Source organism: Cyprinodon tularosa, unplaced genomic scaffold, assembly GCF_016077235.1.
Source record: "Cyprinodon tularosa strain WSP-4 unplaced genomic scaffold, ASM1607723v1 ctg852, whole genome shotgun sequence".
NCBI lineage: Eukaryota > Metazoa > Chordata > Actinopteri > Cyprinodontiformes > Cyprinodontidae > Cyprinodon > Cyprinodon tularosa.
This window is the reverse complement of record NW_024039621.1, coordinates 359,695-431,305: the sequence shown is the minus strand read 5'-3', so window position 1 is coordinate 431,305 and position 71,611 is coordinate 359,695. Positions and strand designations below refer to the sequence as shown.

The 71,611-nt window shown below is 38.9% G+C and overlaps 4 protein-coding genes across 6 annotated transcripts; 3 read left to right on the top strand and 1 right to left on the bottom strand.

Annotated features, from left to right (window-relative positions):
• Positions 1-1,610: 1,610 nt before the first annotated feature.
• Positions 1,611-14,832, bottom strand: sept10 (septin 10). The gene is made up of 10 exons (XM_038273052.1): positions 14,670-14,832; positions 11,383-11,497; positions 10,952-11,147; positions 10,662-10,848; positions 6,287-6,448; positions 5,895-5,991; positions 5,631-5,799; positions 4,908-5,040; positions 2,938-3,116; positions 1,611-2,841 (listed from the first exon to the last, which is right to left on the bottom strand). The coding sequence occupies exons 1-10, from the start codon at positions 14,697-14,699 to the stop codon at positions 2,826-2,828; spliced, it is 1,284 nt and encodes a 427-aa protein (XP_038128980.1). The 5' UTR covers positions 14,700-14,832; the 3' UTR covers positions 1,611-2,825.
• Positions 14,833-15,738: 906 nt separating this feature from the next.
• On the top strand, positions 15,739-22,163 carry sowahca (sosondowah ankyrin repeat domain family Ca). Its single transcript, XM_038273037.1, has 4 exons — positions 15,739-16,253; positions 18,354-18,721; positions 19,447-19,836; positions 20,274-22,163. Exons 1-4 carry the CDS (start codon positions 15,899-15,901, stop codon positions 20,730-20,732), a joined length of 1,572 nt encoding a protein of 523 aa, XP_038128965.1. The 5' UTR covers positions 15,739-15,898; the 3' UTR covers positions 20,733-22,163.
• Positions 22,164-29,011: 6,848 nt separating this feature from the next.
• akap17a (A kinase (PRKA) anchor protein 17A) lies at positions 29,012-39,941 on the top strand. 2 transcript variants are annotated; one of them, XM_038273055.1, is made up of 7 exons: positions 29,012-29,165; positions 29,607-29,945; positions 30,608-30,826; positions 31,059-31,271; positions 34,326-34,474; positions 34,865-35,105; positions 38,367-39,941. In XM_038273055.1, the coding sequence occupies exons 2-7, from the start codon at positions 29,619-29,621 to the stop codon at positions 39,195-39,197; spliced, it is 1,980 nt and encodes a 659-aa protein (XP_038128983.1). In that variant the 5' UTR covers positions 29,012-29,165; positions 29,607-29,618; the 3' UTR covers positions 39,198-39,941. The 2 variants fall into 2 exon arrangements, with proteins under 2 accessions (XP_038128983.1, XP_038128982.1); XM_038273054.1 differs by having other exon boundaries at positions 29,013-29,165; positions 29,617-29,945.
• Positions 39,942-42,754: 2,813 nt separating this feature from the next.
• Positions 42,755-70,270, top strand: asmt (acetylserotonin O-methyltransferase). 2 transcript variants are annotated; one of them, XM_038273045.1, is made up of 8 exons: positions 42,755-43,033; positions 43,572-43,746; positions 44,067-44,196; positions 46,375-46,443; positions 49,808-49,926; positions 60,136-60,276; positions 66,791-66,913; positions 70,020-70,270. In XM_038273045.1, exons 1-8 carry the CDS (start codon positions 42,923-42,925, stop codon positions 70,250-70,252), a joined length of 1,101 nt encoding a protein of 366 aa, XP_038128973.1. In that variant the 5' UTR covers positions 42,755-42,922; the 3' UTR covers positions 70,253-70,270. The 2 variants fall into 2 exon arrangements, with proteins under 2 accessions (XP_038128973.1, XP_038128974.1); XM_038273046.1 differs by having other exon boundaries at positions 42,967-43,033; positions 43,542-43,746.
• Positions 70,271-71,611: the final 1,341 nt, after the last annotated feature.

Below are 71,611 nucleotides of genomic sequence, written 5' to 3'. Positions count from 1 at the left end.
TTTAAGTCACTTGAAGGGCAATGGAGCTGGAGGGGTGAGACACTGCAGGGTACAAACCTACCACACAGAACAAGATAATCTTTCTGTTACTGTGTGTCCTCGAGAAAAGAAAAATAAAAAAAGCAAGAAGATGAGAGCCTCTGCAGCTCTTTGGAGCAAAAGGAAAACCAAGAAACCTTCTAACACATGCTGGAAATACCAGAAAGGAAATACATTGTTTGGAGATAAATACCATGTAACTTAATTTGTTTGCAGTTAGGATTTTATTACATTTAAAAAAAAAATTACTTTGCATCATAGTTTCACTCTAATTTAGATTTTTTTTTAGCCTTTGTTAAAGGTTTTGGGTATAGATTGTACCCTTAAAAAACGCATTCACAGTTGTCGAGTTTTACCATGTTTGGACAGAAGACAGCTGATCTTAGTTTCTAATGTAGGAGTAGATAAGTTTCATTTTCATGGCTGATAAAAATATTTGTTATTTCAAATAAAAATCTCCAAGCAGGTTAATCCAATAACAGTGGTTCTGTTACTTTTTCTACAGAACACCTAAAATATCTTTAGATTTCAATGTTTTGGCTTCCATAACTCAGTCAGGTTTTAATTTCTTAAATGCATACCATAACTGATAAACTAGCTCACTCTGTTACTACTAACGATGTCTTCATCATATGCTTGAATTGAGTCGCACTTTGACTCCTACCAGAGGAAAAGTTTGGAATAAAAGCTTTTTTTTTTTTTTAAGTAATGCATGTCATCCATTTTCCGTCACGCTTGTCCCAGCTGGGGTTGCGATGGGTGCTGGTGACCATCTCCAGCTGTGAATGGCAGAGGCATAGCTAGAACATTTTAATAAGGGTGGCCAAAAGCAGATAGGCGCCAGAACCTCAGGGTCCATTTACACCGTTCCAACAGGAAAACGTACAAGCAAAACATCCATATTTTCTAAATAAAGACTAACTATACTTTCCTACAGCCTTTTCTAACAAATAGATGCATATATTTAAACATCCATGCTGTCTTAATTTAAGTTGTAGTGGAGAAAATTCTTTCAGGTTCGAGTTCTGGGGCGAACAACTTATTCATTGTCATTACCAACATACTTTCATCAATAATTGTTCTGCATAAGATTATTTACATGTACTAATATCTACATTAAATGGATTATTATTAAAATGGTTATTTATATTTCACTGAAGACTCAGAGATCACTTGCAGAGACATAATTTTCTCTTTAACCCATATAAGACAAAATCTAGTTCTGAACAGAGCATGAATTTCATTATTTATCATCTTTAATGATTGTATTTTAATGAGCGTAATTAATTATGGGGTTTTGGTTTTCAAGTAATTGTTAATATATGTAGAATTAAGATATTAAATAAGTTACAATATTCCACTTGAGAGTATTATTCATGCCAATGTCTGTATTAGAGGGAAAAAATGGTAGGGCTGGCCAATGATTGGCTAAAGGCCCCCATCTAGCTCCGCCCCTGGTCAATGGTCAAGTGGCGGGGTGCATCCTACACAGGTTGCCAGTCTATTGCAGGGCGCGTGTCTTTCGTCGTTTTTAATTATGAAATTCAAGCAGCAGACCAACACAATGTGTTGAGACAAAAATACAAGGATTTATTTAAAAAGAACAAAACCAAATAATACTGTTTATTCCTTATAAACAAATGTAGTAAAACTAGAGTATTTGTGGCAGTGTGTGGGTAGTGTATTTATAAGTGTCATACACTTAAGGCACTAAGATGTCAGAATAAAAAGTCTTAAAGTTTAGTTAAACCATACTTTGTTGGAAACCAGCACCAAAGTGTTTTAGCTCTACAGTAAAATGAAAATCAAATTTTGAACGAAAAAGAAAAAAAAAAAATCCTTCTGTTACTTTTGCTCCCTCAACATTGATAATATAATGCATAGTTTTCCCATGATTTGCAGCAAAGATTCATCATTTGTGGCAGTAAAAATAAAAAGGGAGTGAGAGAAACATTTTTATAAATAGGTCCTGTAACATCTTCCATTTCCAAAACAAATAAACTAACACTAGTTTCAGAAATCCTATCTATAAATGCACAGTTCCCTTTGGAAACAATTACAGAAGGAACAACAAAAAAAATAAAGGTTTGCATATAAAACAAACTGCAATAAGAAAACAAAAGAAAGCATATAATGCCCTTAGAATAATTTTCAAACTTGAAAGCGCTATGATGACTTAAAGAAAAGGTAAAGAAGGCAGTTTGAACCCTTTTTAAACACATTTCAAAGACGAGGGGGAAAACAAGCTGGTGAATTTCAAACCACCCTGAGACCGAATTCAGCGTTTAAATGATTCTACAAAACTTACCTTAAAGTCTTGTATAAAAAGGCTAACTTACAAAAATGATATGGTTGTATTGTAGTGGATTGGCAACACATTAGAACAAGCAAAAACAGGTCTGAAAAAGGACAGTAACATGAAGAAGCAGTCGGCTAACATAATCAAAGATGTCACCAAAGGTGGAGTTTTGTACCTGTCTATGTAATGTGATTTGTAAACATTTAAATTTTTAGTATGGCGAAAGTAAAAAAGTCATAAAAGAGGATAAATACAAATAAAATAACAAGAAACACAAAATCCCTCGGAAAATCTTACAAAAGAGATTAAAAAGACATCAGAGGATAGTGTAGACAAGTTTTTGGAAGCAGTATTAAACTTTGGCAACCCAAATGTGCTGGTTTTTCTTTTTTTTTTCAAGGTAGTGTTGTGGACTGGCTGGAAGGAATGGCAAAGGGCCACTGGTTACACTGGTCATAATGAGGTGCACTTCCGATCTTCAAAGTCTTCACATGAAAGCTGAACTAAGAGAGAATGGAAAAGGACGGGTTAACATAAAAACAGCAGAGGTTCCTTTTAATTATCCAACTAAACAGACTACATGCGACATTATCACCTACTTCTTACGGTCCTTGTCTTTCTTGCCGTTGACCGCGAGGCTCTGGCCCTGCAGCAGCTGAGCTGCAGTTTTTCTCTTACTGAAAGAACTCAGGTCTTCGTCCAAAAGGCGCCTCTTCTCCTCCAGAGCTGCTTTCTCATCGGCATGCAGACGCTTCAGCTGCTCAAAACGACTCTGCAGCTAAAATAGAAGAAAAACTAAAGTTTTAGAAAACAAGTAATATGGAAATGGCTTTTCTTTCCTTCATGCAGAGAGCATAAAATGCCAATTCAGCAGTTATACATTGTCAGCCACTTTATTTAGATGGTTTCCTTGTCTATGGAGTAGTATACAGGTGCTGGTCATAAAATTAGAATATCATGAAAAAGTAGATTGATTTCAGTAATTCCATTTAAAAAGTGAAACTTGTATATTATATTCATACATTACATACAAACTCATATATTTCAGATGTTTATTTTGTTTAATTTTGATGATTACAAATGACAACAAATGAAAATCTCAAATTCATCATATCAGAAAATTAGAATATTGTGAAAAGGTTCAAAATTGATGGCCCCTGGTGCCACACTCTAATCAGCTAATTAACTCAAACCACCTGCAAAAGCCTTTAAATGGTCTTTCAGTCTAGTTCTATAGGCTACACAATCATGGGGAAGACTGCTGACTTGACAGTTGTCCAAAAGACGACCATCGACACCTTGCACAAGGAGGGCAAGACACAAAAGGTCATCGCTAAAGAGGCTGGCTGTTCACAGAGCTCAGTGTCCAAGCACATTAATAGAGAGGCGAAGGGAAGGAAAAGATGTGGTCGAAAAAAGTGTACAAGCTAGAGAGATAACCGCACCCTGGAGAGGATTGTGAAACAAAACCCATTCAAAAATGTGGGGGAGATTCACAAAGAGTGGACTGCAGCTGGAGTGAGTGCTTCAAGAACCACCACACACAGACGTATGAAAGACATGGGTTTCTGCTGTCGCATTCCTTGTGTCAAGCCACTCTTGAACCACAGACAGCGTCAGAAGCGTCTAAAGAGAAACAGGACTGGACTGCTGGTGAGTGGTCCAAAGTCATGTTCTCTGATGAAAGTAAATTTTGCATTTCCTTTGGAAATCAAGGTCCCAGAGTCTGGAGGAAAAGAAGAGAGGCACTTCATCCACGTTGCTTGAAGTCCAGTGTAAAGTTTCCACAGTCAGTGAGGGTTTGGGGTGCCATGTCATCTGCTGGTGTTGGTCCATTGTGTTTTCTGAGGTCCAGGGTCAACGCAGCCACATACCAGGAAGTTTTAGAGCACTTCATGCTTCCTGCAGCTGACCAACTTTTTGGAGATGCAGATTTCATTTTCCAACAGGACTTGGCACCTGCACACAGTGCCAAAGCTACCAGTACCTGGTTGAAGGACTGTGGTATCCCTGTTCTTAATTGGCCAGCAAACTCTCCTGACCTTAACCCCATAGAAAATCTATGGGGTATTGTGAAGAAGAAGATGCAATACACCAGACCCAACAATTCAGAAGAGCTAAAAGCCACTATTAGAGCAACCTGGGCTATCATAACACCTGAGCAGTGCCACAGACTGATCGACTCCATGCCACGCCGCATTGCTGCAGTAATACAGGCCAAAGGAGGCCCAACTAAATACTGAGTGCTGTACATGCTCATACTTTTCATGTTCATACTTTTCAGTTGGCCAACATTTCTATAAATCCTTTGTTTTTATTGGTCTTCAGTAATATTCTAATTTTCTGATATGATGAATTTGAGATTTTCATTTGTTGTCATTTGTAATCATCAAAATTAAACAAAATAAACATCTGAAATATATGAGTTTGTATGTAATGTATGAATATAATATACAAGTTTCACTTTTTAAATGGAATTACTGAAATCAATCTACTTTTTCATGATATTCTAATTTTATGACCAGCACCTGTACATACATACTGTCGGTTAGAAAATACAGCAACCCACCTCTCTTTCAGCCTCCTTCAGCTCTGCTTCCTTCTCCTTCACCCTCTGAACAAAAACCTGCCGCATTTCATCCTCTCTCTTCTGCAGCTCAGCCAGGAACTCCTGACGCTTGGCCTCATACGTCTGCTGCAAACTGTGGATACAAAATGCGTCAAGGAAGTTGGCAACGTCCGCCAGGTGCTGGGGTGTTCGTGTGTGTCAGAGCATGTGAAATATGGTGGAGCGCAGAGCAGTTTTCAATTCAAAGGCTGGAGCGAGGATTTTGCTCCGCCCCAGTTCGCTCCGATGCGCTCATAACATCAATTAAAATTGTTGGATTGTAAAATTTGTAAAACAACATTTATTTGATTGAGGTGTGATTTTGTTCAACAATAATTAAATAGGCAACACGGGGCAACATGAAGGGAGCGAGGTGTTAAATAAGGCAATACACATGTATCGTCACATCATTAAATCAAACGCCGTTTGTCCGGGGCCCTGGCATCATTACATGGAGGAATAAAATCAGAAAATGCCTTCTCCTGAAATTTGAGCGAGCTTGGAGCGATTTTGCCGGAGTGGCAGGAAGATTAAGGTGAGCGCGGAGCGGATTTTGAGCGGAGCGTTCTGGGACAACTTTGAGTGGCAGAGCGAATGAGCGAACATCCTCCTGAGCGGGGAGCGGGAATTGTGCGGCGCTCCGCTCCGTTCACATGCTCTGGTTTGTGTGTGTGGATTGTTTACCTGACAGGTTTGCACTCGGGGTCGGTGTCCTTAAAGCCCATCTCCTCCAACTTGCAGCGCCGGTAAAGTTCGTAATGGCGTGTGTGGGTTTGCTCTCTCAGGTCCTCCATGTTTACACAAATGAGCATCTCCCTCAGCTTCACGAAGTCGCAGTGCTGCTCGTTTTCCACTAGGAGATCATTTGTGAACAATCAGGTTGTTTCAGCTGCCTTAATACAGTAGAATCACCACAGCTTAGTGTTACGGTAAATCCAAACAGTCTACCTTGAACAACTCCCCACGGATACTGGCGAGCTTTCACCATCTTATTGCCAACACACACCTCCTCTGTGCTGCCTACGACAGCAAACGGGAGATGGCCCTAAAAATGTAGAGAAATTACTTAGTTATGGCAAATAAAAGTAAATTATTCCAAAGTTTTACAGCATAACAGATGAGGTCATTTAAAAACTATAAAACTTGTTTATTTCTAATCTATTAATTGTTCAAAATATGAAAGCACAGAATGGGTCTTTAATTACATTAAAGCTTCAAAAAGGAACTTTTTTATGCTAAAGCAAAAGTTGCGTGTTATTTATCAGGTATTCTGTATTTATCAGCTTTAAACCTCCTGAGTCTTTAATAGAAACCTATGAATCCTGGTCAATATTCCTTACATTCATGGTGGTGTTGACTTTGGCCACGGTTTCGTCGTCCAGAGGAAACTGGTAGATCTGCACACCGTTGCTGACCAGTTCGCTCATGATTTTGATCTTGAATTTGTGCAGCTCGCTCTTACTGATGGTGTCGGCCTTGGCAATAACTGGAATTATGTTCACCTGAGAGAGGAGGGGGGAGAGTCACTGCTGATTAAAAGACAACATAATAATAAGAAATCGCTCCATGGAGTCAGAAAACGAAATCAAAGCAACACATCAGTGCTAGCAGAGTCCACAATGCTGATTGGTGAGGCGTTAAAATCAAGGAGTCGTTGCTAATCAAAGAGGAACGATCAAACAATTAAACAACCAGTGTTAAAACTACCGCATTTATTGAGCACTATTAAACTGTAATCTGCTAAATTAAATATTTTCTCATATCTAATTTTCTTCTGCTTAAAAACCCTGTTAGATCCAGAAGTGATCACACCTCATAGAAAGTAATCTTTCTGTTACCAACAGCAAATATAAATAAAACATGAAAAAAAAAAACCTGATTTGAATTTGTTTAAAAGGAGTCTGGGCCTGCAACTACAAATTATTTACTAATTAATTATTCTGTGGGCATTTTTATAAAGATCTGTTAATAATCAGTTAGTTTACATATAGTGTTTTAAGTCCCCATGTTTGAATCCCAGTTGAAACGGGAACATTTTTGCTTGTTCTAATGAGTAAATCATAATGACTGTGAGGTGGTGACCCTTGAATAACGAAGCAGCTGAAAGGACACAAACTACAAAACACATTTACAAACTTAGGTTCTTATTTTAAATGTGTGAAATGCTTAGGGCTGCAGCTAAATATTATTTTGCTAATCAGTTAACCTGTTGATTATTTTTTCGATTAATCAATTAACAATGGGACAGAAAAACATTCCTTCAGGAAGATTTTTTACAGAATTAAAGCAGGTGAAGCTAAAATTTTCCACTTGAGTTCTAGATGGAGCATATCGACAAAGATTAAAAAAAATTGTATCTAAATTTTGGTATAATTACTGCTCTAAGTGGGTTCCTCTGTGAGCTAAAGACATGTTTTAGAGGCTATATACTCTAATTAATTAATTAGATGATTAATTCAATAATTGATTAAATAGGATTATTATGATTTTTTCCACTCTAGAAATGTTTATATATATTTTATACCATTCTGGCTTCATTACATCTTTCAGCTAATATCCTTTCTTGGAGTCTATTCACTCCAGTGGACAACAATTCAGCTACTAAATTGGTTGACAATTGATTCAGTTATTGATTCATTTAGTTTATAGTCTCAGCCCCAAAGGAGATCCCCTTAACGATAATATAAGAGGCTTAATTTACCTATAATTTAACTTTAACTATAAGAGGCTTAATTTAACTTCTTTGATTTAAACAACCTGAACCTTCTTTCTGAAACTAAAACTGTTTTCAGATGTTTGTTATATAAACCATCTTTCCTGTGTTGTTTCAGGCCTACCAGTTCAATCTGGTGCCAAAGTCATCCCACATTCCTCCCTGTCATCTCACCGTCCCACAGAGGAGCATTGGAATGAGCTGCTGCCACTGGGTCAGACCACACAAACACACACACACACACACACACACACACACACACCAACACACACACACTGATCGTGGTGGCGAAACTAAACGATGCAGGGAGATCTATTCCAACAGCTGCCTGAGCGACTGACTGTCCGTCACTACGGTGGACCCAACAATTGGCTCTGTGTGTATCCGTACAGTGACACAAAAGGACAACTTGAGTGTGTGTGTGAGGTGGTTACAGCACCCCCACCCCCCTTCTAATCCTTTCATACGCAAATCCAGAGTTATTGCCACTGCAGAGCAACAAAACCACACAGAAACACACTCAAACAGGACAACACACAGAGAGAGCATGGGAAAGTTTCTGACCACTTCAAGACGGGTGAGGTGGGGTGGGGGGGGCTGATAGAGATGCTCTCCAAACATTCACACCATAAAACCACCACAGCATAGTTTTATTATGCTCTCATTGGTTCCCCTTTTCTCCAAGACCCGTTGGTTTGATGCAGTTTTATTTATCTGAAAATTTGTTTATTCACTAGAAATCTTAACATTTCACTTTTGATCAAAAACAAAAATGAGGTTCCTCTTGGATGCATGTTTCCAACTTCTTTAAACATGGAGAATGTTTGATAAACGTCTGAGGATTAATTAAAGCCTATTCAAGCAGCACTGTCCGCTAAAGTCTGATCAATTTTTATACCTTACATGTCTTTATCTTTTTTTCTATAAAACATGTCTGGCTAAGTGGATAGCTTTATTAACATTCCGAAAGAGTCAGCGTAGGACGTTAAAGGGCAGATTATACTTCTGTAACCGCACACATCAAATGTCGCTTGAATCTGGTCGTGAACCAGTTTTGCTGGTATGCTTCTGCACCGTCGGTCTGGAATTTCTAGGGATGCACAGCAGTTTCCTGCTAAACACAAGGGGGAGCCTATTTGGGAAGTCGCGAAAACTTTGGCGGATGGTCATGAGAACATTGGCGGTGCTGGCGGGAGTGTTTATCTTTCAAAAAAACAATAGCGCATCTGCAAGATATCAAGGTCACGGAGATGGATCTAGAGTTGCTAGACATCGAAGAGGAACAGGTTCTGTTGATGGAGATGGTAAAAAGACAAAGGAGGATGCGTAGGTTGTCCATTGTAGTTGTTCCTCGGTTTTTAAAAATGGCGCACCCCAGCACTGAATCGAGAAGGACGACCACACAGACAGCCGGAACGGCATACCAAGTACCAACCACAGCTGCTTTTTGTCTGCATACTTCCGCTTGAGGTCTGTGCGAGTTTGCAACCGTCCGACACATAGTCAGGATTTTTTTGAGGTGCGCAACGCTGGTTGCAGATCCTCTGCACAGGAGGAGTGGTCGAGCACAGAGACAGATTTGACGGCTGCAGAGGCTATGCATCAGAAGCATAAATTGGCCTTAGGAGACAAAAACCATGAAGCTGCATTTACCTGCAGCTTCAATGTGAATTGTCCGGTCTGCTCCAAGTGTTCTGGAGCAGAAACCATGAATCTCTGAGTGACAGCGGAGATGTTGCTCTTCTCTTTTCAAACAGAGTTTAATGTCGATCCAAAGGCTAAATAATCAGTGGGTTATTTCTTTCCATCTCAGCACCACCAAGTTTGTGGAAGTTCTGCATAAACACAAAGGCTGGAAGGATTCCAGGATTTCCACGTTTCTGATTCCAAATGTTATATTTTTAAACCCTAAGATTTGGGATGATTACTTTTCTGATTTTTATGGGAAAATTGTATAAAAAGTCTGAAACATTAGAAGAATAACATTTTTTTACAGTTATTTAAATGACAGATTATCTTCTTTAGAAAGCAGGAGAGAACATTTAATCCTGCAACACAACAACAAACACTTTTCCTCTTCTATCCAAACTACTATATATGACTTCTAAGCGCTTTTGGTGAGTCCCATACTCTAGAGATTCATGTAAAAATAAAGAACCCTGAATAATTGAACTGAAATCATCAGAATGTGTTCATAGTGAAGCCTAACAGCTTGCTTAACTTTCCGATAAATCGTCAACAATTTCTTAATTCTCATCCAAAGGATAATTTGGTCAGGCCAAGTTTTCTTTTTGTTGCATTTGCAAGATAAAATCTGCCCACAAGGGGGGGGGGGGGGGGGGGTTCTGATGAACACACATATGCTGACAAAGAATAAGGCCACTAAACTGAGTAAGGCTATAATAGGAAGACAGGTATCAAACAAAGTCCAAATCCAGCTGACTGCAACATTTAACCAGCTTAAAAAAACTATAAATATCAAAACAACCACAAAGTGATTTCTAAAGTATCTGCAGACTTTTATGGAAGTTTCAAAAAAAGAAAAAAAAAACTGTACATTTTCCAGTGGTTCTATTGTCCGTTCATCATGTCCGCTTCTCTTTTATTCATTCACAAAAAACAAACTAAATAACCTTTCTGTTCCATAGTGTGCACTTTATAATTTCACTCCAGACGTGTGAACCTTAAATCAAGGTATGGATATGTGTATCATTACACCCTTAAACCTGAGTTATTTTATCCCCAGTTTGTTTTTGTTTTTATCGCATTCCCTCATCAAGGGTGTAGATTGGGTTTGTGTTTACTAATGCCAGCTGATCAGCTCAGCTCCTCTGCCTTTTTTGATGTCATCGACCCAAACATGCATACATTACAAGTTTTCTTTTGTCACTGTTTAAACATTTTCTGAATTCTTGCACTAGAAATTCAAACTTTGTCACCTTTTCTGCTTAAAGTGATCAGTAATCTTTCCTAAAAACAAATAATGCAGGTTTATTTCCTACCTTGCTGTCCAGCTTCTTCATTGTTACAAGGTCCAGAGATTTGAGTGAATGGCCCGAGGGGGAGATAAAGTACAGACAGGCGTGCACTCGGGAGTCATGGTAGTTGTGCAGAGAGCGTTTGATTTTTAGCTCCTCCTGAAGGTAAGTCTCAAATTGCTTGTCAATGTAGTCCACCACTGGCTGATAGCTACAGGAAATAAAAAGTTAAATCACGTTGTCACTACGTTGTAAAAAAAAAAAAGTTACTTTTACTGTATGACAAAGACCCCCCCACCCCTTCGCTGACAAACCTTTCTTGTTTGTTCATCTGGTCCCCAAAGCCAACAGTGTTGACCACAGTGAGACGAAGTCTGACGTTGCTTTCCTGCAGGTCGTAGGTTTGGGCCCGCAGCTTCACTTGAGGTTCAAAATGGGATGACTCAAAGTTCTCAAAGTTGGTGTTAAATAGGGTGTCCATCAGTGTAGACTTGCCGATACCGGTCTCACCTGAAGGGAGGAAAAAAAACATCTGAATATTTCAGAGATTTCTCTCATGTGCCAACTGGTTTTTTTTTTCTGTTTTCTTTCCTTTTGGAATGAAAACTGAATGCAGCACTTTTGAAATTCAATAACAAACTTCTTAATTCTGATATACATGTTGAATTTTGTATTTATTGGAACAACATTAGATAAAGATAAAATTAATAGTAATATTATGAAGTAGATGTGTGTGATATAGTACCGATGCAGAGAATATTGAAGCAGAAGCCCTGTGTGATGGACTTGTTGACAAGCTGATCTGGAAGACTGTCAAAGCCTACATGGCCAGCGAGGGACAAAGGCCGGGTTCCTTGATCCTGTCGAGGAAATTACACAGGAAAAAGATTAATTTAATTATTTTGAAAATCAGACAATTTTTCAGTTCATGTTTTTCTAACGTCTGTGACAAAATGCCAAAGATAACAGTTTGACATTTTGAAAAGTTGTTTCTATTTTAATATTTCACAATCCATTCATCGTCAAACTAAGAGAAAAGGGAGGGAAATGACAGGTCAAATATGGGATCTGCAAATACTTGGCAAGTATGTTTGGAGGAAATTAAGATATTTCCTGTAAAGTCAAACTCTGTCCTCTCTGACATTTTAGTGAACTAACAGAAAACATACTTTGGGCTGCCAGTAGCAAAACACCAAAACACACTTAGTAAGTAAACACATTAACCTGTCTTTAGTGCATATAACTGATTCATTTTAAAGCTTTGAAGGGCTTTGATTTAACACAATTATCTGATGTTTTTCTTACAGCAAAAAAAAAAAACAGTACCCCCAAAAAAGGCAACGTTCAACTTTTATTGTCAAAACCTTGTTTCATTGCATAGAACCTAAAGCAATTTTTCAAATTACAACAATATCATGTATTTAAGAAAAAAAAAAAAAAAACAGTTAAAAAAATTCTCAAAACAGTTCTTAAGGTTTTAAAGTACAGGTGCTGGTCATAAAATTAGAATATCATGAAAAAGTAGATTGATTTCAGTAATTCCATTTAAAAAGTGAAACTTGTATATTATATTCATACATTACATACAAACTCATATATTTCAGATGTTTATTTTGCTTAATTTTGATGATTACAAATGACAACAAATGAAAATCTCAAATTCATCATATCAGAAAATTAGAATATTACTGAAGACCAATAAAAACAAAGGATTCATAGAAATGTTGGCCAACTGAAAAGTATGAACATGAAAAGTATGAGCATGTACAGCACTCAGTATTTAGTTGGGCCTCCTTTGGCCTGTATTACTGCAGCAATGCGGCGTGGCATGGAGTCGATCAGTCTGTGGCACTGCTCAGGTGTTATGATAGCCCAGGTTGCTCTAATAGTGGCTTTTAGCTCTTCTGAATTGTTGGGTCTGGTGTATTGCATCTTCTTCTTCACAATACCCCATAGATTTTCTATGGGGTTAAGGTCAGGAGAGTTTGCTGGCCAATTAAGAACAGGGATACCATGGTCCTTCAACCAGGTACTGGTAGCTTTGGCACTGTGTGCAGGTGCCAAGTCCTGTTGGAAAATGAAATCTGCATCTCCAAAAAGTTGGTCAGCTGCAGGAAGCATGAAGTGCTCTAAAACTTCCTGGTATGTGGCTGCGTTGACCCTGGACCTCAGAAAACACAATGGACCAACACCAGCAGATGACATGGCACCCCAAACCATCACTGACTGTGGAAACTTTACACTGGACTTCAAGCAACGTGGATGAAGTGCCTCTCTTCTTTTCCTCCAGACTCTGGGACCTTGATTTCCAAAGGAAATGCAAAATTTACTTTCATCAGAGAACATGACTTTGGACCACTCACCAGCAGTCCAGTCCTGTTTCTCTTTAGCCCAGGCAAGACGCTTCTGACGCTGTCTGTGGTTCAAGAGTGGCTTGACACAAGGAATGCGACAGCAGAAACCCATGTCTTTCATACGTCTGTGTGTGGTGGTTCTTGAAGCACTCACTCCAGCTGCAGTCCACTCTTTGTGAATCTCCCCCACATTTTTGAAGGGGTTTTGTTTCACAATCCTCTCCAGGGTGCGGTTATCTCTCTTGCTTGTACACTTTTTTCGACCACATCTTTTCCTTCCCTTCGCCTCTCTATTAATGTGCTTGGACACTGAGCTCTGTGAACAGCCAGCCTCTTTAGCGATGACCTTTTGTGTCTTGCCCTCCTTGTGCAAGGTGTCGATGGTCGTCTTTTGGACAACTGTCAAGTCAGCAGTCTTCCCCATGATTGTGTAGCCTATAGAACTAGACTGAAAGACCATTTAAAGGCTTTTGCAGGTGGTTTGAGTTAATTAGCTGATTAGAGTGTGGCACCAGGGGCCATCAATTTTGAACCTTTTCACAATATTCTAATTTTCTGATATGATGAATTTGAGATTTTCATTTGTTGTCATTTGTAATCATCAAAATTAAACAAAATAAACATCTGAAATATATGAGTTTGTATGTAATGTATGAATATAATATACAAGTTTCACTTTTTAAATGGAATTACTGAAATCAATCTACTTTTTCATGATATTCTAATTTTATGACCAGCACCTGTATATATTGCCAATCACATTAGTCTAAATCTGATACATAAGTGATTAAAATAAGATAAAATTGCACACTACATGTCAGAGCAATATACAACAGTAAATGCTTGTTAAATTAAAAACAGATCTTTTTCACTCCTGCAGGTTCCAGTTTTATGAATCCCATATACAAAGCGCTATTATCTTTTTTCTCCCATTACTGGATCTTTGGTCAAAGAAAATGTTTTGCTGACAGTAACAGAGTTTTAATGCAATAAAGCCATATTAGATTTTGTGATTGGGGTCGATGAATTTCTGAATTCAATTACTTTTTTGGTTAATAATTAATCTCTGAACATGAAATCAACTTTTTAGACAGTGTACATGTTTAGTATTTTATCAACGCCCTGAAATAGTCTAATAGAAGTTGCCACTCTACATTTTATCTTATTCAAATAATGGTGGTTTAATGCAGTGCAAGACCCTCTGCCCTTATCAACTGTCTTTAGCTAAGATGCCTCTAAATGGCTAATTTTATTCTAACCTGTTTCATTTAGACGGTTCTCTTTACTTACAAGATGTAACTAACTTTTAAACAAGTATGGGAATATTAACGTTTCTTAACAACAGTACTTCTATTAAATAAAGCTCAGCTTAAAATTCTAATATCTAAAAATAAGGATTTCCTGACACTTCAGTGTTATGCTAACAAGCTAGCTCTTTGTTTTGTTAAAGGAATATCAACTGCATCTTTATTGTCAAATAAAGATAAGTAAATTGGTCAAAAATAATATGTATAAGTCCGTGTGTAGTTTAGCTGCGTTGTTATGAGCTACTTTAAACTTTTATTATTTCCTGGGACGATTTAATGCTAACGTTAGCTAACTTAATTAGCCACAGGACACTCCCTGTTCGAATGTCAAGAACATTCCTCTTTAAAACACAAAATAAAATAATCCTCACCGGCTGACGAGCAACATCCGAGGAAGCCATGTTTAAAGGACTTCAATACCCTAAAGAAATAAAAGAATATATTAATATAAAAACTGAAAGAAAGAAACTTTCACCCCTCAGATTCTTTCCAGGACTGCCTATGCATCTACCGTCGACAACTAGACAGACGAGACCAATCCAAACAATGGGGGGGATTAAGGAATATTGTGCTTCTTCTAAAGTTGTCTTGAAAATGCGGTTGCCCTTTAATATTTCTAACCAGATGCCGTATGTTATTTAACATATATTAACATTACATGTACCGGAGTATAAGTCCCGAAAACGCGAAATCCCTGTGTCAAACCAAACACAACTCAAACCTGCGCACACCTTTTTGTAAAGTGGTACAGACCGGTTAGTTTTCCCAGGCGCTCCCCATTCCTGTGACATGTTGCAGGTTCAATGAAAAAAATAAGGAGAGTAAGGAAAAGGATTAGGGCCACTAAAAAAACAAAAAAGTTATCTGATTTTTAAATTTTATTTCAGTTCAATATAAGAAAAAAAAGTCAGAATTCCGACTTAATCTCAGAAATCTGACTTTAATCTCAGAAATCTGACTTTAATCTCAGAATTCTGATATTTTTTCTTAGAATTCTGACTTTTTTCTTTTACTAAAATTAAATATAATTTTAAAATCATTTTTTTTTTTTTTTTCAGTGGCCCTAATCCTCTTCCTTAGGAGAGCAAGCGGTGTCCCTCTTCATTGCTGATATTCGATGTCTGATGAATATTAGTACTTCCTTCATAATAGTACATCGGCATTTTTGCAAGCTATGTACCAAGTATAATTTATCTTAACTTATTTTCTTTATGATTTTTTTTTCTGTTTTCTTCATTTGACACTTTGTTTAATGTCATGCCTTAAAAAAATAAAGATGGTTTGATAGTATTAAATATTATTTTATATGATAAGATGATTAACATTCGTATCTTTTATGTTTGTATACTGTCAGGTTTGTCTGCTAATAAATGAATGTCTGTTTTACGAGGGGGTACAAACGCAACATATTCCTTGCATGCTCGAGCGCGCCCTCTATTGACCAAACCTTGATATACATATTTTAGCAAACGAAAGAAGGCAGGGGAAGGGATGCTGTCATCCACTGATTCCATCGAGGAACCCAGTGAGAACATGTGTTTATTTGGGAAATCCGTAATGCCGATTATCCATCCATAACTGCTGTCACCCGGAGGCGTTCATGAGGATGATGGCGTCCCAACGGTGCACGGAGAAAGCCGTGCACGAGTTCCTGTTAGAGAAAGGAGGGAGGGTCCGACAGATGGAGCTGATCGATCATTTCGCATCTCCTTGTAACGAGCAGCAGAAAGAAGGAGCGGGATGGGAGCTGCTGAGAGGTATTGTTGACAGCGTGGGGTTCGTAAAGGTGGAGGACGGGGAGAAATTTGTGTGTTTAAACGGAGACGGCAGCAGGGAGTCGGTGGTGCGTAAGGACGCAAACGGCCACGTTAACGCAGAGTGCAACGGGAACATCCAAGCAGTGCAGGACAGCAAGCAGGTGAATGGAAACCCTGATGATGACGGAGGACAAACAGGTTAGGGGGGATGCGACCATCCACATGATTTCAATGAGTTTTTATTGTTCTGCTCTATTTGAGATATATATACATATATATTTGGTGATTATTTACTGAACTTTGATCATTCACAATAAGTGGCCCAGAATAATGTACAAGTTTTTATGTAGTATATTTTTCCTAAAGTTTATTTATCCTAAAAAGCACATTTTTAATGGCATGACAATTGAGAATGCAGTATATGAAGAAAAGGGAAACCAAAAACTACATCACCGTGGGATACATTTCACTGAATGGATAATTAGAGAGAATAAAAAGGGAATATTAAAAAAGATTATTAAAAAAAATTATATTTAAAATGATTAAAAATAAAATAAATTAAAGTTGGACTAATTTTAATTGGGTTTTAAGTGTGCTAAAGGACCAGAAGGGTAAGGAAATGTTAAATAGAACAGTTAGGCTCATGCAAAATTTCAATTCAATTCAGTTTATTTCTATAGCGCCGGTTTACAACACGTCATCTCCTGGCACTTTACAGTTCACCAGATCATAGAGTCAAATTAATTCAAAGTTTTCTATCTAAGAAAAACCAGTTGATTGTATCGACTCATTGACTCCAATGTAATCCCTCAAGCATTCTTGTAGCGACAGTGGAAAGGAAAAACTCCCTTTTAACCGGAAGAAACCTCCACCAGAACCAGGCTCAGTGTGAGCGGCCATCTGCTGAGGCCGACTGGGGTTCAAGGAGACAGAAGCAGAGATAAAAGGCGGCCCCGTCCAGGAAACACACAGCCAGGCAGACGAGCTCCGAGCCAGCTCCCATGTCAGAGAACGAAGAGAGCACATCCAGCCAGCCACAGTCAGAGAAACAGGACTACACTGGAAAACAGGCTGATCTCCAACATCTATAATTAAAGTGCAAAAAGAAAATTTATTTTCAAAAAGGATTTGAAAATGCAGGTTGGAAAAAGAAATTGGATAGAAGGGTTTTAAATGTGTGATTATGAAACTTATTTCTAGTCAGATTTATGAATTTTGTATTATAAATCTCTAATTAAAGATATGGTTTAAAAATAAAATTTTAAATTACAGTATTTAATAATGGATTCATAAATACCATTTGCAATTCATCTTTACTGATACAATTCTAAATGTGGAATTAGAAAATAATTTTCAAATTGGATTTCAAATTGCATGGTTTAAAATTTGAATTTAAAATTGATGATATTATTTTTCAGTGACTCTTTAGGTCCTTTATACTGGAGATGTTCTTTAGATGGTAGGAGCAGCCATAACAAACAACAACATCTGAATAAAAAGAGGCCTTTCTTTATAATTATGGAGCAATGACATCAGAGTCCATTTTGTTGATAACTTAGAGAACTGGTTGCTGCACAGTATCACATTTCTGTATATTACCCTATGTGGCATAATGAATTTGCAGGGACGAAATTTTGATTTCAGAAGTGGTGGTGGGGGGGTTGTATTTTTTAATATAAATAACTTCAATGTGTTTGACAGCCAATCACACAAGAAAAGCCAATCAGGAGCTTGTGGGCGGTCTTAACTCAGGGAAGCAGGCTTCAGCTTGGGCTGCGGTTTTCAGCTTGGTCCTAGTGCTCGACAAATATCTGTGTGCTGTAGCATAACATTGTTTTTGGAAAGTAAAATGTGCAGGGGACCAAACACACATTTGAAAAAGTGTAAGGGACATGTCCCAAAAATTACGTCCATGCTCCAGGGTTAGTTTTTAATTCAGATCATTAACCCAATGCTTGAATGAGGATGGAGATTTGTCCTTCTATTTCCTAAAGAATAAGTCGCCATCATGGTAGCAAAAACTAACATAATTTTACCCGCTGCGTTTAAACCTAATCTAGGTGCCGCTATTTGAAAAATTATTGAAATTGCAAATGCTTAATGTGAGTTTTTAATACCTTGAACAAGAACATGAAAACATACTTCCAAAATTCAGCCAATTGTAGACAAAACATACGTGATAAAGTCCGGATGCTGTGACAACGAAGATGTAGAATCTTATTTACTGGTAATTGTTTTGTTGTAGTAACATGTTCATTGGTTTAATAACAATGCTTGAAATGTGTGTTGGTTCTACAGGAGCCCGTCCAGACAATGACAAGCAGTCAAATGGTAACAACCAATCTGTGGCCCAGTCCCAGAGTAACGCTGATTCACGAACCCCTACCACTGCTGGGGGAGGGGAGGTGAGGCTGAGGGACAGGAGGAGGAGAGAGTCGGCTCCGACTATCGGGATGCTGGACCTGGATCCGGCCCATCCTGGTGGCTCCCACAGCCATGCGGTGAGAGGAGCACGCAGAGTGTCCAAAGGATCCCAGCGGGCCGCGCTGATTAGCTGCCTGTCTGAAGACAGCGCGCTGGAGGGGCTGGAGTCTGTGGGGGAAATACAAACACCGAAAGGAAGCCGCAGGAACTTCATAGAGCTGATGATGAGCAGTTCTCCTCAGGTGAGATCTTGTCACAGTCAGAATTGTGTAGTGTCTCTTTGAGACACTCTGGTATTGCTATGTGCCACTGCTACTCTGTAGAGAGAGCAGGAAACGTGATGCAGAGAGATACATGTACTCAGACGGACATGTTTATTTCCTATTTTCCTATTTGCTTTGTAAGGTTGGTAAAGAGTGTGTTTATTAAAAGACAGCACTGTGGAATTCCCAGTACCAGTGTGGTTGTGAGTTTTTGACCGTCCTCTCCTTACTTAAACGCAACCCTAAACATTACAATCTCCACAAATGTCTCCATTAGTTATTGTCATGGAAGTATTTTTGATTTCAGATGAATATAAATAACTTCGGCATGTTTGACCGTCCAATCACAGACCCGATTCAGTGGCGCATCAGATTTTTGTAAAGTGAGTTTATCAGGAGTGACAGTGGTGACAGCCATTCACACAAGAAAAGACAGTGGACCAATCAGGAGCTTTTGGGCGGTCTAAACTCAGGGAAGCAGGCTTCAGCTTGAGCTGCAGTTTTCTGCTTGGTCCTAGTGCTCGACGAATGTCTGCGTACTGTAAAGTAACTGTTTTTGGACAGTCAAACGTGCAGGGGACCAAAACGCAAATTTGAAAAAGTGCAGGGGATCCCCCCTAAAAATGACCTCCATGGTTATTATCCAATGTATTAGCTTGAGTAGAGAACAAAAACGCATCTAAGTTGAATTTCTTTGTACGCAGGTTCGCAGGTCTCTAATCAACCGCGGGTCACGCAAACGAGACTCTGTGAGGAGCGACGGCGACTCCTCATCCGTCCTCTCTTCAGCCACGGACGACGAAAGCTCCTCCGTAACTCTAGACCCTCTGGAGCACGAGTGGATGCTCTGCTCCTCAGAGGGGCTGTGGGAGAGCCTGCAGGCCCTGCTGGCTGTGGAACCGAGCCTGGTAGCTAAACGAGACTTTGTGACCGGCTTCACCTGCCTCCACTGGGCCGCCAAGCAGGGCAAGGCTGAGCTGCTCGCCCAGCTGCTGGCCTTTGCCAGAGAGAACACGATCCCCGTCAATGTGAACGCCAGATCGAGCGCTGGGTACACGCCCCTACACCTGGCCGCCATGCATGGACACACTCAGGTGGGTAGCAGGCAGCGAAGTGTCATGAACTGCACTTGAAGCTTTTGAGTAAAGGATACATAAAAACAGAGAAGCATAAAAAATATCTGATATGAACTTTAGGTTGTAAAGATTCATAAAAAAGAAGAACATTTTATTTCCTTTTTATCATTTTGTTCAAAAATAACTCAGAGATTTTGAGATACCAGCTTAGTTTCCATCTTGTCTTCTCAAATATATTGTCTTTTTCCACCTTGTCACCTTTAAATCTTGGTGATCTGGTGTGAAAAGCAAACACAAAGTTGTCGATAATCTATAAGGGCAAAGAAATATGTATAAAGTTCATCGTTCATTTATTACCAGTCCTGAGCAACATGAGGAAGTGATTCAACCCTTTGAGCTTCATGGTGGGATGATGTCAGGGTTTTTCAGACACTGATGCCATGCATCCTTGGCAGGTGGTCCGTGCGCTGCTCTCAGACTGGGAAGCAGATCCAGAAGCGCGGGATTACAGCGGGAGGCGAGCCCTCCAGTACCTGTCGCCGCTCCTGGCCACCGAGCTGGAAAGGCAGGGGGTGGTCTCCTCTCCCGGAGCCGAGTCGGACGTCGAAAACAGCAACGGCGGCAGCAGCAGGACGCGCGGCTGGAGGTTCCCCAAAGTCCTCCAGGGAAACCTGAAATCCCTGCGGCTGCTGACCTCACCAACAGAGTCGTCAGAGGAATCGCCCGAGAAAACCAAGGGGGGCCTGCAGAGGAAGTCGTCCCTCGGCCGGCTGAACGCTCGGCTGCATCGAGGGCGCCACCGAGCACAGATCATCCACAGCGCCTCGTTCAGGGACAGCGGGGAGGTGGGGAGAGACGAGGAGCTACCTAGGAGTCCTCTGAGAACCAGACCTCTGTCTAACCTGTTTGGATAAAGCAACACAGACAGAGTTGGACATATATTTATAATTTAGACGCATATTTCCCATCCGACAGATCAGATCGCAACATATTACAACTCCGAGCATTTTTGTATATAATGTAGAAGTGAAGAGAAATACCAGCATGGAGTTTGATCCTCATGCAGTGGTTTCTGTTAAGCACAGAGAACATTTACAATTTTTTTTGTTTCTGACTAAAACAGTTTCATGTTCCTTTGTTTTTAAGGACTTTTCAGAACCAAACCTTTTACAAACAGAACATTTTATACTGAAATGATTTTCCAACAATAGTTCCAAATTCTAATAAAAACCTCAGCCATAGTGTCCAAAAATCCACCTCTCTGTTTGGATGATATTTGTAGGCTGGAGTTTCTCCGTTTCACCGGATGGTGCTCATTTTTCCTGTACGTCTCTGTAATGTTTTTAACGTAGCAAATTTTAAAAATTCAAACCAATCAGCCTTTTACAGTCACCTTGTTTGCACTCGTCACTTTGAAGTTTTTTTTAGGACAAGCTGACGTGATGTTTCTGGTTTCATGTTTTCGTTTAAACGATACCTTCGTTCCACCGACAGACTAAAAACTGCACAACTGATTATGTAGCTTTTCCACATTTTCTTCCCTCACTTTAAGTTTACCAGAGTAATAATAGTTTACACCAAATAAAACGGCAAGCAGAGATTAACCTTTTCTTTTTATTTTTCCTGTTGGCACACAGAGCTCCTGTAACTTTTTCTCCTGATGATGATGATGCAAAACATTCACTGATTTTTATTGTTTCACTTTTGTGTGCTAATGGTTATTTTAAGTTTTTTCTTAGGTGCTATAAATGGTCACTCTCCACACACTTTTTGGGGACCTTAAGTTCTTTACATGTCATCATTTTTATTCCAGAAATGTATTATTGTCCTATTATGGAACCTGCTGGTAGTTTAATGCTGGACGTTTTCTGAGGTTCAGATGATTCCAACTATCCAGCTGATCATAGATCAGTAACAGGCAGAACGAACCAGAGACTTCATGATCTCCTCAGATTTATACAATCGTTTGATTCTTGTGTATTTATTTGCTGTATATTGATGTAAGTAGAACTCAGAAGACCTCCTGATTGGTTTCCCACATATGTGAACGTGAATGGCTCAGTGATGCAACCCAGATTTCTTAAATGTTATTCCTGTGTTTTGTAGCATTTGAACTTAAATCATAGGAAGATGCATTCTTGATTTTTTTTCTTTTTCTTTTTTTTTTCCGCATGAGGGTGAAGTGCTGCTCACTTTTTTTTTTTTGACTGTGAATAGTTGTGTTACTGTTTTTGGTGAAAACTGTGAAGTCATTAAACACCATTGGGGTTAAAGAGCCACTTTTATCTTTTTTGTCATGTTTCACTGACAAATGTTTAATAAAGCAATATTTGTTTATACCGAAACACCAGTTTGGACTCCTCTCACTATTTACTATTTACTATTAGACGACACTAAGCAGTTGCCTCGGGCCCCAATTTACCAGGGGCCCATAAAACTCTGTTTACATGTATAGTTAATACAACTCGCTAAGATGTCATCAGGGGCCTGTTTCAATAAGGAAGTTCAACCAACTCTGAGTTAAAACTTGAACTCTGAGTTGACTTATCCTGAGATTGGAAACTCTGAGTTTTGGGTTTCAGAACAGCTGAAACGAGTTAGTTCAATCAACTCTAAATTGACTGACTCTGAGTTAAGCGCGTGCACCACAACTATAAAAAGCCATTATCAATGGAGCACAGATAATACGAGTCACCATGGCAACAGCGTCAGACAAAAAAAGGTGTGCATATTTCTCACCAGCAGAACTGGATGTGCTTATGCAAGCATATGCAGAATTTGAACATGTATTTAAAAAAAAAAGCAACACGGCTGCAGCGGCGAAGGAGAGAGAGTTAGCTTGGGTGAAAATAGCTGCTCGAGTCAATGTGTAAGTTTACATTTTAATTACTTTTATACAGTGTTGGGTGTAATGAATTAAGTTACTTAAGTCATATAAATACTGTAATTAAATTAAAGACTATAAAAAAATAGTGGATTTAATATCAAATTTTTAAAAGGTATATTTTGATTTGAACTTTCTCCCTCTAGTTACACACTTTGGTCAATTTAAGATTAATTCATGCAATTGAATATTGTTTATTTGAAAGCATTAGAAGTGCAGTTTCTTGTCTCTCCTTGTATTGTTCAAGTGGTTGAGGTTGATTTGGGATTTAGAAAGTAATTAATAAGTAAGTAACACAAATTAGTAAGTAGACCAATACTTTCTAGAGACAGTAATTATTACATTAATCTAATTAGACTTGTTTAAGATAAAATTTGTAGTTAGTAATTAAGAACTATTTTAGAGTAACTTACCCAACTGTTATAATATCAGAGGTGAAACTGGAAGAACAGTATTTTATTAAACCTAATTTAGTTTTCATGGCTAGGTGCAATCCTGCATCAAAAGAACATGGCAGCAGCTGAAAATGAAATATAAAAACATACTTCAAGCAGGTAAGCCTTGAGCACATCATGAGAGTAGAGTAGCTTCCTGGCTTTATAAAAGGACATGCCATTTCATTCCCTTTGATGCGCTCTACGTGACTGAAATGTGTGCAATGAATACTGTATGTCCCCAAAGAATCAATGAGGTGTTTAAACATCACTTCCTCTTTAAAAAAGGGGAGGACACCAAAATAAACTCTGGATTTTCTGAAGAAAACCTGCTCCCGACCAGGTTAGGTTCACAGAGTAAATTGCCATGGTAACTGACTCTGAGTATAAGTTACCTCTGTTTCAGAAACGGGCTTGACTTACTCTGCTTTCTCAGGTTTAACTTACCTCCCTTTCTGAAACAGAAAACCCAGAGTTTCCCTCATTTCAGGGTTAACGAACTCAGAGTTTTCACTTAACCTCCTTTCTGAAACAGGCCCCAGAACGCTTAATACCCCCCTGTGTCCACCACATTGTATCTGTCCAATGTGCTGCACATGTTCAGGTCCAAAACAGACAACAGCAAACTATTTGAAAACAAATGATGTGAAGAGCAGTGTTGGCAACTTAGTGTGTTTGTCGCCGTATTTAGCAACTTTTAAGGCCCTTCTAGTGCCTTTATTTCAAAAAAGCTCCTAGCGCCAAATCTAGCAACTTTCTTCTGGTAGTGGAGACTTTAGCGACAACATATAAAAGCACCGAACTCTGCTCTCACGAGCAAATAGATTCATAACCCCGCCTCCTGCTCTCCTCTATCTTGTCTGCTGTCATGATTCATGCAGATATTATTTCATCCAAATGAAAAATGAAGAACAGATAAGTAGATCATGGATTGTCTGCACTGAAAAGAAGGACTGGGTTATTTCCTTTTGCCGTTGCCTTTTTGGAAACACAGGAATGAGCAATCAGGTAAGTGAGTTTAGCGCTTGGAAAAAATCTGAAAAAAAAAATCTTTCATTCCTTTTGAGACAGCATGAAAAGTCAGCTAAGTACAAAACATAGAGAGGAAAACAACAAGAAAGGGGACAAGAAGAGAGGGACACAACGTATAACAAATAATGTATGTATATGCTTAAGTATAGTTTCTGTGTCTGTTTTATGTGTTGCCTTCTCAATTCAGAGGGCCCCCTGCCTGTTTTTGCCTAGGGCTCCAAATTTCCTAAATCCGCCCCTGGGAGTACTCAAGTACCACAGGGCTGGGTGCTAGGCCCCCTCCTAAACTTCCCCTTCGTGCCGTGAATCCTTTTATAATTCAACTTTTAAGGTTTTAGGTCTGGAGTCAAACAACAATTGGTCTGAAAAAAGAATGTTTGGAAATTGAACCATGGTCGGTTCTAGCCAGGGGCCAGTGCCCCCTCTGGACATCATTTAAACCAGACTCTACCCAAGGACGCCATTTTGCTTATTGGAAATTCCAGCTTGTTCAAAACCCCTTTGTGCATTTTATATCTTTAGATATTCAGTATTTTTTTGTCTTTGATTGATGCTCTGGTTTTATTCTAAACCTCTGTCTGTCTGTCTGTCTGTCTGTCTGTCTGTCTGTCTGTCTGTCTGTCTGTCTGTCTGTCTGTCTGTCTGTCTGTCTGTCTGTCTGTCTATCTATCTATCTATCTATCTATCTATCTATCTATCTATCTATCTCTTCTAAAGGTTTACATAAGTCCCCTGAAATGTGATGGAGGAACTGGTTTTAGCTGACAGTGAGCAGAGATGAGGCATGGAAAAGCCCTTCATCTCCAACGACATGACCTATTTCATCCGTTTTTACTGCTGGCTGCCACCGATTGTGTTTGTGTTTTGATGCTGAAGAATTGATGATCTGATGACCCGGTGCTGAGGCTGTAGTCACACTAAATCCGCCGTTTCCTGCCTGCAAGCTTCTCAACAGACATTTTCAAAGCAATCTTTACTCTGCATCTGCTTACATCAGTCTACATTTCTATTTTTACAATTTAATGTCATTGTAGTTGTTTTAATGCTTTGCAATGGAGATCCTGTTATTTTAGTTTTGCAGATCAGGGATGAGGAGAATCGTCTGTGGAATCCAGAGTAACCCTGGGCAGCCTATCTATTCAGTGTGACTGCTGATCGGGGCAGAACAGAGAGGCTGTCTGACTGCAGCCACTGACCTACATACACGCCAAAGAGAACTAATGCTGTTATGTAAATTCCTCTGCCATCTTTTCAGGGAAACTGTGCCAACTTTTTTTGCCAGGGGCATTTGCCGGACTAATCCATGTTCAGCACATCCACAACTTTCTGGTTTTCAACTACAAAATTCATCAAAGGGATCATAACATTCATGTATCGCTTAATGTATGAAGAGAAACGAATGGACGCTGTGGCTCCGATATTCCTTCGTCACAGCGCCTTCAAATAATTTGACATTTGTGAAAAAGTATTTTCTAAAGTTGGTCTGAATGATGCAGAAACCACACAGGAATGTATGTGCTTTGCAAAGGTCTAGTATTTAGTACATGATAAAGTTGATCTACTGATGGGATAACTAATAGATCTATATATAAGAAAACAACAAGTGTATGATGATGGTGATGTCATTAATTTTAGGTTTATTGTAATAAACTTTAAACTGAATGGGATCAAAGAGAAAAGAGTGTGTGAGTGGCACTTTTCCACAACAGACCAGTGAGGGTCCAGATCTGAAGTAAAATCAGCAAGCTTTAAAAATTGTTTTTCAACGATGCTTCTGATCCACTCTGACTGGCAGTCTCATGTTTGCTCCATAGTGAATATTTTCATGCTGTGTTCTTTCATTTTTCACAGCAGTACCCCTGATTGTGAATAACAGGGTAGTCTTTACTCACATTATTTAAATGATATGGTCATTTTTATGCAACTTCCTGAAACAAAGGTGAATCAGTCGATAGTATATATATATATATATACACTATATTGCCAAAAGTATTTGCTCACCCATCCAAATTATTGGAATCAGGTGTTCCAATCACTTCCATGGCCACAGGTGTATAAATTCAAGCACCTAGGCATGCAGACTGTTTTTACAAACATTTGTGAAAGAATGGGTCGCTCTCAGGAGCTCAGTGAATTCCAGCGTGGAACTGTGATAGGATGCCACCTGTGCAACAAATCCAGTCGTGAAATTTCCTCGCTCCTAAATATTCCACAGTCAACTGTCAGCTGTATTATAAGAAAATGGAAGTGTTTGGGAACGACAGCAACTCAGCCACGAAGTGGTAGGCCACGTAAACTGACGGAGCGGGGTCAGCGGATGCTGAAGCGCATAGTGCGAAGAGGTCACCAACTTTCTGCAGAGTCAATCACTACAGACCTCCAAACTTCATGTGGCCTTCAGATTAGCTCAAGAACAGTGCGCAGAGAGCTTCATGGAATGGGTTTCCATGGTCGAGCAGCTGCATCCAAGCCATACATCACCAAGTGCAATGCAAAGCGTCGGATGCGGTGGTGTAAAGCACGCCGCCACTGGACTCTAGAGCAGTGGAGACGCGTTCTCTGGAGTGACGAATCGCGCTTCTCCATCTGGCAATCTGATGGACGGGTCTGGGTTTGGCGGTTGCCAGGAGAACGGTACTTGTCTGACTGCATTGTGCCAAGTGTAAAGTTTGGTGGAGGGGGGATTATGGTGTGGGGTTGTTTTTCAGGAGCTGGGCTTGGCCCCTTAGTTCCAGTGAAAGGAACTCTGAATGCTTCAGCATACCAAGACATTTTGGACAATTCCATGCTCCCAACTTTGTGGGAACAGTTTGGAGCTGGCCCCTTCCTCTTCCAACATGACTGTGCACCAGTGCACAAAGCAAGGTCCATAAAGACATGGATGACAGAGTCTGGTGTGGATGAACTTGACTGGCCTGCACAGAGTCCTGACCTCAACCCGATAGAACACCTTTGGGATGAATTAGAGCGGAGACTGAGAGCCAGGCCTTCTCGTCCAACATCAGTGTGCGACCTCACAAATGCGCTTCTGGAAGAATGGTCAAAAATTCCCATAAACACACTCCTAAACCTTGTGGACAGCCTTCCCAGAAGAGTTGAAGCTGTTCTAGCTGCAAAGGGTGGACCGACGTCATATTGAACCCTATGGATTAGGAACGGGATGTCACTTAAGCTCATATGTGAGTCAAGGCAGGTGAGCAAATACTTTTGGCAATATAGTGTATATATATATAATTGAACTTTATTGATCTCACTTTGGAGAAATTTACCTCTTCATTTAACCCATCCCCTTGGGGAACAGTGGGCTGCCAGAGACCCAGAGTGGCAGTCTGTGGGAGTGGGGCTCGAACTCAGAACCTCAGGATTCGAAGCTCTATGCCCTAATTCTGGTTTTAACAGCAAATAATAATAAATAACGAACATACAGCTATTTTTACAGTGATGGTCTGGATATGAAATAACATAATATAGCATATATACATATATATATATAGTAACAGGTATATATATGCTAGTAACGGGTTGGACCCCCTTTTGCCTTCAGAACTGATTCACTTTTTCGTGGCATAGATTCAACAAGGTGCTGGAAGCATTCCTCAGGGAGTTTGGTCCATATTGACATGATGGCATCACACAGTTGCCGCAGATTTGTCGGCTGCACATCCATGATGCGAATCTCCCGTTCCACCACATCCCAAAGATGCTCTATTGGATTGAGATCCGGTGACTGTGGAGGCCATTTGAGTACAGTGAACTCATTGTCATGTTCAAGAAACCAGTCTGAGATGATTCCAGCTTTATGACATGGCGCATTATCCTGCTGAAAGTAGCCATCAGAAGTTGGGTACATTGTGGTCATAAAGGGATGGACATGGACAGCAACAATACTCAGGTAGGCTGTGGCGTTGCAACGATGCTCAATTGGTACCAAGGGGCCCGAAGAGTGCCAAGAAATTATTCCCCACACCATGACACCACCACCACCAGCCTGAACCGTTGATACAAGGCAGGATGGATCCATGCTTTCATGTTGTAGACGCCAAATTCTGACCCTGCCATCCGAATGTCGCAGCAGAAATAGAGACTCATCAGACCAGGCAACGTTTTTCCAATCTTCTATTGTCCAATTTCGATGAGCTTGTGCAAATTGTAGCCTCAGTTTCCTGTTCTTAGCTGAAAGGAGTGGCACCCGGTGTGGTCTTCTGCTGCTGTAGCTCATCTGCCTCAAAGTTCGACGTACTGTGCGTTCAAAGATGCTCTTCTGCCCACCTTGGTTGTAACGGGTTATTTGAGTCACTGTTGCCCTTCTATCAGCTCAAACCAGTCTGGCCATTCTCCTCTGACCTCTTAACCTGACAACAGCCAGATGCATGTGGCGGAGCGAGACATGCATCTGGCTGTTGTCAGGTTACTACTGACCTCTGGCATCAACAAGACATTTCCGCCCACAGAACTGCCGCTCACTGGATGTTTTTTTCTTTTTCGGACCATTCTCTGTAAACCCTAGAGATGGTTGTGCGTGAAAATCCCAGAAGATCAGCAGTTTCTGAAATACTCAGACCTGCCCTTCTGGCACATATATATATATATATATATATATATATATATATATATATATATATATATATATATATATATATATATATATATATATATATATATATATATATATATATATATATATATATATATATATATATATATATATATATATATATATATATGTATGTATGTTTAAAATGCGCTTCTTATATGTTCAGACGTCTCACTCTTTCCACAGTTCTCAGCTCCACCAGAATGTGCCGCTGTTTCTAAACGCAGCGGCTGTAGCAGCGGCGCTGTTAGACGTTGTTTCAGCGGAAGGTTAAAGTGCACTTCATGCATTTCGGTGCTGTGTTTGTGTCTCTATGGATCATTTGTGCTCTGCGGTGTTTGGCTTTTTGTGCCCTATTACAGTAACATCGCCGCTGTTTTAGCAGGAGTGTTGCTGATGTTCGGTAGGTTGTAAAGTGTCATTTTATTGCTGATGCTAACGCGCCGTGATATCGAAGCAAACTGAAGGTGTTTGAGTACTCGAGCTAGTTAGCCAACACTAAGCTAGCTTGCTAGCTAGCTCACCGGCGGCAGTTGGTAGCATCTCTTTTTGTTAAAACATTAACAGTATCCACAACTAAACAACAACGTTTAAAGTTTTCAAGTATTTTTTAATGAATTATCACACAAGGAGTCAAACCCATGAGTTTTTCTCTCTGTTTTTGCCACAACGACACGTTAACTAACTGTTAGAACAAATGCATGCTAGAAAATAGGGGTTAGCCTGGTTTTCTTGCTTCGCCTGACTCGTTTTTAATATTTTATGACAAGCAATTTTCTTTAGTGGTTGTTTTGTAGCAAGCTGGAGCCTTTTTTATTTAGAATCTGAAAATCAACATTTGCAGCTACCCACAGCCATGACCACCATCGTGCATGACACCACAGAGGCGGTGAGTCTGTCTGCTGAGCACAACTTGTACCTGAAGCCCATCGCCAAAATGACCATCAGCGTGGCTCTGCCGCAGCTCAAGCTGCCAGGCAAGAGCATCTCTAACTGGGAGGTGATGGAAAGAGTGAAGGCCATGGTGGCCCCGGAGCTGTTCTCAGCCCTGCGGATCTCCAAGAGCACCCTGGATTACATTCGCTTTGAGGGGGAGGTGGAAAACAAAACCGTGGTAAAGAGTCTGTTGGCCCGTCTGGATGGAAAGAGCATAAAGCTGAGTGGATTTACAGATGTGCTCAAGGTAAAGCTCAAACCCTCTGAATTCATACATATGGTATAATTTGGATAGTATATTTTTTTAGTCAACTTCAATGTTAATGCATTTAAAAACTGTCTGGAATACTCTACTGTTAAAACAATCCTGATGTCAATTTGTTTAAAACGTTTTCTTTGACCTGTCTTATTTTCTATATAAAGTTTTTCTACTTACTGACTTAAATTTAGAACTGCTTTACTCGCCTCCATCTGTTAATCAATCCACCATTAATCATTTTATTTTGCATGTCTGTCATCTGTTTATTCATTCTTCTGTAGATAAAACGATCCATCTTTTATTTGCTATCCATCCATCCACTTCTTCAAGCTTCAGACTGTCTATCAATCCCCCCCATCTGTTTGTTTCTCTGTGCTTTTTCTCCCTCTATCTGTCACTCCATTCTACCCGACCAATCATTCAGCCGTATATTGGTTCATATCATATCATCCGCCCAGTTGTCCACCCATCGGTTTCTCAATCTGTGCATGTCAGTCTATTAGAAAACAGTAGATGGGTTAGTAACTCTAGAAACACATCCATCACAAATATATAAAAACAAAAAAAATCATAAAACTTTAAATCTGAGTCTGCAAAAGAAGGACATGTGTTAAATCGCTGATTGTCTGTATTTGCTTCTTTTTCCTCAGGTTCGTGCGGTAGAGAATAAAGTGGATTTTCCCACGCGTCATGATTGGGACTCCTTTTTTCGTGATGCTAAAGATATGAATGAGACTCTGCCAGGGGAGAGGCCTGATACGATCCACCTCGAGGGGCTTCCTTGTCGCTGGTTTAGCCTGAAAGACAGCCAGTTTCCTGACCGTCCTTCTGAGGAGGTTCTGATTGCTGTGTTCCAGACATTTGGCAAGGTGGTGATTTCTTTGATTTTTTGTTTGTTTTAAAAGCACTTAAAAAAATATATATTTTTGTTTTATTTGTTTATGAAATTCATATGGTTTTCATTCTTTGCAATATGGTCAAATCTCTTAAACTGTCCACTTTATTTATGGTGTTCTGGCATACAAAGTATCATTCTTATTGAAGTTATAAATTTTTACCATTTCATTCCTAAATGTGTTTTGTTTTTTTCTTTGTTTTAAGGTCCGGAATGTTGACATCCCCATGCTGGATCCATATAGGGAGGATATGCTGGACAAGAACTTCAGCACTTTCAGCTTTGGGGGTCATCTGAACTTTGAGGCTTATGTTCAGTATCAGGAATATGGCGGTTTTACAAAGGCTATGGACTCCCTGCGTGGCATGAAGCTAATGCTGAAAGGAGACGATGGAAAAGCTGTGGCATGCAACATTAAGGTATGAATTTCCAGATAAGCAGTTTTTCTATTTACCTTTGTCCCCACATGTTTGTGTTGGGCACTGTTTGGGAAGCAAAGAGAGACCAGTCACTGTAAAGCAAGGATTTATTGTTATTTTCAAGCAAAAATATTTGTGAAGTCAATATGAATGCAGTTTTGCATCTTGTAATAGCGTTTTTCATCTAAGTTGTATCGAGCATTACTTCAACAGCATAATGTTAAAAGAACTAACTATGTAACACATCTGCCCAAATTCAGCATTTAACATTAGAGACGTGTTTGAATCTTCCTGCGACTAAACAGCTGGAAATCATCCGGATAGGTGTTAAAGCCTGTGGAAGCTGTAATAATGTTGCTACTTAAAGGTATAGTGGAGGATGTTCTTTTTCAAAGTGGATCATCAAAATAAGTGGTCCTCCTAGTTGTCAATTGTCATGATGATATGTTTACGTAAGGCGGTCCTACGTGCTCCTCCCTATTTTCACTTACTGGTGGTGAGTCTGACATGGTGGAAATATTGCAAATCTTCTTGCTTGTATGAGTGATGCAGCAACTTTAAAATAGAGCGTGCACAAGGAGAAATGTACTCCTGTTTAATAGGCGTTCAGTCGTGCATTTCTTATTTTTATTTTTTTTAAGTGGAGACTGCGTGTCTTTTCAAAGATTTGCGAAAATCCTCCACTATACCTATAAGATTACTATATTGATCATTATTTTTGTCTCCTTGCATTCTTTAAATTGCAGTCACAGAGAAAACACGCAAAGGGGATCTGAGAGGCAGAAGAGTGGAGATCTAGAAGAGGGTTTTTTTTTCTTCTGAGCATTCATTTCTTCTGGCTCTTTTCTTCTTTTTAGTGTTCAGTGAGAATCTCCCTGTTGAGCCCAAATCCAGATTGATTCCGTGTCTGTCCACTGCTGCAGTGCTGACCCAGGTCTCTGTGTGGGAGAGAGGCTTTATTCACTAAAAGAACACAATCAAACTTTAGCCATCCCCTCTGCCACAGTGACTACACCTCATTGCTTTTAGATCCGACCATCCGTCCATCTATTGTCTCATCCCTGCAGGGTCGCAGGTGGGCTGTTATCTTCAGAGCACTCCCCAGATAGACCAGCAGTCTAATGCATGGTAGGCCAGATAAAAGAAATAACCTAGGTCCTTGGAAAAACAGCTCAAGCTTCTTCTTCAATCAGGGTTCCTTTATAATAAAGGGAACCCTGTTTAGAAAATAAAAGTGATGGTAGCCGGGTTAGTGAATCAACAGAATCAAACCAGCATTTATTCACCCTCTAAAAGAATATAACCCTCCAAAATGTTTGGATTTAAGGAAAAGTTTCGTTGGCATATTATTTCCTGCATGTCTTTAACATCTGACAGTAATTTATTGATAAAAATGTCTGCTTTGCAGCTAGTTATTTAGTCTTTTTGTATGAGATACCGCCATTTTGATGCCCCTTGTTCCTGGACTCAGCCATCCTTGACTTAATAAACTAAGAGAACGCTGAATGTTTATTCTCTGCTAAAAGCATTTAATCTCTCTCAAGGGCGCCGATGTGACCTGCTTGTCTTTTTCCACGTGATAAACTTTTACTGATTTAAAAGTGCTGTGATAACATCAGCGGTAAGTAGGGATTAACAGTGTGCCTTTGCTGGTCGGCTTTAGAGTGGCTTTGAGAACTTTTAAGGCAATGAGACGTGAAGCTGGATCATCAGTATTTCCCGGTTGATGATCACTGGGATGGTTTGGAAGTCTTCTAATCCAACCTGAAGTATGAGAGAAAAGAAAGTCCACCTCATCTAATGATGATGGTGTTTAATTCTTTGTGTATCATTATTGAGCTTCAATAGATTTTAAGTTTTGGCTCTCACCCTAATAAATTTCCTGTCAGTTAAACTGAGGAAAAATGTGTAAAAGTTTCATAAATTAGTTGCTAACGCAGAGTTTCAGATCGAAAAACACTAATTTCAGGGCTCGATGTTAACCATTGCCCGATTGCCCAGGGCAAGTACTTTTTATTGTCGGGAGAGTACAAATTTCATTGCATTTTCCCGCCGGGCAAGTGCAGTGATCGCAAAAAAAATGTATCACTCAAAATTACTTAAAAATCAGCAACATTAGCTGAAAACAACCCAGCGGGCGCCATTTTTGTTGTTTTGTACACATTCTCGCGTGATTTGAAAAAGACGCGTGATTTTAAAAAGCTGCGAGATTTTCCGTCAGGTGGCGTGATTTCTGTCAACCTAGCGATAATTTTGATGTAGTTACCAAAACGACAAACAAGCTAGAAAGCGCTATCATATGGCAGTCTGCTGTACAGTGGTCATACATTAAAACATTTTCATTATTTTCTTTTCTCTCAGACATTGGAGAGGTGCATTTACATTTTATAGAGCTAAACAAGTTTAAATTGGTGACCTGTTATGTTATTATTATTGTCTTGTTGCTGCATTTATTTTGTCAGGGAAAACTAATCCTGAGTCAGTTAAAAGTCAGAGAATTCTGAAATTATGTAAGAGTGTGGAAACCCTGTATAAAATAACTATAATGATTCTCTAGAAAAGTCACATTATATTAATACCGGTAGTATTATCTTGTATAAACATACTGTGACTCTAAAATAAGTTATTCATTTGTGACATTGACTTCTGTCTTGTGATTTATCTTAGGTTTTTAACCTGTCAAGTTTTTTTTTTTAGATTTTTAACATTACAATTTGTATTTTTCCAAGCACAGAACAGTTAAAGCAAAGTTTAGTTTGAAAAGAATGTGGAGGAAGGATTGAAAGGCATGTTAACACGGTAATGTAGGCTTGAGTTCATTATCTGAAGCATGCATATACACACCAGGAACCTGTAAAATAAAAAAATACTGAATTACAAAAAACATTTAAAAAACAAACATGTTTCATTGATATATATATATATATATATATATATATATATATATATATATATATATATATATATATATATATATATATATATATTAACGTCAACCCCTGAATTTAGTTATTCAGCTTCCTTATTTTCTTGTTTTGTTTTTTTTTTAATTAGGTTACCTTTGACGCCAGCAAGCACCTCAGCGACGCGTCCATCAAGAGAAGAATCCAGGAGAGACTGAAGCTGCAGGAGCTGGAGAAGCAGAGGGAGGAGCAGAAGAGGAGGGAGAAGGAAGAGGAGGAGCGGCGGAAGGAGGAGGAGAGGTATGGTAGAAATGAGCTGGAGTTGATCAAAAGAAACGATTTAAAAACAAAAAAAAGTGCAATTATTTATTCTGTTACAGATGCTGCAGAATTGAGTATGAGAGGAATACATACATTTGTTAGCATTCGATTTAAGACAGCAGGTGTGGATAAAATTCAATTTTTTTAATTTATGGATTGCAGAAACTAAGTAAAAAAAAATAAAATAAATATATATACGGAAATATTGAACCCTGTCTCTGAAAGGTGTTACAAACATTATTTTTAAATTCATAGTATTAAGAGAGGAGTTGTTGATGTTTCGGATTTACTTTGATTGGGTCACAACAAAAATCCTTCCTGTTTGGATTTGTTTTCAATGAGAGGAATAACATTTGATCTTCTGTCCAGGAGACAGAAGGAGATGGAAGAGGAGGAGAAAGAGAGGAAGAAGGAGGAGAGGATCCGGAAACGGGAGCAGAAGCTTCGGGAGAAGGAGGAGAGGAGGAATCTGAAGAAGGTGAAGAGGCAACAGGAGCAGGAGCAGAAGAAGCTACAAGTGAAGATTGCCATGGAGGAGCGAAGGCTGCTGCTGGCTCAGCGCAATCTGGAATCAATACGGCTCATTGCCGAGCTGCTCGCTCGAGCAAAGGTATTAAATCAACACAGTGAAACGAAGCAAAGCTCTGAATTACTCTCCACATTGTCCACTGTTGTTACTGAAGCATGGAACATCGTAATTAACCTTAGAAAGGACAAAAAGTTCATGTTTTAAAGCTCCACTGGAGTAATCTATGTCCCGTATGGGCAGACATTATATACAATATGGAAAGGATTAAAGGAGCAGTTCCTCTGTGTATTCACAGACCTGCAAGGCTTTACATTCTATCCACAGCTTGGTGATGGTCTCTGCATTTAAAAGACGCTTAAGTTTAACATATTTTATCACATGAAACAATGAATTCCACTGTGTTTTATTCAGAATTTACAAGGCAGATTAAGAAAAGGATCTCTGGATAATATCCCCATTTAAATCCTCACACTGGCTGCCCAAATGCAGACAGCATCGCAGTACAAACTCTGTTCACCATCCGGGCAGTCAGGTAGCTCCACTTTACTTTGCATTCAGAGGCGAGTAGTAACTACCTACGTTTACTTGAATAACATTTTGAAAAAGAATGTACTTTTAGGAATAGTTGTATTGGACTGTACTTTTTAATTTTACTTGAGTAAATATATGGGAAACAATCATTACTCTTGAGTAAAATTTCTGGCAACTCCAACTATTGTGAGGAACTTCACTTAATGAAAAGAATCTTGTTCTAAACAAATATTCACCATTAAGAGAAAAACTTTCCACTTTTTTAGGGCTTATTGGTTAAATCTGCTGAGTCTGTCGTGTCATTAGGTTGAGTTACAATACAGTCAACAGTAGACTAAGTTAACCTTATTCAGACACACTGTGTGTTTAATAACTGCGTAATTACTCTATATTATATATTTTATCCCTTTCTCTGAAACACTTGCATATCCATATAGTTTAATATTTTGTTAAATTTTACATCAATTTCTAAAATATCAAATCCATTATGATCACTGGTAGTAGTTGGACCAGTTAGTAATGGAATAGCCTTTTTACCAAATACTTTTTTACTCTCACTAGAGTGGTTTCATTAGAGGCTACTTTTTAGTTTTACATGAATAAAAACATGATAAAGTAGTGCTACCTTTACTTAAGTTCAAATTTGGGGTTTTCTGCCCCCTCTGTTTCCATTTCACGTACCAGTAGCTCAGTGTTCACCCACAGACTGCTGCTGGCTTTGCTGTGTAGCTTATTTTCAACATCAATCTCAATCTGGGATCCCATTTTAGCATTAAAGCTCACTAGCTTCATGGCGTCTGATCACCCCCTCAGGGGCGGGTTAGCTGCGACCAAAACATTGCAGTATTTCTACAGTTTGATGGACTGAGCATTACTCTGACAAATTTAAAGCTTTAGATGCTGTTTTACAACCTACTCCTCCCTTAAACAACAGTTTAACATCTCCAGAGCTATTCTTTAAATTAATTATGCCGTTTGCTTTGTCTTTTTTTAAGTGTTATCTAGATAAAAAGGCTCAGGGGGAAAACCGCTGTGACTTTATTTATTTGCTCTTACCAAACACACCCACACAGCTGTGCTTTCATGACATATGCTGACGTTTCATTGACTTGAATCATTTTATATGGCTTAACCCAGACCCTAACTCTAACTACTACCAACATAACCCGAACCCCAACTCAAAGAACGGAACTTAACCATATGGGGACCAGGATTGTGGTCCCCATAAGGAAATAGGTCCCCATGACGTGACTGTGTAAACAGATTAAAATCCCCACACCGTAGTTAAAACGAGTCCAAACACACATCTACACCCTGCTGAGGGAAACCCAACAACTCTATTTTGTCTGTACGTCACTCCGCCTAATGAATTCAACAGCTTTACAAGATATAGTTCTAACAAAAATAGAACAAACATCTTTACCCTTTATTGTCCAATTTACTGTTTTCTAGTAACTTTAATAAAAACACCTTTTTCAGAAAAATGCTGAGGTCAAATGTGGTCCACCTCGGTCTTAAAGCTGATGGTAACTGATTTATAAAAAATACCACCATTAATCTAATGTTGTCTACTGTAAGTTAAGATAAACAAAAAGTTAAAGCTACATTGTGTAATAATTACAGGGATATACAGTCAGAAATGTAATATATTATACATAACTATGTTATTTATCATCATCTACAATCTCAGCCTCTTAACCTTAATATTTGCGTTGCCTTAGAATTCGTTATTTATAATTACATAGGAGCGGGTCTCGCAGCCATGGAGGCAGACATCTTTGCGCTACGGCAGCGCAGAGCCAACAAACTAGCGATTGCGAGATCGCCCATTACGCTCGAAAGTAACTACGGCAAGTTGAGAGAGATGAACTGAGACGGTACTGAACACACAGACTAATGAAATACTATCTGTAAAATTATCTATGTAAACAAACCTCATCACTTGAGAAGGTAGGTGATGCGATGTCGTGGAAGACTTTTTGTCCCGTAACGCTCGCCGTACTGTTGAAGGGGAGAAGCGGTGGGGGGGAGGTGTTCATGTTGCTGCGGTCTGCAGTCTGGACGTTAGATGTCGCTGAAAATTACACACTGTAGCTTTAAATGTAAGTTTCTGTATCAGCATTAATGTTCTGATGGTTTTATTGTATTTCTTTCTTTCTGAAAGTGTTTTTCATAAATTTCTTATAGAAGTATTCTTTGGAGTTTGTTTTTATACCAGATTAGGTCACATTAATGTTCATGGTAATTACTTTAACCTTCATCTTTTCCCTTGAAAAGATAATTTTTATGTGACAAAAGTAATACGGTTTTGTTCTGTCCAACAATAAAACCGTTAGTGAAATACTCTAAAATTCAAAATCTTAGGCTGAGTGTCTAAAAAAGGTTTATGTGAATAATGTATCCTCAGGATTTAGTTGTGTTAAAAAATCTCATCTTACAATGATATTCTTTCAGCTCTGAGGGTTTCTCAGAACAGCTGGATCTTTACTGACATCTATGCTGACTTCCAAAGGTTATCGATATAAACAGATTTGATTTAACTATCATATAAGGTTAGCTTTGGAGATGTCTAACAGCAAAAATTCCTCCTTTTTCACAATTAAACATTTAAGCTTTTTTTTTTTTTTATATTCAGTCATAAAATCCCAACAGAATTCACTGAAGTTGGTTGTTGCCACATAAGATGAAATGTACGGTAACTAAAATTCTTGACTTTACCAAATGCACACTATAAACATCAGCTTTCATATTCTTCTGTTTTCTTTGTGCGTTTCTGATTTGTTTTTTTTTTTCTTCCTTTTTTTCCACCAGATGTTGAAGCAGCAGCAGCAGGAGAAGGAGTTGGCTGAACGCAGGGAGCAGGAGATGCAGGAAGAAGCTCGTCAGAAGGAGGAACTGAACCGTCTTCAGCAGCTGGAGGCCTGTCGACGAAAGCAGGAGGAGGAGCTTCGGAGGGTTGAGGTGGAGAAGCAGCGAGCGCTGGAGCTCCAGCGGAAAGAGAAGGAGCTGAGGGAGAAGCTGCTGTGCAACCTGATCAAGAAGAGCACTGAGAAGAGCACAGCAGGAGCAGACCTGGGCGGCCCGCCAACCAAAGAAGCAGCTCCGGATCTTAGCGATATGATGCTCGGGGTTCTGGGTCGGGTCAATGGGGTGAAGAAGGATGATGGTAAAGAACTGCAAAAATCTAGATCTGTGCATCCTGCAGCTTTGGTGAAAATTAAATCAAAGGAGAGACGAGGAGTGGACAATAAAAAAGAGCTTGTCAGGAGCGTACACAGCAGGGATCGGGGGGATCATGGGAGCTCGCGCAGTCGAGAGAGAAGGAGGCGCTCCCAGAGTTCAAGTAGACGGAGGAGGAGTTCGAGGAGCCGAAGGAGGAATCACAGGAGGAGCGAAAGCCGTCACAGGGGAAGGAGGTGCAGCTCCAGCAGCAGAAGCTCCAGCAGGGATAGGAGCCTAAGCCACAGAGGGAGGAGCTACAGCAGGGGGAGGAGCCAAAGACAAAGTCATCGCAGGTACAGCAGAAAGAGGAGCAAAAGCCACAGGAGTCACAGTCATCACAGGCGAAGGTACCACAGATACAGCAACAGCAGAGACCGGAGCCACTCCAGGGGCGCTGAAGGCAGCAGAGCCACTGACTGATGTTCTGTCTGAGGAGATCCTACAGTTCTCCACAGACGCAGAGAGAACGGTTCTCTGCTCAACCAGACCTACAGAACATGGAGCTGATTTAACAGGAAAACCAAACCATTTCCATTTAATACCTTCCGTTTGTTGTTCACATAGTTCTGATTTAACAGTCAGTGTCAGAGAATTAGAGGTTCGCTTTAACCCTCAGTTGGTTTTTATTGAAACTCCAACCTTCAAAACATGACGTCATTGCTGTATTATTTCATTTCTTATCTGTAGATGAATTATTTTATATCGGGAATAATTCATCCTTTTAGAAATTCCACCTCTGGATTCATAAGATTCCACGTTTAGAATCCTTTTTGTTTGTTTGTTTTGTTTTAAGTAAGCAGTATTTCCAGGCGTTTAACCTCCTGTAAGTTTGTGGACTTCTGGATCATCACTGACTGATTCTGCTCTACAAAAACAACAAAGTGTCCAGAAATTACAAAGTTCGGTTTTAATTGTCAGCATTAGCGTTTATGTTTGAGTGGAGCCTGAGTGATTTGTTTTCTTATTGATGTAAGCTTAAAAAAAGTCAAACGCAGTCATAAAGCATATTTGTTTAGTAACAAGTTTAGTTAATTCATTTTTTGTTAAAACTCATTCAGTAACTTTAGTTTTCACCAAATTAAAGCAGGTTCAGTTTTACCTGGTTATATATACTCATTAGCTCTGCGACGCATTTGATAGATTTCGAGTGGCTGCCTTTCATTAAAATAAAGATCTTATACAGAATGAAATCATTTACTTTGGGCTTTTTTCCACCGTTAAACGCAGAATGTGATGAATGCTTCACTTTATTGACTCTTATTTAAACTGAACTTGATGAAACTGACTCTGGTTCTGTCTACAGGGACATGGCTTTTAATGGCAAAGACATTTCTGTATGTACTTGTGGTCCGCTCAGAACATGCCTTGCACACACAATAATAAAGATCGGAATCTGAAACAACTTTAATACAAGTTATCTGTTTTTATTTGTTTTGTTTTTTTCTTTTCAAAGCCTAGGAATGTTTGAGTGTCTGAAAATGTAGATAAACTCTTGATCTACTGATACAGAGGTTTTGGCATGAAAGACCCGAAGAAGGCGTGCGTCTTTGGAATCATTGCCCCTCATCCTCTAGTGTCCAAAATGCAGCCCTCTGACTGCATATCAGAAAGTAGCACAGGTTTAAACCTCCAGCAAAGGCAGATGGACTTTTTATTTAGTTTAGGATGAGACTTTCAGTGTTCAAATTATATCCTTAATAATAATTCTGATCTAACATCTAGAGAATATCTCCAAGACAGACTGAGGTACATTAATTAAACTTGGTTGAGTAAAGGATTTTTAAAGAAAATTTAATTTAGGAAAGACAAAGATTTTAGATTATAGAACCATTTTTATTATAGCAAAAAAAATGGATGTTTATTACTAATAAGGTAAAAAAAATAGCAAGATTATTAAGTTTAGTTTTTTTTCATTATGGGGAAACATGTAATATCCTACTATTTCCTATGTGGTGGTTTTGGCTTGCAGTGAAAATAAAGTAATTTCAGGTCTAACAATACTGCCAGTTCTTTCCAATACATGTGTTGCTTGGTTGAAATGGATTAAGATCTCGGAGGCAGCTCTTAAATCAGACTGCCATTTTAGTTTTTCAAATCATTATGTTGCTGCAGCGTCTGTCCTTAGCATGATCCTTCTAGAAATCTTGGAGGTTTATCTAAAGATAGCCCGTATTCAGCTCCATCCATATTAACATTTGTCATATATCAATACATTAAAGTCATAGGGGAATCATATTTAAATGTCAAATAATTCTAGCTTAAACATGTACATAAATGTACTCTATCAAACGATACATTCCCTAAATTTATAACATTTCTATAAAAAAACAAAGTCCTGTCTTAAATCTGTTTTTTTTTTTCTTTATCTTATGCAGGCCAGTTAGTTCGGCCAATCATATGTCAGCGGTCATCTGTCAATCAAAATTTTTGGTCATAGCATTTTAATTCATGTCACAGCTAATATACGCAACAGTCCTCTTCCACAGCATCTTCATCCCCGCTTTCCTCTTCTAAATAAAAAATGTATGATGGAGGAGACTCGTTCAGGACTTCCGACACAAACTCTCCTCCTCTTGCATGTTTCCACTGTCCATAGCGTTCCTTGACAGTGTCGTTGCTAAGTCACCAATTTAATGCTACCTAGTCCCAATGTAATTTCCCAATGGGAACCTACTAGCACTAAGTTGCTAACTGGTTAGAAAGGTTGCTTCCCAGACACCGGCCACAACCAAACTTGCTGGCGAACCTTCCGCCACAACAATCCCGCCCCCTTAATAATCGACCAATCGCATTCATTTATTCACTCATGTAAAGTCTGGCACCACTCGAGAGAATTCGGAAATGCAACGGTTGGAATTAACCTAACTCCGCCAGATACATTTGCTCCGCATATCCATCTGGAAACCTTCCGTTGAAGTAATTTTGGGAAGGGGCGAAAATACTGGTTAGCTGATTGGCCTATGTTGGTGATAGACGGGCCAAATAAACCAATCAGATCAACGAAGCATATGACGTACTAACAGAGCGACGACGAAGAGGAGCCAATTGATAGATCAAACCTTGCCGAAACCAGTCGGGAGAAGAGCAAAAACCTCTTTCTCTGAGAAAAGCCTCCAGAGCAGTGTTTTGCTCTTCTTTCAGTGAAGAAATACTCTGTAATTCCGATAAAACTTGCTCGATAGCCACGCTAACACTAGTTTCATCGGCTGAAGCCGCCATGTTCTTTAGACTGAACTGTCGCACTTCTCGTTGCGTCACACCTCAACCCGCCTCAAAGCCAACGCTGATTGGACGTTCATTTGGTGAACGGCTCCAAATTTTCTTTAACGGAGAGTCTCCAGACTGATCTGCGAGTGAAACCTTGAAAGCTTGCGAGATCAGGATGGTCTCACGAGGCTAGGTTGGAACAGCCGTTTCCCTACGAAGTTAACTGAATCCCCACAGCATGGTACTACCACCACCATGTTTTATGGTTGGGATGGGGTCTTTAAACTGTAAATCAGATGTATTGTCTTTGTTCCAACACCTATTTTTTCACTATATATTTTTTCTTGTCCACATTTAATGAAAAAGCAAACAAAAAACTAACCATTATCTGATCAACAGAGTGTCCCTTCTGAGCTTTGAAAGATTTAACTTGGGGCCCTTTTGTTTATCTCTCTTTGCCTTGTCTGTGCAGCCATGCCTTATATCATGAATATTACATTATTAATTCAAAGGTTTGGGGAATGTGAGTTTACAGGATTGTTTTCAAACCTATTTACTAGAAGAGGAGCTTGTATTTTTTAAGAAGTTCTGACACCCTGTTTCAATCAGGTTCATATGAAATGAGTAAAAAGCTTCTGGTATGTGAATGCAGTGGGTGAGTGATAATCAACAAGGGACCAGTGTTTCCACAGAGTTGTTTCTTTGTCTACCCAACTGAACCCATGTTCTAATCTAGGTTATCTGGCTGTAATCAGCTTAGCCCACTGCTACTCTCCCTGCTGTTGCTGCAGGGTGGGCACTTTGATTTGCTTTCAGTCCTCTTCAGCCGTCGCCGCCGCTCACATAAACATCTGCAGAGGAGCAAAGCAGTGAATTATCATCTAACCTGCAGAGACGTACAGCCTGAGGTCTTCCTGGAGGGGGTTTCTGCACCAACAATGGCTGAGCGTGAAGATGTAGGTTCAATCAAAGGGGAACCAGCCACACTTGCTACAGACATGTACCCTAGAAAAATACTGGAGTACATGGAAGGCTTTCTAATCTCCAAGGTAACTTTTATGATTTAATTTAATGACTGTCAAATAAATTATGAGATGCATTTGTATCAATGGCAGAAGCATTATATATATGTATATTATTTAGCGCATAATCAACATCTACAGTTACTTTTCCCTGCAAAAGTATTAATTCCACCTAAACATTTTAACATTTTATCACATAACTGCTACTTACATCTATTATATAAGGCTTTATTGAAAATTACACAATATAGATTTTAGGTTGAAGGAAACATGATCGTTTTTTAACACATAATCTGAAAAAACATACAAAAAACATGTATGGTCACTTCCCCTCCATAATGGAAGAACATCAGACTGACCAAGCAGGAAATCACAACTTGCACAGATTTCAGTTATGTGCGATTATTTAGACATTTTATGAATTCAATCTGAGTGAAATATGATTCCAAAAATACGCAGCAGAATCTCTTTATTTGTCTTCAAAGACACTAATTTGATGTTTTATATTCCACTGAGTTCTGCTTCATATTATCAGCGTCTCGCCGGTTTCCCCTCTCTGACCTAGACTGTGTTCACCTCCTGTGAACTGGGTGTGTTTGATGTGCTGCTGGCTGCAAAGCGTCCGCTGTCAGCGGAGGAGATCAGTCAGGCGGTGGGAGCCAGTTTGGATGGGATGCAACGGCTGCTGGCTGCCTGCACAGGCCTGCAGCTCCTCAAAACACACCAGGACCAAGGACAAGGTCAGGACTCGCTGAAAAATGGTTCTTATCTCCCCATAAATCTGAGTTTACATGTTCGATGTTGATGTAGAATGAATAGCAACAATAATTCGCACTCTGTAAGCTTTTACACATTCTGTCTAAATATAATTTCAAGCTTTAATGTATTAATGGAGGCTTTGTATGGGGCCTGGGAAGGACATTTTTCTAACAAATAGATATCTGAAAAGTGTGGTCTGAATTTGCAGCTTTATGCTATGCTTTGTAGAATCACCTTTTGCTGCAGTTACACCTGCACATTGTTCTTCCTTTATTTATTCATCTTTCTTCCTCATCTTCAGTTTTTTACAGCAACACAGAGCAATCCAGAGTCTTCCTCACTCGTTCCAGTCCTTTGTCCCTCTACCAGTCCATCCAGTACAGCTCCAGGACCATCTACCTCTGCTGGCACTATCTTACAGATGCTGTTAGGTCAGCAGATACAGAAAATATCTCTGTTTTTTTTTTTTTGTTTCTCAGCAAAGTGTTGCCTTTCAGAATTACAAATAGTGTTGCACTGATACTGATACCAGTATCGGACGGGGCCCTGATCCAGCAGTAAATGGTAGTATCGGTATCGGCGAGTACAGACAAATAGGGCACCGATTCCATTTTGAGAGCCAAAAGTTTATTCAACTATTGTCACCCATTCCAGGTAGGCAATAAAAAGTTCTACTAGATTCACTTTATATTAGTATTTTTCCTGCTTCACAAAGGTAGGCAGCAGCTTGACAAAGCCATGATGGCAATTATTTTATATCCAAGTAGTATGCAGTTCTTCATATATATATATATATATATATATATATATATATATATATATATATATATATATATATATATATATATATATATATATATATATACACATCAATTTCAAACAGATGATATCGGTATTGGCTGATACTGCACAGCCAGGTATCTGGTATCAGTATTGGGGCCACAAAATGGCATCGGCACAACACTAATTACAATACAGCAATAAAATCCAAGAAGTCGGCCACACTTTCCATTATATCTAACTACTGTTACATGTAGAAACATTAGGTTAGGATTAATGTATTAGTCCGTTAGGTGTCCATGGGCACTTGAAATAGTTACCATCAAATTCCTACCAAACCTATTTTCAGCAGATGATGTCACAGATACCAAACTTATGATTGTTCTCAGAAAATCAGGACTGTCCAACGTAAAGTGTGGCCCTTTCGAGAGTATTAATTTGATTTGGATTTGGAGTAATAAATCTTATGTAGCTTGAGGACAATTATAATGAGGATCAGAGGAGAATCGAATTCTCCAAAAACTCAGGAATAGACAAAAGTGCAGACTGTATTTCAAAGGATCGAAGAATATTTGGGAAATGATTGGAACTAAATGGTTGCCCTGTGACAGACTGGCGACTTATCCAGGGTGTACCCCGCCTCTCACCCATAGACTGCTGGAGATTGGCACTGGGACCCTGATGGAATAAGCAGGAGAAGATGGAGGATTTCCAGTACATAAATTCATTAGAATAATGCCTTTGTTCCTGATCTGCTGGACTGGACAATCTAAAATCTTCAATACTTTGGGAAAACTACAGTTTTTATTCTCCTTTGGGTTATTTTTACATTTGGTCACATATTCATAGAAAGTCGTTTGCATTTGGATTTTAAGTTATACAAACCAACACGGAGTAGAGGAAAGTTATGAATTTTAAAAGACGTGACGCATAATTTTCAACACTTTTGTCCTGCTTTTGTATTCTGCTCTTGTATTCTGGCTCTTGTATTCAGGGCTCTCTCTGACATCCCAGCTTAAATCCAGTGCAACCAAATACCTTTAGAAGTAATGAGCAGCAGAGTCCAGCAGTGTGCAACTAATTTTCAGTATAAATCCAGCTTTTCTTTGATGGGTTAGGGGATTTATTGGAGACCTCCAGTGAGCTATAATGAACAAACAACGTGGTGACAAAGGAACACAAGAAAAAGGACAAAGTTGTTTAGGAGTTTAAAGCAAAGAAAAGGCTAAATGAACTGACTTTAGGGCTGAGAAGCTGCAGGGAGCAACTGCTCAGGCAAGCGAAACTAATGAAAACTAATACTGAAGCAGAAATCTGGTTATCATAAAGATGTGGATGAAAAAAAATTAAATAAAGCAATCAGAAGTCATCAACAGAGAAGAAGCATTCTTAAACCAAATCAAATCTGCATACTGTATGTGACCATGAAACACTCTTTCTTTCCACTTTAGTTACAAATGATTGCACGATCAGACAGAATCCACGTTAAACACATTGACATTTCTGATCGTAAAATGAGAAAATGTAAAAAGAAATGTCCTGAAAAAGTGCAGATTTTATTCATGTGGAGAAGAGGAAGTCAGCCACAGGTAGGCAGTGAAGAGCTGTGAGGGAAGCAGCTTCAGCATCCAGTCTGGATACAGACTTTGGTCTTCCTTCTCCGTTTGAACTCTGTCCTTTGATGTTGTGTTTCTTAGTGATTCTGACCACAGAAAGCTGAGAGGAAAATAAAACTGAAACCAAATACCATCAAAGATGATACTAATTTTATCTGCATGTCTCCGTTACTGTTATTAATTTCTATTTTCCCTTTCTTTACGTTTCCTCAGAGAGGGAAGAAATCAGTATGAAAAAGCTTTTGGAGTCAGTTCAAAGGACCTGTTTGAAGCTCTCTACAGGTAAAAAAAACAAAAAACAAAAAAAAACTGCTGCACAATCACAGCCATGAAATATGTTGGCATATTTATAATGCATTGCCTTCTCTTTGTTCTTAACATGTTCTTAAAAATTTCCTTCCAAAAATAATCTGACTTGTTGGATTAATTAGGAGGGAGAACATGCGAAATGAAATGAGGCAGAGAGAGAAAGTGAGAGGGCAAGGCTGGTGATGTGAGGAAGCTACAGGCAAAGAAAAAATAATAATAACCCACCATTGTCCTAAAGGGTCTGGTATGTTTATAGCATCCGGTGCCCACAGTTTTAACGCTTCGCTGATCTGCTGGTCAGCAATTTTAGGGGTCATCACACACACAGCACAGTGTGTTAGCTAAAAGATTTTGATCAGCCTGCCTGAGGGCCTGTTACAATAACACCAGCAGACCCAGGGGACGAGAATCCATCCAAAGTGAGAGACACAAAGGAATAAAGCACAAAAACATCCTTCTTTCTTACTGGTAGTTCCGTCCTCAAGTGAAACGGGAAGGAAATTTCTGCCTTAGAGGTTTCATTGTTATTCTACATCTAAGGGACTAGACTTTGTCCTCTTTGCAATCATTTAAAAAAAAGGATTCATCCCCTACATTATTTTATAGAAGGCAGCTGACAGTTTTAATAGAGGCTGCTTCATTGCTTTAGATTAATGCAAAAAAAAAATATATATATACTATATCAGTGATGAGATACATTTGCAAATCAGTGTCAATGCATTGTAATGAAAGTGCTGTACAAAGAACAATCTGGGCACCTGTGCTCAACTGATTTGCTGTGGAGAAGCAGTTGTTGGTGCCTGCTGATTTCCCCTGTGAATGCGGAGGGGAAATTAGCAAGGGAAAACAAGCGTCGAAGTCATTCGCTGCATTCTTGGAGCTCTGCAGCAGGAAGACTCAAGGGTGCCTGGATGACTCAGACTCCTGTTTACCCATCGCCATTTAACCAGCCATGTTCTGCACCTGAATAATTTACAGCCACATCGCTTTTTTTAAGCTCCAGTTCTCAACGTTGAGGAATCAGGAGTTTGAGAGGGATAAAAAAAGCAGAGGAAAGTGAAATTCGAACATGCAGCTTTATGTCAGAGAGGGATTTTAATAACTTTAAATCCTGAGTACTTGAAATTATCTGGTTCAATTAAGCAATGAAATCGATTAGATAAAAAAAAAAAAACAGAGTTTAAGAACCTCTACAATATAAAAACATGAACTTTGATGTAATCTCAACCGAATGCTTTAGTCATCAGTCCAGACCTTCCACACAAAAGCTTGGCCATCCATGGATCTTTATGCACTGGTTGTACACCATGTGAGAGAAATAGCAAACAATATACGAATCGATGTCTCAGCATCAACCCATGTAGTTAGGAGATTTCAGCCAAGATATAAAGTATTTAGAATATGAATAGATTGTAAAACAAACAAAAAAACAAACAAACAAAACCTTGGCCTCCTCTAGAATAAAAATGATCTTTCAACAGGTCTTTAACCAGATTAATGAATCCAAGCATGTAACAAAACTACAAGGAAATAGTTAAATAGCCTCTATATATAGAAAGAGACACAACTGAACAGGATAATGTTTGTCATAGTCCAAACTTCTACAGTTAAACAATAAGTGATGTCCTGTTGGCAAAGGGAGGCTGTAAATAGTAACTTATAACAGCCAGGGTAGCAATGAATGTGATGTTCAACCTGGAAAGATTCACACAGAAGAAAAGCAACAATTAGGGAGTTTTCCTGCTCAGGCCCCGGTGGAAATTGCAAGCATAGAGAATCATGATGTCATGACTGAGCAGAGGAATTATAGGTACGTCTTTAGCCCCAGGAACCAGAGACTGATGGTGGAATAGAGGCTGGAGGAAAATGTGGACGGCCCTTTTTTTAAAGCAGTGTCCTAGATGATGATTGGCTATGGCGGACATGTGAAATGGGCTGATAGGATTGCAGTATCAGAGATCAGAGGGTATTTTTTCTTAAGCTTCATTAGGTAATTTTGGAAAATGCAGCATAGTTTTAATTAGACAATGAATGGATGCTGGAAACCGTTTAAAATAAGTTTTATACAGTAAAAGAGTTTACCTGGCTAAATCTGGATGTTTTAGCTTGGAAATAAACATTTCCACTACACTGCAACAATAAAAAAAATGAATAAACATTTATTAAAATAACTGTATTTGCACTTAATTTGAGAAGGCAAATAAGAACATCAGCCAATGGAGTATTTCTACCCTTGTAATAAGATAATTAGATATTATCCACTTATTTTTCTTATTTGAAATGTAAATAGTCTTATTCTATCGGCAAGTATCTCATTTACCTGCTAAATTCAGGAAAAAAGGCAATTATTTTTAAGCAAAATGAACTTAAATAGTTTTCAATTCTTTGCAGCGTATACAGTTGAAAGAAAGAGAAGGAACACATTTGACTTTTAACGATGCTTTATTTACACAATTCAAAACATATGGAACACATGTGGAAGTGAAACTCCAGCCTTATTCTTGCTTTAACGTTGCACCTCCACAGAGCCACGGTATCAAGGTGAGGTCCCACCTGCAGTCTGTCTCTATGGGACAGGTAAACGGCCATCTTTGTTTTGCTGTTTAAAAAATTGAAAAGTCGGGCCTTTGGCTCGTTTCTTCTGTTTTAGCAAACTCCTCCTATAAAAACAATTTTTGTAAAAACAGTCCCAATTAAAACACACTAATTAAAATGCTAAAAATTGTCTTTAGTCTTGTGCATTCCATAAAAACGTGGAACACGTTTTCAGACAGACCTCAGAAAGGACAGTCGTTTAAAACACCCCAGGAGTGAACCAGTGGCCAAGAAAGAAAGATTACAGAGCTTTTAATGTAATTTGCTCTTGACACTTTCAGTCTTCTGTTTGGCCCTGGAGTCATTTGTTTTCTCTTTTCTCATCCTCTGTAATCACCGTCTAAGGGCCAACAATGACTCAACTTCTTTTGGATGTCTTTGTGTCATATCAAGTTGCTCTGAGTGCTGGATGGCTGCTCCACTACAGAGATTTTAGACAAGTAGAAACCAGAAGAAAGAGGATGTATGTGTGTATGTGGGCCTTATGGTGGTGCTGCTTGATGAGGTGGAGATTTCTCAGAGCAGCAGCTCTCACCACAGGCTCTTCTGTTCTGCCGCACCCTGTCTGTCTCACAGAGACACACGGAGCGGGCGCTGGGAGAAACTTTCTAAATGAGAAGCGTTTCTGTTTGCACTTCGCTCCTTCGGGTGACAGTTTAGTAAAGATGATAAAGACGCTTCTGCTTCCATGAGAGGAGACATGAGGGGAAAGGGATTAATAAAAAATAACTTGTCTGTTCAGGTCAGACGAGGAAATGGTGAAATTCATGCACCTGATGAATTCCATCTGGAACATCTGTGGCAAAGACGTGGTCACGGCCTTCGATCTTACACCTTTTAAGGTCATCTGTGACCTTGGAGGTACGTTTTCCAGCATCTTACATTTTCCAGTAAAGAGCTCAGACCTTTCCGAGCACTGAATTTGCAGGTCAGCTTAAGATGAAGCGCATTTAGGGGATAAAATCTAATATGCTCAAAGCCATAAAGAAAATTTATTTTCCCCCTTGAGACACTGTAAGCAAAGTCATACAGCTTGTAACTGGGGAATAAAAATACTGATAGTTAAATTCTAAGATGATGGTTTAATGTGGTAGATGAGGCAAAATATAACATTATGACAATGTCAACTTAAACAGGATTAAGTCTAAAACAATTCTACTCTTTATGTTTCATCTGATCTACTATCTATGAGCCCTGAGTATTTAAATGTGCATAAATGTACAAAGATGCTGATAATTGCAAGAGAAAGAGTAAATTTATATTACCGGAGTGGTCTCCTCTTTGATATGAAATCAAAAGTTTTATGTATACATCTGCAATGAGCCCTTTAAAAGACTTGGTGAAGCGATGTGGCCTGATGTTAAAATTAGTTTGAAATCCTTGAATTAGAATTTAAAATGAATTTTTTTTCTTTGCCTGTATTAGTTTTTTTCTAGTTGTTTAAAGGTCACTTAGTTTTTCTTAAATCTTTACAATATATTCAGCAGAAATGAATGCAGACCCACTCGTCTATCAGCTTTAACAGAGAAGTAAGTTTAATATTTCATGCGCAATATGATATTCAGTATTATAATTGAATTATTTAAAGTTTGTGAGGATTACTTGGTAAGGCAAACATAAATTAGTTAGTTTCAGTTGTTCTTTTTTAGAGTTGTGCCTCAGACTTTTCTGCAACCTGACAAACTTCCTCAGCCAAATTTAGGGAAGCAACTGAAAGAAACAATTGACTACAGCACAATGCAATGTCAGCTTAAGGCAAACTGAGTTTCTAATAATTTAGATTGTTATTTGCCCTCTGAAGAAGTCAGGAGATTTTTTCTTAACAGGAACTTAGAGACCTAACCAACCCGCAGTGGTAGAATTTAAAAGTCCTTGTCATGTTTCAAGAAGAAAGACTCTGAATGAGTGCAATCACGGAGGCAAATGATCAGTTAAAGAGTTTTATTGAAGGTTGTGGTCTGGACTGAGATTATATCGGCTGCCTGGGTAATCTGGGCACTGCTGGAAAAGGAGAGGCGACAGGTGAGCAACTGGAAGGTGCTCGTTTGAAGGATGAGGAGCGCTAGAACTCACTGAGAGGGAGCCTTGGCGTCGGTTTTGGAGGATGATGTCCAGTGGTCCGGAAGGTGCAGGTTGATGATTTCCTGAGTTTGTGTCAGAGGCTGGACAAGCAGGTGAGCTCAGGCAGGAGGGCTTAAGCAGAGAAGGGATCCGAGGCTTCACGGATTCCAGGAGGCAAACTGAGAGCATCTCAGGCGAGTATCCAGAGTGAAGTGGTTTCTGAGGAGTGTTCTTGGGCTTGGGATCCAGAGTTATAAGAAGGAGGAAACAGAGAGCGGGGGTTAGGTTCAGGTTTCGCGAGGAAGCAAGGCTAGGAAGAAGATCAGTCTGTACCACATAGAAGCACTAATGAACTGACACCCTCCTCCTGGTTCCAGCTCCTTATAAAGGGCGGTAATCAGCTCACAAGTAAAGCACCTGCCCATCCAGCCCTGCTGAGGAGAGAGAGAAGGAAAACCAGACCTGCACCCAGACCTAGGAGTAAGACAGGTCTGTGTTGACCTGACTCTTCTATTAGCTGGCAATAGTGCTAATAACTGCTTTGGATAGAAACTAAACTTAAAATCAAAATATTAAAACAAAACAAAAACACAATGTCCTAGCTCCTTCCTAGCCGCCAGTACAATCCAATTAGAAGTCATTATGAAAACCATTGACCCACTTAAGTGGCTTTAATTTCCTTACAGATTTGGATTGAGCTTCTGTATATCATATGAGATTCAAGACAGAGGAAACCCTGCTGATAAGAGGGTGTTTAGGTACATTTGCTTTGGTGTAAACAGTTTGTATGAATTTAAAAAATATACCTTGTTTACCACAGTGAAAAAAATCCATCCATCCATTTTCCTTCATCCCTGCTGGGGTGGCGAGGGGTGCTGGTGCCTTTTTCCAGCGGTCAATGGGTGAGAGGTGGGGTAAAACCCTGGACAGGTCGCCAGTCTATCTCAGGGCAACACGAGATAAAGGGTACAAACTACAGGTGCTGGTCATAAAATTAGAATATCATGAAAAAGTAGATTGATTTCAGTAATTCCATTTAAAAAGTGAAACTTGTATATTATATTCATACATTACATACAAACTCATATATTTCAGATGTTTATTTTGTTTAATTTTGATGATTACAAATGACAACAAATGAAAATCTCAAATTCATCATATCAGAAAATTAGAATATTGTGAAAAGGTTCAAAATTGATGGCCCCTGGTGCCACACTCTAATCAGCTAATTAACTCAAACCACCTGCAAAAGCCTTTAAATGGTCTTTCAGTCTAGTTCTATAGGCTACACAATCATGGGGAAGACTGCTGACTTGACAGTTGTCCAAAAGACGACCATCGACACCTTGCACAAGGAGGGCAAGACACAAAAGGTCATCGCTAAAGAGGCTGGCTGTTCACAGAGCTCAGTGTCCAAGCACATTAATAGAGAGGCGAAGGGAAGGAAAAGATGTGGTCGAAAAAAGTGTACAAGCAAGAGAGATAACCGCACCCTGGAGAGGATTGTGAAACAAAACCCATTCAAAAATGTGGGGGAGATTCACAAAGAGTGAACTGCAGCTGGAGTGAGTGCTTCAAGAACCACCACACACAGACGTATGAAAGACATGGGTTTCTGCTGTCGCATTCCTTGTGTCAAGCCACTCTTGAACCACAGACAGCGTCAGAAGCGTCTTGCCTGGGCTAAAGAGAAACAGGACTGGACTGCTGGTGAGTGGTCCAAAGTCATGTTCTCTGATGAAAGTAAATTTTGCATTTCCTTTGGAAATCAAGGTCCCAGAGTCTGGAGGAAAAGAAGAGAGGCACTTCATCCACGTTGCTTGAAGTCCAGTGTAAAGTTTCCACAGTCAGTGATGGTTTGGGGTGCCATGTCATCTGCTGGTGTTGGTCCATTGTGTTTTCTGAGGTCCAGGGTCAACGCAGCCACATACCAGGAAGTTTTAGAGCACTTCATGCTTCCTGCAGCTGACCAACTTTTTGGAGATGCAGATTTCATTTTCCAACAGGACTTGGCACCTGCACACAGTGCCAAAGCTACCAGTACCTGGTTGAAGGACCATGGTATCCCTGTTCTTAATTGGCCAGCAAACTCTCCTGACCTTAACCCCATAGAAAATCTATGGGGTATTGTGAAGAAGAAGATGCAATACACCAGACCCAACAATTCAGAAGAGCTAAAAGCCACTATTAGAGCAACCTGGGCTATCATAACACCTGAGCAGTGCCACAGACTGATCGACTCCATGCCACGCCGCATTGCTGCAGTAATACAGGCCAAAGGAGGCCCAACTAAATACTGAGTGCTGTACATGCTCATACTTTTCATGTTCATACTTTTCAGTTGGCCAACATTTCTATAAATCCTTTGTTTTTATTGGTCTTCAGTAATATTCTAATTTTCTGATATGATGAATTTGAGATTTTCATTTGTTGTCATTTGTAATCATCAAAATTAAACAAAATAAACATCTGAAATATATGAGTTTGTATGTAATGTATGAATATAATATACAAGTTTCACTTTTTAAATGGAATTACTGAAATCAATCTACTTTTTCATGATATTCTAATTTTATGACCAGCACCTGTATATACACTCACTCCTAAGGAGAATTTAGAGGAGCCAATTAACCGAACCGTCATGTCTTTGGATTGTGGGAGGAAGCTGGAGTACATGGAGAGAACCCACCCATGCTCAGAGAGAACATGCAAACTACATGCAGAAAGACCCCGGGCTGGGAATCGAACCCAGAACCTTGTTGCTGCAAGGCAACAGTGCTGCTCACTGGACCACTGTGCAGCCCACGAAAAAGGTCATTGGTTTGAATTTATTTGTTAGATATAAATATACAAAAAATTGACTAACTCGATCATTTAAAATCTAAATACAAACGAAGCAGGGGACTTTGCACCATTACACCTCATGGAGATGAAATAAAAAGTATTTCCTGCCTTAAAAAAAATTATATTTTTGTCTCATATGTCCCATTATGCTCACAAAAAAATTGTATTTGTTCTCTGGCTCTTAGCTCTTTCTGTTGCCCTCTGTCCTTCTCCTTCACATCCCCCCTCCTCTTAAATTCTACTTATGATTCTCTCTACCTATCTTTAATCCTCAAAGGTGGTCTATATTTTCAGCATGGATTGTTTATTTATTTTTTTTAGTCAAATTGCTCTCTCCACCCTCTCTGTATTGCCAGTAAACTGCCACATATCATTTAAAATATTGCTTTTAAAAAGGAAATAATCCCATCTCCTCTTCAGCTATAGTAATTTACAGCACTGAGGATGGTGCTAATACAGATGTGACGCCAATCTTCCATATATGGAACGTCTTCCTGTTTTTTGGAATGGAAATGCCAATTGTGCTTTACTCAATATTTACATATTTTTCTGCCTCTCAGGTATGTTAAGATATGCTCTGTAAACCCTGAAGTGTCTACAACAAGAAAAGGCTACAGCTGAAACAGAGTCAGAGCTTACTTACGTATTTATTGAAGAACAATCCCCACTAATTAACAAATCAGGAAAACATCTTAAATGAGGCCATAGCTTTTCTGGCAAACACAAAGGGAATCATAAGGAATAGTCTGTTACATTTGATGTAACAGACAGCTAATGAGATTTGATGGTATTATTTCAAAATTTATCTAGACATATCAGATTTATCTTTGTCAATCTTAGAGGAAATTTGCAATCATACAGTAAGTGAACCATAGCTCAAAAAAATAAAAACTTTATTGTTGAGGAGTACTTTGTTAACCGGCCTCAGCTCCTATCAACTCAGATTTATCTCCAAAAGCATCTTTGAAGAGTTTATTTTTTATTTTTTACATAACAAGCAAATGACAATGGCACAAAGATTAAAAAGAGATGATAAAAAAGATGGAGGCCACAGCTTCTAATGAACTGGAGAGGCAAGATTGAGAAATGAAGGATGTCATGAGACCCAGAATAGCCTTTGTGAGTGAGATAATGGGCTCTTTTCCCTTTTCACTCTTGTCTCATTCTATTTCAAGTGAATTTAACAGATAAAAATTTACTCCAGTCATGTTCTGACAAAAGTATAAAGTGGTACTAAATATAATTCAGAACAAATGTCACCAGATATGAATGTTTAATCTGTAGTTTACTTCATTTACTTAAAGATAACCTTTAGTTCAGCATTAAAACGGTTAACAATCCCAAAAGATTCCCTTTGTGGTAAATATATCTGACAATCCTGATGTAACATTTTTGCAGTTGGAAATTTTCCACAGGTTGGCCACATGTGGAGTGTTCTACCTCATCTGACCACTTAGGGGAGCTCTGGAGCCACTAAAAGTGCCTTATATTGATCCTTGTCTTTTGCTTCTCCTGTGACTTTCTTCATATGAGGTTATCCGTTCATGCTTATGCATGAAGCAGCAGATCTAAAGAGTGAGAGCATGTGAGCATCAGGAGGGTGAAGGGTGAGGCTGCTGTTTCCCTGCCCCACCATGGCTCCATCAGCATCTGTTGGGTCGGTGCACACCTGCTGCTCAGGACTCTTGGTCTGCCAGAGGCTTCTGTCCATCCATCCATCCATCCATCCATCCATCCATCCATCCATCCATCCATCCATCCATCCATCCATCCATCCATCCATCCATCCATCCATCCATCCATCCATCCATCCATCCATCCATCCATCCATCCGTAGATATATCCTAGATGAGCTTAAAATTTTCTTTTGGATTATGCAATAAAAAGAGCCCAAAGGTTAAGGGTCTTTTTTCGCTGTTTTGATTTGCATCTCTGGGCCTCTGCGCATTAATTTAGTGTTACTCTGCAGAGAAACAGCTGTGAAGAGCATGAGGGGAAACTGCATAGCAAATCTGGATCAATTTCTCAGTCAAATCTTCCAGTATACTGCCATGAAAAAACCGTTATGCCTGTTGATGTTCATATTGTGTCACCTTGCAGCCACAGAGTTCAGAATTTTTATGAGGATTATATGTAAAGAGGGATTTAAAATGGAAAAGGGTATGTGGAATATTTTTTTTATGGATCAAAACATCTGAAATGCATGGCATCCAAAATATTAACTGTAAAAGTGAAAGGTGAAACTCAGTATACCATGATGCTTTTAAAAAGTCATGTAATTAGTAATTACATCCTCACTGTGTGCAATAATCTCAGTGTAAATATAATTCTAGGATTAACAAACATCAGGATGATGATGAAGGACATCAGATATGATGGCCATAGATAAAGTTGTTTAGAAATTTAAATCAGGTAAGGTGAAATTGTTAACAGCACAAAGTATTAGGAACAAACTTTATTAGCAGACCAACGTGCTGAAGTTGTGCCAGAAACCTTTGGATTTATAAAGCTTAAATCAGGTTCACTTTTTAAAATAATACTTCAACAACAGCAGCTCAGAGGGTCACAGTAATTCTGAAGGGGCATGATTTGACTGGATAACTATAAGTCATTCATTCAACAAATCAGGCTTTTATTACTACTAACAACACAACAAAAAAGCCATAAGAAACACCTAATTTTTGTTTAAACAAGCTTCACCCTTTAGCTTAAAAAGCACAGTTCTCCGTTGGAATTAGGCAGGAAAACATGGAGGCAGCGTCATGCTGTGGGATGCTTATATTCAGCAGGAATAAAAACCCTGTCGGAGGTGAAAGGAAGATAATGGAGCTGGGCAAGCCTGAAGAAATGTGTTAGAGGCAGCAAGATACTTCAGACTAATGCAACAGAGTACATCTAAGTAACCATCTTCAAAATCAAACATATTTCATTGAGTGACTTTAGATTCCTTTTAGACTTTGATTTGATTGGAGCATTTGAAATACAATTGGGAACCACTTACTTTACATCTTTCCTCCATTTATTTTATTTACTTATATTGTGTGATGCTAGCCTCTAAACTAGCCCCACCTGCCAACGACCTAAATAATTTTTGCGTGCGAGTTGGTCTAGCCTCAAAACATGAGCAGGAAGATGCGCTATGCTCATTCATTTTTAAGAAGGACGTATTCGCCGTTTTACTGACAGGATGTTTGTTTACACTCCCCCACCAGCTTTCTGTCACACAGTCAGTTTCATTGGTCAGAGCGTTGGCCAATAGGCAGAGACATGGTTTGAAAAACATCGGGTTGTTCTCATCAACAATCTTCCGATGCCTCATTCATCGGGGCCAGACTAAATTACACATTTAATCTCACATTTAGTCTGGTTTATCTGGCTATTTTTATGCTCTATAAATGCAGAAATGTGTTTACTGCATGTTTTAAGCTGCTGTCTTCTTGACTATGACATCTTTATACTAGATTTTTTTGGGTCTGTGCGAACAAAAATAAATAGGGAAATAGACATGTCTATAGGTCATGAAATGAGAAAAAGTTTGGGGCTTTTGAAAACTGTTGCAAACCTTTGAAAGGCTAGAAATGAAGGAGTAAACCTGACAGAGTTGGATGGGATTCTTTGAGGCAGCCGGGTAAGCCAAACAGTGAGCTGTATGTCTCATTTTGCTCTTCATCGTTGCTCTTTGATTCTCCTCCCCCCGACCCCTGTTTGATGTCAGCACTACCAAGCATCCGTGTGTGCAGAAAAGAGGGAGCTGATACAGTATAAAGTGAGCCAGTCATGTTGGAGGATAGCTGGGAGGTATCCTGCCCTGTATGGTGGCCAGTCTAAATGGTTTCATAGGTTTGTTAAAGTGACATCCGTTGAAACATAATTATGTCTCTGACTCTCTGTCTACAACTTTCTTGTGTATTTATATTCATTATTTTTTTGAGGCATGAAACATATGCTGCTCAAGCTCAAAGAATCCTATTCTCACATAATATTTCTAGTTTTATCTAACAATCATGAGTCTGTGTGTGTAAGTGCTCCCTTCAGATTCCAATTTCCACTTGTGTAACCTCTGCTCTGTGCCTAGATTTACCTTCACTGGATGTGGAATATCCACTACAACTCAATAGAACAGGCCACAACTTTACACTCTCAAAATCAAGACATTCTTGTCGAATAAATTCTTGAGTTTTACTGGAGGTTGGTCAGGTTTGACAGAAGGTTCAGTGTCACTTCATAAAGCTGCCAGCCGTAGAAGCAAGGAGGAACAGTGAGTGTTAAGGTCTGAGTAGGTTTAACAAGTGATACTTCCTGGAGCTCCTGTTGTACAGTAGGTAGCTCCTTAGTGGCTCAGGGAACGACAGCTGATGATTAGTGACAGAGTGATGGACAGTCTGGGCTTATTAATGCAGCTGGAGGGTGACAGCTGGCTCATGTTCTACAGAAAGGATCTGCTAAATGGGCAAATGGCCGATACAACAGAACTGAACAGATATGTCAGACTATATTGAGTATTTTACCTGAGAAATACAGCAGCGCTGATATGTGGATTCAAATATCTGCAGATTCCAATATTTTCTTCTCTAATGTTTTTTCATAAACCAATACGAACCACTTTGGTGCTGCCAGCTGCTACATGTTTATAGATTTCTTATGTTTTATTAGGTTGAGTGTTTATAGGTTGTTTGGCTCTTCTTCTATTAGATTTTTGCACTCTCCTACAATGAGACCCATTACCTACAAGCCTATAAGCTAAATAAATCCTGATTATTGTTGCATTTAATTATTAGTTTATCTATTAAGATAAAACACTATAGTTTTCTATGTCTTCTGCTATTACTTCTGTTGCTCTTGCAGAGTAAAACAGGATAAAATGACATCAAATCTAATAAAGAGTAAATAAAAGATGAACATCTTTTATTTACTCTTAATCAACACTAAAATGTCTGTAGACTGTCTGCCGGCAGGGAGATTTCACCAGGCTCTAACTGTGCATTTAAAATGAAAGATATCGGAGAATCTTGCAGCTACATCTTTTGATATATAATGAAAAAAACAGCTGATATGAAATTAATGAGACATCGGCTTGCTTGAATCATAGAAAACAACCAAATAAAACATCATTAACAGCAGCCCAGGACCGTAAAGTCTCATCGGTGGTCTGACTGTGGTCTCATGTCTACTGGAAATTAATTTTAGGAGATAATCAGATATATAATTTCATATGCACATTTTTTAAGGAGTAAAAATAAATCATGGGAATACTTCTCTCTTAACAGAAATGGAAGCTTTTCTTTTTCTTTTCTTATCGTCATTCACTGTATTCTAGAGGTTCACTGTATTCTAGAGGTTCACTGTATTCTGCAGGTAATACTTTTTAGAATGTTCTCTTTTCAAATTCTAAAGTATTTTAGTATCTAACCTTAACAAACTGCAAAATGAAGGACATTGTTTGAAACCATTGTTACATGAATCCAAATGTGTTGATGTCAGATTAATCTCTGGAGATCCCGTTAAACATCCGTAACTTTGTTTTGAAAGCTTACAAGAAAATATGATTCTTTAGAAACAACACAGACTGTAATGTAAAAAAAAAACAACCCAAAAAGTTTGTTAAGATGATTGCAAAGAGCTACATGTGCAACGTTTCAGCCTTTTTACTCAAATTATTGTTAACATGGGTTTGAGTTTTTATGAAATCTGAGAATGCTCATTAGTCTGCTTTAAATGCATCATATCATATCATAGATTTTCTATTCTATTTTAAACATTGATAAAACCCAGTGTGTTCGGGGGATGCTGTGACTTTCTGCTAGATCCTACTGTCTCATGGATGCAAACAGGAGTTTATAAAATATAATTAAGATTATCATTATATTTCAGATAAAACCCTTTTACTCTGAGCAGCTTCCAGGGTTACATGGACTCCCTCTTCTTTCTGGTTTATTTTTTATCAGTGTTTGTATTATTAGCATTAATGTTACATAAACTTCATCCCCAAAGTGGTAAAATAAATAGAAATCATGCAACTAATTGAGTTTTTGCTGAAAGCTTAACTACACTTATGTGACTGCACATCGTGTGCAGGTTTATATTTTGTTAAGATCCAGATCGCCGTCAATGAAGGTTATTTATACACTGTTTAATAACTAAATGTAATGATGTCCTTCTCTACAGGCTGCAGTGGGGCATTAGCCAAGCAGTGCACGTTGGCCTACCCAGAATGCTCTGTGACGCTCTTTGACCTCCCCAAGGTAGTTCGCGTGTCGAGGGAACACTTTGTCTCAGAGGCTAACCAGAGGATCAGCTTCCAGGAGGGTAACATCATTACTCTGGCAATTCTCCTGACACTCATAGTATCTGCCTCAAGTGCAACATGCTTATGTGTTGGCATCAAAACAGCCTCAAAAAACGAATAAATGTTCTTGTATTGATTGTTAAATGTCTTTAAATCTTCCTAAGTTTTCAAAATTATCTTTGTTTTATTTTTTAGGCTCATATGAGGCACAGATAAGCTTTTGCACTTTCATTTAGGTTAATCAGGCACCTTTCACACCAGGTCAAGTAAAGGGATTTAGAACAGAATTAAGGTAAATGTTTAATTTATAAGAACGAAGGAGACAAAATGTGTTGTCTCCTTCGTTCCAAAATGTGTCTCTTCAAAAACTTTCAGTTAAATACGGTTTGATCTTAATAAAGCTCCTAGAGATGCAGCATAATGATTAGGATAAAAAGCACAATTTGACATATGATCAATCCTTTATTTAAAGATAAAATGGCAAATAAACGGCCTATAAAAGTGAAGGTTTTGTGATACAGCAGGAATACAGGTAAAAAATATTGTTGCATGTGAAGAAATTTTGTTCTTGGTTTTTTATCCCCAAAAAAAAAAAAACAGCATAAAACATGTGGCTCATCTGTGTTCAAAGCACATCATGTCAATAAAATAAGATAAAACAATACCAAGTAAAAAAGCACTCTGAATGTGCAGCATATTGTGACTTACACTTATTGCAAAAACCCGTGCATAATTTGGATCATTACCAAATTTAAATGAATTCTTCCATGGCGTGAGGTGCACCTTTGGTAAAAATTTCCTCAAAATCCTTTCATATGTTTATAAATAAGGCTTCTTTGATCAGCAGATCATGACTTGGCAGGGCTCACCTTAAGGTTAAGAAAGATTCAAAGGAGCCCAGACATAGAAAGAATCAAAGAAGAAGAAAAGATGCTGGTGAAGGTTCTCAGTCATCCAGGTCATCCCAAAAAAAAAAAAAAAAAAAAAAATTTTAAAAACAATCCACGGGACTTTGTTTCCAAGTTTGAATATGTTTTGCTTCCCATCCAGGAAGCTTTTTTAACTCAAAATGTCTGAAATAATGTTGAGTTTGAGGTTTTATACAGCAGCCCAACAAAGCCTTGTTTTTGTTTTGAAAACATGCAAATTGGAACAGGTGAAGGGGTCTACCCATTTGGAATGATGGTTGTTTGGCTTCTTTTGTTAGAGTGCGATGTCCCATACCCATCTAAGTGTCTGAAAGGTTGGTTGTTAAAGGGGATTGTTGGTCTTCCTCTGCTCTCCTGTACCTTGTCTATTCAGCCACCTGAAATAAGTTCTCAGGGCAAGCATAAAAATAATCTGTCCTTTAATAAACTTGTGATAGAACCTTACAGGACAATATTTACACAATCAAAAACCTATTTTCTTTTCATTTGTACATAGATTCAGCTATGGCTTTTGTTACAAGCTGTTATCATTTTGAGACGATGATTTTTAATGTAAGGTTTAAAGTCAATTTACATTTAGCTTTTTCGCTTTAGAATAATTTTCTTTTGTACAAATTCTACAATAAAAGTTACATTAAAAATATAAATCATATTCTTCAATGCATCTTTATAGCAGTTTTAAAGCTTGCATCACTTTAGTTTTTGGGGAGAGGTGCCCACAATTCCTGTCGGCGACCCTGCACTGAAGCTGTCAATAGTCACTGCTGTCACTCTCTGGTTTAAAGGGGAAATGCTTCCACCATATAATGTTAGATTTATCCTTGGACTGAGCTGCACCATAGTTAAAAATTTTATCAAAATCCGTTCATAACTTTTCAAGTTATCCTGTACATAGACAGATGGGCAGACAAACAAACACACAAGTTCAACTCAAAACATAACCTTCCATCATGTCTGAGTTGAGCATATATTTATACATTGATGCTGTTTTGATTAATTTATGATTTTACATAATAAATACATGAAATGATTTGCGCAGTTGCTCTTTTTTCTTTATTTAGATAGAAGATTCCTAGATAACTGCAGAGGCAAACTCTCCCCCATAAAACCCCAAATCTAATTGGTATCAACAAAACCCATCTTTACATTAAGATTGTTTGACTGTTTGCTAGGTTGGACCATTCAACACAGAGAAGCTTGATGTCACAGGAAAATAGGCTATAGGCTTATAGATGCAGTGGTTCTGAACTTCTGAGCCGTCAGTCAGCTTTTCAAGTGATGTTTTAGTCGTAAAGGGTCAAATAAAATGGTTATTTTTCAGTAACTTACATAATGTTTCTTTAACAAAAAACAGCTAATGATTCAGGTCAGTTAGTCCACCAAACTGATTCGTGTTCACTGATAACTGATGATCTTGACTTAAATTCACTGATCGAACTTAAATTACATTTTTCATTTCCTCTAATTTGTCACAAATAAATCTTAAAAAATGTATTCAATACTTGACATAATTTACAAATTGGTAATTACACTACATAGCATTAGGTTAATTTCCTCAAGTTTTCCATTCTTCCTTTAAAAGCTGCCCTTATTCACACATTTCAACAGTTTCATCAGCAGAAAATTTTGACTGAAAAGCAAATGTTAACGTTCTTGACTGTGGTCCAGTTTAATCCTTGTGTCAGCATAGATTGGATTTGGCGTAAGATTTTCCTTCTTTTGCCCTTCAAGCTATAACGTAATGAAGAATAACTGCCAAATATATAAAATCAAAGAAAAAAAAACTCATCCTCTACTCAAGTTTTATTTAAATTATTTCGGACATTCATTTATACGATTACTATTTATTCTATTCAAATTAAATAAGCTGATGAAATCATCTCTCTTCATTCAGTTACTTGCCTGTTTGATGTACAGACTATCTGCAGCTTCTCTATTTGTGCCTGCCTCAATGCCGGTCCGTAACCAATAACAAACTATAAATATATTAAAAGACATTGCATGCTTAGAAGCATCACTTTTTATTTGATGAACTGTATTTATTATTATAATAAATAGGGGAAGATATGTCCTGACCTAAGAGACTTGACTCCTTGAGGAAGAGCAAACAAAACACATAGCCTCAGGAGAAGGACAGAACATCTTGAGAAAAAAGATCCGCTCCATGGATCTCTTTAGGGCACAAGAGAACTGGACAGTTATCATTACAGAAATAGCAAAAATGCTAAGGGAAATGAAGGCTTTGGCTAAGGCAAACTATCTCTTTCATCATCAAACTAATACCAAGGAAAGCAGAAATCACATCTCCTCTGTGCAGTATGGTTACCAGTCACCTCTTATTCTATCCTTCCTACGAACCTGAATATAGAAAAACACACACAAAAAAACACTCAGATGTTGTATGTCAAAAATGTTATGTTTTCATACGTTTTTACTGAAATGTTGTAATATTGCAACATTGGGCTAAATGAGGAGCAGAATTTCCTGTATTAATACTCATTGTCTGAAAAAAAAAAAAAGAGAACAACAGATTCATTTGCAGGGTTTTGCTTTTGTCCCAGAACAGTATAAAATGAAAAATAATCTCAGTCATGTTGTTATGAATTTTTTTTTTCTTCACAATGATAACCCCCAAAACAGTTCCTGTCCTCTGAAAAACAGGGGCGAAAATCGCACTTGCTGCACTGGGTAATCTTATACCCTTCACTGCAATGTCTGCAGCGTCCTCTTTTGACCTTCATCGGGAATGTCCAGTGAGGTTCTTGTGCACATCGAGTGGGGGGTGCGCACATGATTTTTTGGAGGGACAATTTGGACTCCCATCATCTGAGGATGGTCTCTTCCTAGCAGTAAAAGACCTCCCTGCAGCGTCTGGGCTCCCGCTGCCTGATTATGGACATCTTCTCTTTGGAGTTGTGAGTTTTGTGTCCATCTGATTTGAAAGAGAGAAGAATCAATATTAATATTAATAATCAATTCGTGCACATGTCAAAAACAGAAAGAGATTCTTACCAGGATGAGAGAGGATGCTAGCTGTGCCTGGAACTATTTCATGTTTAGCATCTCCTCCTTTACCATCATGAGAGCTTGACAGCGCAGTTTGTAGAGGAGCCAGGCGTTGAACACAGAGAGGGTGATGGTGTGCCAGAAGATGTACATGTACCAATGCCGGGATTTCAGGGTGAACTTGTATTTTGCTGTAAATGAGCCCAACAAATCCAAACCTCCCATGTATTTGTTGTACGTAGCTACAACGTAAGGTCTTTCAACCTCAATGTAGGTTTTGGTGGCTTTGTCCCAGCGCTGAATCTCCTGAACAGGTTCTGGTCCAGTAAAGGATGACACGAGTGTGACTGCCCTGTCGTCATACCATTTTACAGCACATATATTGTGTGTCCCCTCCACTCTGTGGTCAAAGCTTCCTCTACCCTTCTTTTTCAAGCTCTTCTCATCTTTAAGTTTGAAGTTGGGGAGCAGCACCTGTCTGGCTGTACCCATGTAATGGATTCCATGCTCAAGGAGCTTCACTACCAGTGGAACAGAGCTGAAGTAGTTGTTTGCGGAGATATTGTAGTTCTGACCCTTCGGAAGTGTGGAGACAAGCTTCAACACAATGTCACCTGACAATCCAAGTTCAGATTTGACACGTAATCCATTCTTACTGCCCTGGTAAACGTCAAAGTCATGCATCATGCCAGGGATTCCAGCTCTCACCCATACTTTAAACCCCTATGGGTGTGGCTTGCCTGGCATATATTGCTTGATGCTGCTGAACTCCCCCTTGAAAGGAATCATAATTTCCACCACAGAATTGTGCTCTTCTGGTTCCACCTGCAGGCATTTCTCCCTGAATGATTCAAGCCATGGTCTTAGTTTCCAGAGTTTGTCCCTCTTTTCAATCTCTGACACTGTCAAATTATTCACAAAATGTAATCTTGTCAACAGAGATTGGAATCTGTTGCGTGGCATCACGTCAGAAATAAGATTCACTGCCATCTATTGGGGAAATGATGGTATTTCACTCAAAACAACACTACCCTATATAGCTTTACTGCCTCAAACCTATTGCAAGAATCGTAGCCATGTCTCAAAAAGCCTCGACAACACAGGTAACCATTGGTGCTTTGAAAGCTACCAAACCTGCGTAAACCTACAATTCTGTAACAGCATGATTGGCATATGTTGCAGGATCTACTGTTATGCTTTATATGGGAGCGATCAACACTGTCTAATTAAACTGAATGGAAAACATTAGCTTTGGCTAATTTTGGCAGTACAGTTCAGCTACTTGTCAAGGACAAACATGGTAACTTCAGTGTCCCTTTTAAATTGTCTCTCCTTCATTAGCTTTTCTGCAGTAGTTCAAAAGACTTGCCCAATGTTTAATCTCTTTATATATATATATATATATATATATATATATATATATATATATATATATATATATATATATATATATATATATATATATATATATATATATATCTTTGGTTTCATTGTCTTTTAATTTTTCTCTTTTGTTTTCTTGGGGAATGGGCAAACCATTTCTTATGCTGCTGTTGCATATGCATGGTCCTGCATTGTGCTGCAGTAGGGAAGACTTTCAGTTTTCAGGTGACATCTCCAAAGGATCTGCCTCTCAATCAACAAGGTGAAATGCCTTGTTACTCCGTACATTAGTACACTTTTAATCCTTGGTAGTGTCTTTACTTCCAAGATGGCAGACTGTCATGGCACTTCGCAAACAGATGACCATCCTTATTTGTAAACTAATATAAAATTCTTTGCTTATGAAAATGTGTCTGATTTTTTGTGGAGGTAATAATACAGCAGTAATAACACATATATAAATTCAGTTATTGATTTCAAGTAATGAAAAAGAACCTTTAAACTGAAAATCATTTTGTACAAAATTGTCAATCTGTGGCTCACACTTCCTCTGTTGAGTTGCACCTCAACTGCTTCAACCTCTTAAAAACCTGTGGAGAAAGTCAATTCCTTCCTGTCCGGCTGTTCATATAACCGTGCGACAGCTGTTGCTGCATGAGTCCTCTGAACATTTATTTTTTATTTCTACGTTGTAAATAAACTCGCATTGAAGTATTGGAAGCAAATGTTTGACTCACTAAGCAAACTGCAGGAAACTGCTCTTAAAATCAACCACAGCTGAATGTTGGACTGAGGCTGGAGATATGTTGTAAAAAATGTGGACCAAAGGCCTTTAGAATAATTTAATAACAACAGACATGAACCATTTGTACTAATTACATTTAAGCGTGTAAACCACTAATCGAGTCATGTCGTTATTCTGAAGGCTTGTCAACAGAATTATTAATTACATGAAATAATTAAATCAGATAAAGAGAAGCCTGTGAACCACTTAAGGCAACCCAGTTGGAGTCCTCAGCATCAGTCAAAACATGAATTACTCAAATTTTTCCATCCATCCCACTGCTGCTGATTCTGTTAGATACATGAGCAGCGTCAAAGAGAAGTTGGAATTGTTGCTTTCCAACTTCATGCAGAAAATCTCACACACTGGATGAAAATATAGTCCATTCACTCAGCTTTCTATAAATATTAAATGTTTGTGTCTCTTTTTAAGGGGACTTCTTCAAGGACTCTCTTCCTGTGGCAGATCTTTATTTTCTTGCCAGAATCCTCCACGACTGGACAGACGAGCGCTGCATAGAGCTTCTGTGCAGAATCTATAAAGCCTGCAAACCAGGTCTGTGTGTTTCTCTGTGGGTGTGGGGTGTGAAAGAGATGAGTGTTTTTTTTTTCTTCTGCTAGAAATGAGATCACAGATTGTACCCCACAATGCAGCTGATCCCAGGAAGGTCTGTCCTTCTGGCTTTGATCAAAGTCAGACTGCAGACATAAAAATCAGACATTATGAGGGAATGGTGCATTAAGGAGATTAGGGACAGCAGTTTATACAAGAATAGGTAGATTCTTTCACTAGACAGTCTGTTGCTTAAACACTAAACTGGAACTATTAAATCAACCAAGGATGTGGGTTGTCATCATCTCATCTCATAAATGTACACAGATAAGAAGTCTGCGAATTAATGTAAAGCGAAGCACGGAGCACATAACTATGTTTATTAAATAGTGTAAAAAGTGTATCCCCCACCCTTGAGTTCAGTAATCCTTAAATAAAATGCAGGGCGGCAGGCAGGGACCAATATGCACTGAGGGGTACCAGAAAACTGATAGTCACCAAAAACATTTCACGGTCAATCTATGCTGATCCCAAAGAACCAACAGGAAAATGAATGCGCACAATGTTTATACTCTACAAATAAATCACTGAACAAAGAGCAGATTTTCATTAATCTGCATATATTTATACATTGATGCTGTTTGATTAATTTATGATTTTACATAATAAATACATGAAATGATTTGCAAAGTTGCTCTTAATCTTTAATTACATAGAAGATTCCTAGACGACTGCAGATACAGACTCTCCCCCATAAAACCCCAAATCTAATTTGTAAATGAGCATTATCTTTGTATTAGTCATCTTTATTTTTAATACATTGTAATGAAGATTTCTTTTCTGTATTTTAGTTGTCAGGTTTTGGTCTGTAGCCAAAATACTGAACTGCAGCTCTCCTCTGGTTGTTCTCGTAGCTTGTGCATGTACTTAAATGTATAGAGGGGGATTGTTTATTGCTGGGTGGATCATCTAAATCAGAGGTCTTCAACAGGGGTCCGTGACCCCCAAGGGGTCCACGGAGGTACTGCAGGGGGGTCGCGAAAGTTTTGGTTGATTAGACTTCTTTTTATATTCCCCCCTGCAATTTTTTTCCACTAATCTAAATGTCTTTAAATCCACATTAACATGAATTCAACAGACTGTAGTAAACAAATAAATGGAGGCAGTAGATGTCTTTCAGTCATCAATGCACACATTCAGTGACACACAGGAGCTCTTTCAAGCTGGGCAACGTTTCATTCACAACACCTGTCCCATCAACCAGGAATCAGAATCAGAAATACTTTAATAATCCCAGGGAGAAATTACTTTCGTAAAAATTACTCCATTTGTAATAGAGTGACTATAGGAACAGTTTCATACAACATATATAATTAGGGGGTCCCCGCTCCATCTCGCCATCGGTTTGGGGGTCCTTGGCCTGGAAAACGTTGAAGACCCCTGATCTAAATAAGTAAAACAAGGCTGTCCTGTCCCGTAGCTATCTTTTTCTGCACATGCGCACTTTCAGGTGTATATCTGTGATGAGCTACGGTTTCAGACAGTTGTTCAAGCTCACCTTTCTCACCGCTGTTCTTCAAAAATGGCAGAGGGCCATAAGAGAAAAAGTGTTTACGAGGTGAATGAGTAGGAAAGAAAGGCCTCAGAAGAGGCAGATATATCCCGGAAAGCATTATTGGATGTGCTGTCAGAGCGGCCCGCTGTCGCCATAGGCAGTCGCTAACCAACACCGGCTCCTAATAACAACAATGGTGCAAGCACCACTTGGTGGAGGAGGAATTACATGACCTACTTACCAAGGGCAAGTTGAATGAGTTGCCTATAAAGTCTATATATTGATTGAGGGGTTTAGGGTTTAGGGCGGACTTTCAGACACAGTCGGCTTGTATGAGCTATGAGAACAGCAACTTTTAAACACAGTGTGCACTAGTAGAAATTGGCATGTGCTTGCCCTCGCACGCGTTCAATAGGCGTTCCCTCATGGGAGCGGGTACAAGGTTGTGCATGTGCACTTTTTTTTTCAAAGCGGGTCTTTTCAAAAACTTGTGAAAATCCTCCACAATGCATTTAGCAAGTTTTTTTTTTCCTTTACTTTTTTCCTTACCTGGAGTTGCCATTTGGGTCTGAGTTGAGTTGGATGCCTGTCACTTCTGAGTATCTACAAAATACATCTAGGTTGTAACACTTCGATCGTTTGCTTGTTTCGACCCGTTTAACATAGGCACGTTTGACTTCACATCAGCAGAACAGAACAGCGTTGGACTTCCGGCCGAAGTTAATTCAGCAAAATTGGCTACATTGATGCTGAACACTGAGGTGTGAGTCTGCTCATCAAATAATGTTTTAGTCGTAAAGGGTCAAATTAAAAGGCAATTGTAAAGATATATTTCAGTAAAATCATGCATAATGTGTCATTAAAACGTGAAAGTAGGACCTTCCTGTGATTCTATCCCTGCTGCCAACTTCTGGTTTAGAGGAGAACTGCTTGTTCCAGAGATTGCGAATTATATCAATATCGTAATAACAAATCGCCTGGTAGGGTGGCCAATGATTGGCCCTCTCTTTAAATCCTCCCTGGGATGTGTCACATAAAACTTTTACAGTTAACCTGCATGTTTTAATCTCAGTAATCTGTAAAGACCTCAGAGTCTGTTAGAGGAGCCCAGACCAGAGGACACACCCAATGTGAGAACTTTATTATTGGAGGGGGCATCTTTACAGACAACCACTAACCTGAGATTGGCGACAGCCATTCACCTTTTAGCAGGACAAGAACTAGACATACAAATAGGGGAATGTCAGGATTTTTAATATTATTTTATATTGAGGCATATTAAAGTATTATAATGCTGAAAGAACATTCAAACTCAAAAATATTAAAGTCTACTTTTGGAAAGCTGGACAAAATACATTATAAAAAAAGAGCTGCAGCTGTGGTTCTACAAAGTGGGCTCATGTGGACTAATATCAATGTTCCATCTAAAAAAATATATATATATATTTTACTATATTTGATGTGAAATAAAAACTGTGCATTGTTTTTCTTTAACCCAAAATAATCAACTTTATTTTGGTTTGTAAATTCTATGTTTTGTTTTATCTGAGGTAGGTGGTGCTGTCCTGTTGGTGGAGTCGCTGCTAAATGAAGATGGGTCTGGCCCACTGACAGCACAGCTCTACTCCCTGAACATGCTGGTGCAGACGGAGGGCAGAGAGAGGACGGGTGCTCAGTATGCTGCCCTGCTGGCTGCCAGCGGCTTCACAAACATCCAGCAACGCCTCACTGGAAAAATCTATGATGCGGTTCTGGGTCACAAAGAAAAGAGCAATAAAGATAAATAATACCACCTTATAAACATTCAAATTTCCCACATTCCATTGAAATGCATTCAATTAGTCTGATTGAAGTTAATAATGAATGAGTTTGCAAATGTGTCTAACTTTTGATTTTGTTGTAACATAGATCACCATTTTTTTTAGGTAAACCTAAATACATTTATGCAAATTAATTTGTTAGTCTAAAGCTGAAACAAAGGTTTGTTGGCAGAAAAGGAGAGCATTTTTGAATAAATGGCCTATTTTCTTTTGAGCTTACCATAATCAAAATTTAAATCAACTGATGCCACAATATTTTTTACAAAGCATCACAATAAAAAAAGAGTGCCATCTAATGTGCAAAACCTGAGTTAGTAAATATGGAGCCACAGCATCCATCCATCTACTGCGGGGCAACTCTCTTATCCCTTCAGGGGGCCTCGTACCTATATTTAGCTCCCATCATAGGGCAACATAGAGACATGAAGGACAAATAAGCATGCACTTACACCTAGGAACAGTTTGGAGACCAATTAACCCTACAGTCATGTTTTTAAAGGAGTAGGAGAAGGCCAGAGTACCCGGAAAGATCTAACAGTATTAGGAGAACATGAAAACTCCATGCAGAGATTCAAACCAAGGACCTTCTTGGTGCTACCAACTGCAATACTGTGCAACCTGACTCATAGTTTGTGTAACCATCTACTAAATAAAATTCAGGTTTTAAGCTGGTAAAAAAGAAATAACCAGACTTTAAAATGATAATTATTATAGTTACATAAATGGTTGTATCATCTTTATACTAGAAAACTTTTGCTGGATGTAAATCCTAAACAAGATTATTTACGTGAATAGAAACAAACAAAACAACAAACAAAATAAACAACTGCTCTTAAGATTGTCCCATAGAGAACACCTGTCTTCATATATAAAGGTGCAGATTGTCTTTTTTTTATTTTGCAATAAAATATGTTTAAAATACAACAGAGATGCCTTGAAGGACTTAAAAACCCACTCAAAGTCAACAGTTCAGACTTTCTTAAGGAAACATGAGTTTTTTTGTGTTTATCGCCAGATGTTGCGTCTCTCAGCATCAGCCATAGTCACATACTAACAGATTGCATAGCATCTTTGTAAGAAAGACCTCATTTTGGCATTTTAATGCCACAGGATCTCCAGAAACATATATAGTTAAAGGTTTTGCTGAAATATATATTTGTCAAATGCATGAAATGCTGTTTCCTTTTGTTTCACTGTAGACGAGTAAAGAATTGAAGCTGCTGGTTGGTCACATCCTGTCGGGATTCTACATGTTTCCTCTTTGTCTGCATGTTAAAAGATGTGGTTGGTGTTTTTTTATAAATTGGCCATCGGTGTGAGCGTGCA

Coding starts and splice junctions, on each gene's coding strand:
- sept10 (XM_038273052.1), bottom strand. CDS start 14,699: ATGGCTTCCTCGGATGTTGCTCGTCAGCCG. Junction 10,849..10,951: donor CAGATGAACAAACAAGAAAG/GTTTGTCAGCGA, acceptor TATTTCCTGTAG/CTATCAGCCAGTGGTGGACT. Junction 3,117..4,907: donor TGAAGGAGGCTGAAAGAGAG/GTGGGTTGCTGT, acceptor CTTCTATTTTAG/CTGCAGAGTCGTTTTGAGCA.
- sowahca (XM_038273037.1), top strand. CDS start 15,899: ATGAGGATGATGGCGTCCCAACGGTGCACGGAGAAAGCCGTGCACGAG. Junction 18,722..19,446: donor TGATGAGCAGTTCTCCTCAG/GTGAGATCTTGT, acceptor CTTTGTACGCAG/GTTCGCAGGTCTCTAATCAA. Junction 19,837..20,273: donor CCATGCATGGACACACTCAG/GTGGGTAGCAGG, acceptor CATCCTTGGCAG/GTGGTCCGTGCGCTGCTCTC.
- akap17a (XM_038273054.1), top strand. Junction 29,946..30,607: donor GATTTACAGATGTGCTCAAG/GTAAAGCTCAAA, acceptor CTTTTTCCTCAG/GTTCGTGCGGTAGAGAATAA. Junction 31,272..34,325: donor CTGTGGCATGCAACATTAAG/GTATGAATTTCC, acceptor TTTTTTAATTAG/GTTACCTTTGACGCCAGCAA.
- asmt (XM_038273045.1), top strand. CDS start 42,923: ATGGCTGAGCGTGAAGATGTAGGTTCAATCAAAGGGGAACCAGCCACA. Junction 46,444..49,807: donor CTGTTTGAAGCTCTCTACAG/GTAAAAAAAACA, acceptor TTGTCTGTTCAG/GTCAGACGAGGAAATGGTGA. Junction 49,927..60,135: donor GGTCATCTGTGACCTTGGAG/GTACGTTTTCCA, acceptor CCTTCTCTACAG/GCTGCAGTGGGGCATTAGCC.